Source organism: Rattus rattus, chromosome X (genome assembly GCF_011064425.1).
Source record: "Rattus rattus isolate New Zealand chromosome X, Rrattus_CSIRO_v1, whole genome shotgun sequence".
Classification (NCBI taxonomy): Eukaryota; Metazoa; Chordata; class Mammalia; order Rodentia; family Muridae; genus Rattus; species Rattus rattus.
The window spans coordinates 88,473,469-88,534,416 of NC_046172.1; the positions used below are offsets into that span (position 1 = coordinate 88,473,469).

Sequence of the window (60,948 nt, forward strand, 5' to 3'; positions counted from 1 at the left end):
GGTATCCTCCTCCACGCCCTGGCACTTCAAGTCTATTCAAGGCTAGTTACTTTCTCTCCCACTGAGGCCCAGCTAGTAGAACATATTCCACAGGCAACAGCTTTTGGGATAGCACCCCCTCCAGTTGTTTGGGACCCACATGAAGACCAAGCTGCACATCTGCTACATATGAACATATGCCCGTGTATGTTCTTTGGTAGTTTGAATAGCAATAGAAAATCGATGGACAATGCACTATTGTCTTGCATATTTTTATTGTTAGCAAGCTATGGAAGCGGCTATGAGAGAATGTTAGGAGGAGAGTAGAGTTTCATGGACAATAGTGCCCACAGTTCCAGGGCATCTCTATTGTAACCTTTCTGTTGTTTTCAATAAGATGGATATAGGCATATTGGCGTGAGGGGAAGCTGATTTGGAATTGTGTTTAACTTAGGTTTAGTTGGGTAATTTAGCCCCGTGTTCCTCAGTTCCTTCCATGTACAAACAAATAACTATAAGTTAGGAAGAATTACAGGGTAAAGCCATATAATTGAAACTAGGATCATCTAACTCCAGTGCTTTTGAGCCTAACTACTCTTCAATTGCCTTTCTTGGACTTAGTAAACGATTGCAAATTTTATGCCTCAGTTAAAATCATGGTGGTCTATCATCAGCCTTTTGCCAGCATTTGATAGTAGGTCTTACTTCCTTACCTGATTCCAAGACACCTTTTTAGTCTCAGTGAACACTACTGTCAATATGTACCATCAGGCCATCAAAAATGGAATCTTGGGCTGGGCATAGTGGTGCACGCCTTTAATCCCAGCACTCACGAGGCAGAAGTAGGCAGATGTTTGTGAGTTTGAGGCCAGCCTAGTTTTTACAGTAAGTTCCAGGACCTCCAGGGCCACATGGACAGATCCTGTCTCAAAAACACCCCTCCACATTATGGAAATTTGTCCATACATCATATCATCTATAACTTTTCCTAGTTCATCTACATAGACTTAATTTTTGGTGATGTGCCATTAAATATTTATATTTACCAAGGTAGTATAAAACTCAAAACACATTACCACAAAAAGGCATTAATGTCAAACTGGATTATGAACACTAAGAATATTTCTGATCTGTTGGTTGGAGCTGTAGCTCACTATTCTTTCTTATACATGAGACTCTGTATTACATCCCCAGGATAGCACATATGCATGTTCTTATGCAAGCACATATGCATGTACAGACACACAGTTATTTAGCATTAGCGTATGCACAAGAAAGCCTGAAATGCTCTGAAATCTTAAACATAAGAAACTTCACAGCAGTTTCTAATAGTGTCCATAAATCTGGCAATAATAAAAGATTCAAATATTAAAATAACAAAAATAAACCTATCATCATTAATGAACTATAAAGCTGAAAATTTTTCAAAAATCAATAACAAATGACTATGCCAAAGGAAATACTGAAGTACCTTTTAAGTTTTTTTGTTTGGTTGGTTGGTTTGGAGGTTTTTGGGGGGGAAGGGAAAGAAATATTACCAAAATGTCATAAGAAGAGAGAATCTAAGTGTTTTCAACCAAAATTTCCTGGTGAAAAAAATCATTATAGAGGTGTGAGAGGCAGTAAGGAAATATATTTTTCCACTTTGAATTATGACATTCTGTATGCCATTGTTAAATTCAAAGTGTATTACTTGTAATGATTTCTCGTTATAAATATATGTTAGCGTGGTTGCCTAGTTGTTTGTATTGCCCATATCATTTATTCATTCATTCATTGCCTTAACCAGCTGGCCATCCTAATCACTTACCCATTGTTTTGAAATACCCTTTTGCTTAAAGAAGCTCTTTTCAATTGTAAGTGTTAAACTCCTTAACCTGGGTCTCACCCTTAGTTGGTAAGCAGTAGGGGTTATATATTCCTGGAAAGAAGTTGTGCCTGCTAAAGTTTGTTTTTATTGCCAATGTGACACAAGAGGATCATCTGAGAAGAAGAAACTTCATTTGAGAAATTACTTTCAACAAACCAGCCTCTGGGCATGTGTGTAGGGAATTATCTTAGGGATGATTGATACGGAAGGGTCCAGCCCATTGTGAGTGGTGGTGTCATTCCTAAGCAAATAGACTTAGACTGTGTGAGAAAGCTAGGAAAGAACAAGAAGCAAGCCACACTTTTGTTCAGAATTTTCTATCATAACATCAGAAAAGCAGACTACAACAGGCTGACTGACTGATTAGAACCTCAGTCATCTGGAAAGGTTGGAATGCTGCAAGTCCCCAGCCAGATTTTCTTGGGCTATCTTTAGCCTCTTTAATAGCTATTTATTGCCCTCCTTTGTATATCTTTGTAGCATCGTTGTAATCATTAGGTAAATCCTTTGGAATGTACAAACAGACCCCTGGTTTTTTCACCAAGTGAAAGGCTAAGCCCACAAAAGGAGGCCTACAACTGAGATTTCCCTGCTTTTCTGGAACTTGTCTAAGTAACGTGCCCACCAAAATATTTGAAAGCTCTCTTGATTTACAGTTTTCTTTGTTCTGTTACTATAGGATTTCATGGAGCTATAGTCATGCTGGAACATGGTATCTTGGGGAAACCCAAATCTGTGTTTCTGGGCCATGGCCACTGATCTTTGGCTCTAGACTCAACTATTTCTTTTGTTCTTTTGAGTTTTGAGCAGGTCCTTTCATCAACAGTAACAGGCTTTTAAAATCAAAAAACTCACGTTACTTCTGTTCTGTGGCATCATGTGGTCACAAGAGCTGACTTCATGGAAAAGCCTCTCACATACTCAGGGGGATCTCATGGGAGCACCAGCTGCTCTGTACATTTCAAACTTCCAAAATAGTGGCAGCTTAAGAGGATCTATATTTGTATGATCACTGAGCAGCAAAAACAGGTGGCTAAGTTATTTGCTTACCCACATGGACTCTTTTATCCACCTCTTGCTTCCCAAATGAAGACAGATCTTTTCTATTTTCTAATGACAAACAGGATGTAGACTGGTAATAACAGTAAAAAGAATTACTGTAGTGATAAGGACAAATAGTGAAAAGAAGTAGCAGAAATCTCTCTCTCTCTCTCTCTCTCTCTCTCGCTCTCTCTCTCTCCCTCTCTCTTTCTCTCTCTGGCTCATTTCCTGAGCCCTGCTTTTTCAGTGTTTATATAGGACTGTGTTAGAAGCAATAGACCTTAGGGTCTTGGGGGTGGGGAAAGGAAGAGAGTCTTAGGGAATAAGAAAGAAAAAGGGAGTCATTGTCTATTTATCCCAAGTGCTGATCCTCCCTGATAATCTGAGAAGAAAGGGAATAGAAATTCTAGGAAGATAATATACTCTTAGTGTCTCCAGCAGAAACAGAAAGGATTAACAAGAGGGAGGTGGGGAGGGGCGACTGGGCCCCTGATGAAGTGCTGTTGGGTTAATTGAGACCCTAAGCTTACTGATAACACAGACTTCATTGAACAAAGAAAGCACTGGTGTGCATTAAAGGTACCATGTAGTCCCAGTCTTCTTTTCTACCTGAGTGTCGTTCGTCTCCCTGTTGCCTTGGAGGCAGACTAGACAGAGTGCACTAGACAGAAAAGGGTAATGCCTGCTCTGGCTCTGAAGTGGTTTTAATGAGCTGAAGGCGCAGGCTAGGATGAAGTCTGGGAGAGGGCTGCTGCATTTCAGAGTAGAAATGTATAATAAAAATAAAATAAAATAATGATAATGCTTACCTTACAGACAAAAGGGGGCATATCTGGGAAAGGGGTTGCATTCGGGTCTACTCATTGAAAGCAGGATGGCTTCCGGCCGAGGAAACGGGGAGAAATGCTCTGGCTCCCTGAAAATCGGGGTGAGAATAAAAACTATTTTGCCAAATTCTGGAATGGAAAAAGGTATGGGAAATGGATGCTGCTGGTCATGTGTGTGCAGTTCGTGTAGTGAGGTTCTGGCACCACTGCTAAGCCCGCTGTTCATTTTGATTCAGAAAATGGTGGGTACAAGGAGGATAGTTAGGGAAGTGAACTGAATCCTGCAGTGGGTGTCAGCTTCCTTTTGCAGAGGATGTGGGCATGTTGATCACAACAGGGAAAAAGGTAAGCATACTGAATCCTTGAACCCTGTAGGTGGATATAAGAATGGCTGATGCCTGATACTCCCTGGGAGGGGTAAGGAAGCTGATCGTTTCCTAGACTACATTCCCTACAATTTTGCCCCACCTCCTTGTTCCTCTTGGAACACACACACACACACACACACACACACACACACACACACACACACACAGTGACTTAGAGCAAAGGATTGTTTCTAGCTCCCCCACTGCCAAAGATGTATTAATAAAGGTCAGAGGTGAAAGAGCTCTGCTCCCCTCCCTATGGTTTATTAGGGACTTGAGTAATGGACGCTCGCAACCTGAATTTGTATTCGTCACCGTGGCAGGGGAGACCAACGTGAAAATCTTTCTCACTGTTCAATAGTCTAAAAAGAGTCTGTTACCACTATTCATGGTATGTTAGCTAAGTCTAAAAAAAGTGTCTTCACCTAACCCCAAAGTCTAGAGGGTAGGGAACTACGAAATACAGGAGAGGTAAAGTATAAAGTGAGAAAAATAACAAAATATCCATGTGAATTGAAAGGAAAATATTTTTCTAATGAATTAAAAAAACCTGAAGACAAAATCATGCTTCTACAAAATAAGTAAAAATATGCCCTTTATTCATGCATAACCCCTCCCTTTTCCTTTCTTTTTGCTCTCCTCTCTCATGCCATTCTGGGACTTGTCCCCATCTCCGGGTCTCTCTTTAAGATTATTGCAGCCTGCTGCATGCTGGAGGGGTTGGAATTTCTTCTGAAGTGAGGTTAGGTTTCTGGGCATGAGTGCCAGGTTTATAATAAGAAAGGGTAAATCCATCCCCTCAGCATTTAAAGGGAGCACTCTCGCAGGGAAGAGCTTTCCAGTCCTACAGTCCTCTGTGTGCTAGTTCTACCCTTTGGTGCTCCACCCTTCAGGAGGCATCAAGTTCTCCAAGGCTGATGGCAGGGCTGTTCCAAACAGATTTACTGAGAGGAGGCCAACTGTCTTCTCTGATGACCACAGCATGCTGTCTTTCTCCTCATTGCCCTTTCTGCTTTGGGAATTGTTTTATAGGGGAGGAGAAATGCTCCCAAAAGTCCCTCACTAAAAACAATGGTTGGAACTGTCTTCAGATCAAATTGGTGTCTCACTGAGTCTGACTAGACCACTTGGGGTTGCAGCAGAAGTAGTTAACCCTTCCTTCCTCGGAGTTCAGTAAAGTAGCCTCTAGAGTAACTGGCTAAAAATTAGCCAGCTGACAAGACCTCGCCCATCCCTCTCCTATCCATCTTGCTCTCAATCTCAGAAGAGCTTAGGATATGCCTGGCCCATTTCGATGACTCTCTCATGACTTATCTCTATGTCTGCCTGGTGAAGACCATCTTCTGTCTGAGTCATCACTGACTCACAAGTACAAGAGACCCCAGAAAAGTGAGCTTGCCTCTAAATTAGTAGGAAATGCTTGTTACCGCTTGTTCAAACAACACCAACCCTGTGCACTGTGTGTAGCACTTGACTTGTAAACCAAGGCAATCAGACAATAAATTGGTATTTGAAATACTTATTTCTAGTTCGCCATCACTTCCTTTCCCACACCAAGTACCCAATCACATGTCCAAGCACTGGTTTGCCTGGCCAAGTTCTTGATAGGAGACACTGAGATCTCAGGATCCTAGAAAGGGGAGAGGGGAAGCCATATATGAACTACAATCACCATGCTCATACAAGACAGTATATAGAGAGGAAGCCTCTATGGTGAGGTAGCATAAGACCAGATAGGACTTATGCTCCTAGCCTTGCTCAGCAAGAAGAGTCCTCTGTAACTACCCTTACATAGATTACTCATGAGGCTGTGAATCCCTAGGCTCTTACCAATACCGTGACTGAGCACAACTAGATTATTAGAACTAGGGCCTTTATTGCTCGATCAGTGGTTTCTTTCATATTTGCTTACATTTTCTTTAGTCTGTCCCCAATTCTCACTAATGCACTGTTGTTGGAAGCTCCTTCTGCCTAAATTCTTCCTTCTGCCTTTCCCAAGTGTGAGCTATGTAACAGTGCCTGAATGCTTTCCCCATCTTCTCCTGATCTCCCTTTCTTTATCCATGAAAAACCTCTCCACAACTTCTCTTTGGTGTCTGTAGAATTATATCTTGGCCTGTGTTTTTAGGAGGACCTGAAATGTAGAGGGTCAGGGTACTTTCACAGATAGTTTAATATTTTCCATTTTCGTGTAGCTGTGCAAGGTTTCAGGGGCAGGATAGTGTAGTGGTTAAAAGTATTCAAACTGCGAACTGGATTTAAGTATTAAATACTCTGCTGTTGGCCTCTGAGTTGCTGTTGTCTTTGGTGGTGATGACTGAACCCAGAGCCTCACCCAAGCTAAATTGTGTTCTACCACTGAACTATACCTCCAGCTGTTTGGCTGCATTTGAAGTGGTCATGATTACAACCCCTTAGGGTTGTTATAACATTTACATAGATCACTTAACGCCGACCTATAATGTGCCATGTACATCTTCTAGATAGATGATGAGGTCAGAGAGGAGAAAAGATCCCATTGAGCCTTAAAGCTTCTGATGCGTTTGGAGCTAGAGCTCGTTCTAAATCTATGGACTTTAAATATACATGCTTCAATATTTTTAAACTTAGAATTTAAATTAAGGTTCAGGAAAATATATGAAACAAATACGATGATTGTCATCTGCTATTTTTAACTCTCTGAATGAAATCTTAATGATAATGTTCTTTGTCTAAACATAATCCACCATATAATGTATTCTGGAATACAGAATGCCATGGAAGATCATATCTGGGCTTTCCTTCTCTTGTCATATCATACTAACCATTGGGTCACAACCCCTTTGGGTGACCAAATAAATGGCCATTTCACAGGGACCACCTAAGACCACCAGAAAACACAGATGTTTACATTATGATTCATAACAGTAGCACAATTACAGTTATAAAGTAGCAATGAAAATAATTTTATAGTTCTGGGTCACCACAACATGAGGATTGATTTAAAGGGCCACAGCATTAGGAAAGTTGAGAAGCACATAAAGGAAGGGAAGAAGTAAGTTAGGGAGAAAACACGTGCTTTAGTGCCCATCTATGGGTACCTGCATCATTTCATGTTCTATGTTGCTTTCCCCTTTAATTCTTGTAAAAAATTTCTATAAAGTGGTAATAATTGTGTTAAACAAAGAATGAATGGAACTCAGAGAACTGTCTACATAAAAGTCCTTAATCTAGTAAATTGTAGAGCTTGGATATTTTTTGCAGTTTTTTCATATTTCAAAAGCCCATACTTACCCCTCTACTTGGTCTTTTAAATATCACTTAAACATTAAATGGTGACTTTCCAGGACCAGAAGCCTAGTTGGCTTAAATTCACATGACAATATATCAAATCTGAAGTTTCCTCTCATGTATCAAGATGTAACAGTTATGAAATTAAATCCACATTTAAAACAGCAAGCCTTTGTGTGATCTAAAACCCACAAGGAGAATTTGAAGGGCCAAGAACAGAGCTACGAAGAGGGATGCTTTGATAAGTTTTTAATTTCCCTTCCTTGGGGCTATGTCGGATGTTGGGGATGACATCTGGGCCAAGTCCCCCATTGGGATATATTCCCAAACCATTCTGAAGAGGATTTCTCTTGGATAGGCCTTCAAGGCTGAAGAGTTGTGGTGCTTTCCCCTTAATCCCACAGGTTCGGGTAGACATCTTGAAACTGAAATTGAGAGGCATAGCACATTATGTGTTTGTAGCATGAGAAATCTTACTGGCTAAAGAATAGGACTGTGTGGGTGTGGGTGTGACTGTATTGTGACCTGCCTGCATCTCCAATTCATCAAGAAGAAAAAGATACATGGCTTTTCCTGTGTGCCAGGGATGGATCAGGGAGGAGAGCAAACTGCTTGGTACTGAAGACTTCCAGAAAAATGTTTGGGTGTGCTGTGAGTCTCACGAGAGAAACTGTTGGGAATGCATAGGTGACTGGGGAACAATAGGTTTCTCTGTTGGTATACTCAGTCCAGTATCCTGTAATGAGAGTCTGCCTTAAATAAAAGTAGAACCAATAACCGAGACAGTTTTGCTGTGTCTTAGGGTTTAACTGCTGTGAACAAACACCACGACCAAGGCAACTTTTATAAATGACAACATTTAATCGGTGCTGGCTTACAGGTTCAGAGGTTCAGTCCAGTATCATCAAGGCAGGAATATGGCAGCATCCAGGCAGGTACGGTGCAGGAGGAGCTTAGAGTTCTACATCTTCATCTGAAGGCTGCTAACAAAAAAAAAAAAAAAAATGACTTCCAGGCAGGTCTTAAAGCCCACACTCACAGTGACACACCTCCTCCAATAGGGTCGCACCTACTAATAGTGCCACTCCCTGGGCCGAGCATATACAAACCATCACACTATGCTACAAGGCAAGAAGTTAACAGTCCCTGTCCTGCTTGCGTTCTCTTCACTACAATGGTACACAGTCCTGAACTCAGTATCAGTCCGCTAGGGAAGGAGTATGGGCCAAGAGAATGGCGTCATCTAAAGTTGGTGCAAGCTAAACAGAGAATGTTTGATCCTAAATCAAGTTCAGCAGGCCCTTTATTATTCAACACTGTGTATTCTAATCACTTCAGGCTCAATTTGTAATTTAAAAATAAGCAATTGTATATAGCTCTTTGGAGGACAGAAAAGCCATGAGCCTGAGAAAAAACTTCAGTTTAAATGTATCATATTTGACAAGTTTGAAGCTGCACTTTCATGACATCTTCTCTGAAGTGTTTTTGTTTATATGGTGACTGCATTTGCTTGATACATTATCCATCACATGCCATGCTCCCGTGGATGAATAGATACTGTTAGCGATTTAACCATGAGTTTGCCGTTTCAATTTCTGCCTGCTTACTTTTGCTGGCTGTATGTTTTTCCATCTTACTTTTTCTTATGGTGCTAGGGACTGAACTCGGGGCCTTGTACATGCTAGGCAAGCATCCTTTCACTGAGCTACACTGCCATCCCCTTTCCATCGTGTTATTTTGAACTCTTCTGGGTACTTCTAATTATACCTTAAAATTAACAACCCTGAACTCCATGTCTAGTAAAATAATCCAGCCCAAGGTTTTCTTTTAATGAGAGTTTAATTCACATGGGTTATTGACTTATTATTGATCTATTTCCACCTTCAGGGTTCTTTGTGGTTTTTGTTTTTGTTTTGTTTTGCCATGTATTGTCTTTGCATCTTTCCATCCCTTCTCTTTCTTGCCTTTTGAACCAATGGACATTTCTTTGAAATTTTGAAACCTTTCTTTCTTTCTTTCTTTTTGTTTCTTGGTTTCTCAAGACGCGGCTTCTCTACGTTAGAATTGCACCACACCACATCTTATTTTGTTTTCAAAAGTAGGAACCTAACTTTATTCAAAGGAAGCAATAGTGTAGATTAGAAAAGGATACACTGTCAAAATTGACAGTAGGCCAAGTGGAGTAATGGCCCCAGGTTACAGCCAGGGGTTTCCTTTTATGAAGTCTAAAAAAAAATGTTTTGTTACTTTGGACATCTGTTTTTAATTTCCAATAATTATTTAAGAGTTTTCCATATTGTTTTTCTACCTATATTTTTAGCACATCCTAAAGTTAAATATTTCCCAACTCTATTCTTCCTTGTACAGATATTTACATTATATTTTGGCACATATATGTGATATATTAGTATATTGTTATATAATATGATATTAAATTGGATACTTCCATAAGAAGCTCAGTGAATTATACAATTTAAAAATATATCATTTGTTATAACGTAGGCCCTTTGCATGTATGTTCCAGTTGAGTAGTTTGGTCTTCTGTGGGACTCCTTACAGGAGCAGGGGCTGTCTCTGACTCATTTGCCTGCTATGGGACTGCTTTTCTCCTACTGAAGGAAGGCCTTGTCTAACCTTAATTTGATGGGACCTTTTCCTTCTATTGGGTGGCCTTGTCTGGCCTTAATAGAAGAGGAGGTGCCTAGTCTTACTGCAACTTGATATGCCATGACTGCTTGATGTCCCTTGGAGGTCTGCCCTTTTTTGATGAGAAACAGGGGGGAAAGGGATCTTGGGGAGAGGGCAATTGTACATGGGGAGGTGACTGGGAGGAGAGGAAAGGGGAAACTATTGTCAGAATATATTATATGAGGGAAAAGTAAAAAGCACACATCATTTAATTTTAAGAAATTCTAAACTAATTTTTACTTTAAAAAATTAATTTAAATGACAAAATAAAGATAAAGGGACTCTCCAATTTTTTGAGACAGAGTCTTTTTATGTAGGCCAGGCTTGAGCCTCCAGCTTCCTGAGTGCTGGCATTACATGTTTGCACCGTTATGCCTAAATTCCTTCAAGTCTTCACATTATCTTTATAGATCCTTGTGGTCTGGAGGCCCCAGAGTAAGGACAATATCTTGTGGGGATAGAACTCTCACAGGTTACCTTTTGGAAAGGGAGAAAAGAGAGAAGAATAGTCATTTCTAAACATTTATTCTGTGCTAAAAACTATGCCTTAGACAAAGTAAACTATTGCTTTGTTGTTGTTAGTTTGTTTTGTTTTGTTTTTGAGAGAGGGTTTCACTATGTAGTCATGACTGTCCTGGAACTCATTCTGTAGATCAAGCTGGCCTCAAACTCACAGAGATTCACCTGCCTCTGCCATCTGAGTGCTGGGATTAAAAGTATGTGCCACCACTGTCCCAGAGTAACTGTATTTAATAGCTACCTTTTCTGTTTTTTAAAATGTATTTTGAGGATCATCTGAATTATTTTACATTAATCTTTCCCAATCTACATACCTTCTCCTGAATGGAAGACAGGATTATTTGTGCTTCTGTTGATGTTAATGACCATAATAAGTAACAATAGCTTTTTTTTGTGGGGGGTATCATGTTAACTAAAAGCTGAATGTCATGGGAATAAAGGGATTCTTACAACTCTGATTCACTTTTAAAGCCATCTGGCTAGATAAAACTGTATTATCTATATAATTTCAATATAGTAAAACTTGCTAAATTGGGATTTTTTTAATGAACAGGATGGTTCAATTTAGGATCAAATAAAGTACGCTGGGTCTTTCCTGAAGTTTCACTAAAACTTAAATAAAGAAGACGCAAGGTATCCAAAGTAACAAGAAACTACCATGAATTAAACTACTTTGTCTGGCACTGAGATGTTGGCATCCATGCTGTTTTCCTTATAACTCCTCCCATTTCAGGATAAAAATTCATTGATGAAAACAAGCCCCATGTCTCTGGATGGGAATGGAGGCACTGAAACAGCAGGTGAAGAAGCCAGGGTTCATACGTCATTTCAGTAGCAGAGGCATGTGGACACAAGAAAAACTGGTATAGCCCAGGGAACTAAGGGCACCCACTCTTGACAAAGTGCCCCCTACTCAGAGAGTTGGGAGTAAGGAACAAAGATCTAAAGATATGCCATTTCAGAAAATGTGAAATTTATCACCAACTACCATAGGCAGTTAATCATAGCAGGAATTCATTATCCCAGGTTTCTGTGCCTGATAAGATCATAGGATGGTTTGTGTCACTAGGAGAAAAGGGAATCAACCAGTAACAATGAAATAGATTTCCCACCATTGCATAATTTATTTATTTATTTTTAAAGATTTTTTTTTGGAGACATGGTATCATTATACTGGGCTGGTGTGACATTTTCTATATAAGCCTAACTGGCCTTAAACTCACAGAGATCCTACTGCCTCTGCTGAGATTAAAGCCGATTTATTTTAGTTATGCATATTCATGCATGTCTGTATGTGGGTATGAACATATGAGTACAGGTATCTGTGGAGACTAGATAAGGGTGTCAGAGTCCCTGGAACTAGAGTCATGGGTGGGGTTGTAAGTCTTCAGGCATGGGTATGGGAACTGAACTCAGGCCTTTTGCAAAGGCAGATGAATTCATACTGCTGAGCTCTCTTCTCTGGTCCCTAAAAGCAATTTAAAAATGTAATATCCCTTACATGCTTAAGTGTGTGAGATTAAACCCCACTCCTGGTAAACCTCTCAACCAAAGTTTTAATAACAAATTATGTGCATCCTTTAGGAACTTTCATGAGTATCATTCATATAATGTTTTCTGCACTGGATTAGAGTCTTTCTTAAGAACTCATGTGTTTGGTCTGTTAGCATATACTTTTGGCAATTTTATTGGGTTCTTATATCTCTACTTCCAACCCTTCCAACCCTCATTCCACCTGAATCCCTTCCAACCCCCTAACATTAGGTAGGAGAGAAAGGTTAGAGGGAAAAGGTGGCATAGAACTCTTTAGACTACTTCCTGCTGATTAGGGATGTTTAGTTCCTTGGGGCAAGTCCCGTCTTTGTCTTTTTTTTTTTTTTTTTTTTTTTTTTTTTCCGAGCTGAGGACAAACCCAGGGTCTTGCGCTTTAGCTAGGCAAGCGCTCTACCACTGAGCTAAATCTCCAACTGCACCGCCCCCTCTTTGTTGTTAGGATATCACCAACTTCTTCCAGTCAAACTGCAACAGAAACTAGGAGCAGCACGGGAACAGCAGCCTTCACAGGCCCTCTCAAGCTCTTTTACTTATACCCTCCCCAGAGTCTCCAGAATTAAACTATCTGCAGCTGGCAAAAATCATGCCCCTGCTAGTGCAGGAGGCAAATCATAATCACCTGCTGTGAAGCAGCCTCTTATCCCATACCTGGGATTCAAACAAAAACCTATTCACATAAAATAACTGGAATTTAAAGAAACCAAAACTCTCACTAGTCTAACCCTAGATCCCATAGAGGATGTGAAGACAAAGGGTCTCTAAACCTGCCCATATAGTCACCCTTCAATCACCAATCCAGAATTTGAATATCTTAAGTCATCTGATCCAGAGAATTCACTGACCTAAATAAGGCACTTACTATGCCACAAAGACTATATACTCTATTAACAAACCATTCACATGTTCTATGCACCAGGGTTAAAGAGTGATAGTAATTAGGTAATCAATACAGTACATTGAATTATCAACAAAGCATGGACCCCATAGATGCATGCTTTGAATGCTTGGCCCACAGGAAGGGGCACTATTAGGAGGTATGGCCTTGTCGTAGTAGGTGTGGCCTTGTAGTAGATGTGGCCTTATTGGAGGATTATTACATATAATATATATTATAACTGCTCAATTTTTTTTTTTTTTTTTGGAGCTGGGGACCGAACCCAGGGCCTTGCGCTTGCTAGGCAAGCGCTCTACCACTGAGCTAAATCCCCAACAACTGCTCAATTTTTTAATGAACAAGGTGGTTCATTTTAGGGCCTAATAAAGTACCCTAGGTCTTTCTTGAATATTCTTTAGAACCTAAAAAAAGGAAACTAAGTATCCAAAATAACAAAATCAAAGAATCCAGTAACGAAGTATCCAATAGAACACAATACCAGCACTCAGGATGCAGAAGTAGGCAGATCTCTGGGATATCAAGGCTGTCCTAGTTAGGATTACTACTGTGGTGAAGCACATGGCCAAAAGCAAGTAGGAGAGGAAAGGGTTTATTTGGCTTATACTTCCACATTGTAGTCTGTCTTTTAAAGGGCAGGAGCCTGGAGGCATGGGCTGATGCAGAGGCCATGGAGGGTGCTGCTTGCTGGCTTGCTCCTCCTTGCTTGTTCAGCCTGATTTTTTATCTTTAATTTTTAAATTATTCTTCTCTCATATACTACATTCCAACTACAGCCCCCCGCCCCCAGTTCTCCTTCTCCACCTTTCCTCCCTCCATACATCCACTCTGTTTCCATTTCTCTTCAGAAAAGAACAGGCCTCCCATGGATATCAAACAGGTCAGCCTGCTTTCTTACAGAACTCAGGACCACCAGCCCAGTGGTGGCTCAACCCACAATGGGCCCTCCCCCATGAATCACTAATTAAGAAAACGTGCTATAGGCTTGCCTACAGCCCAATCTTATGGAAGCATTTTCTCAATGGAGAGTCCTACCTCTCAAATGACTCTAGCCTATGCCTAGTTAATATAAATCCAGCCAGCACAAAGGCCATCCGAGTCTGCATAATAAGTTTCAGGTCAGCCAGGGCAACATAGAGATGCTGTCTCAAAACTTGTGTCTAGAATAAAAAAGAAAAGCTACTTTTAAAAAATCCAGCCTCTGTTTAGCTTTACTTTCCTAGTTCACTGTTACTTGGAGAAAAATCATAAAGGATATCAACTATTTTATGGATATGTAACTGTGCTACAGATATAGAACAGGTTATTTATGTCTCACAATTTCCTCAATGTCGTTTCCTCATGGAAATAATGTAAATATTTATATATTTAAATCTACCCATTTTGATGAGCACTTGGTCAATAATTTAATATACAGAAAGGGCATATCTGAGTTAAGGGTATGAAAACCTCTAGTTTAGGGCAGCATGCTTTGGTCTCACCAATGAAATGTCAACCATTAATCCATTTAGAATGTATTTTGTAGTAAAATGTAATGCTATATTGACTATATTACTCTTTCATTTACCCAAATGTTCCAACTTATGAAATACTTATGAAATACATATTCAGACATTTATATTCTATTCCTCTCTTTTGGTGGCTAGAATATATGCTACAGTTAATGTGGCAACTTATGCTGAATTTTGCTCAGCAGCAACTCATTTTTTTAAGGAAGTTTCTTTTATGTGTATTCTGCTTGCATGTATGGCTTCCAGAACCGAAGTTAGGGATGGTTGTGAGCCACTGTGAGTGCCAGAAATCAAACCCAGCTCCCCTGGGAGAGCAACAGGTGATCTCAACTGCTGAGCTGGCTCTCTAGGCCCCTTGTTACCTTTTTTTCTTTTTCTAGAATTTTCCGTTTGACATTTTATTCCCATCCACTCATTTTAAAGCAATGAGAAAAGACCATGAATTTGACAGCAAGCAAGGAGTACCTGGGAGGGTTTGAAGGGAGAAAAGGGGGAATTTTTAAATTATAGGCTCTAAAAGAAACAACCTTTTAAATAAATAAATTTAATTTTACTTAATAAATCTTTTAAATAGAGAAAAGCAACCCCCACCAAAAAACAGAGTCCTTTTCCTATTAATCTGGGAAAAAACACTTAAACTAGATGTAGATTCTGATCTCACCTTTATAAACATATGTATTCGTAATTCTATGGGTATACGGTAAAAGAGTAGCTATGGTTATTTCAGATATGTTAGACATCCTTGTGTTATACCTCACCTCCTTCACCCAGTTCTCCTTGCTCTGTAAACCCCAGGCTTCCCAATAGAGACTACATGTAAGGTCTTACTTCTCTGGCCTTTAGTTTGGCAAGAGGGAGGACACTACATACTGTTACATACAGTTCTGATACAGAACTGAAACACTGAGGTTAGCAGTTTCTTTTTATCTTGTCATCTCTTTTCAGGGTTCATGTATGCATCACACCTGTTGTCAGATGGCCCTTCTCAACTCAGGTGTACACCATTCCAAAGTAACCTTTGCCTAGGGATCCTAAATCCCATGGAACGGACTGAACTATAAGCCACTTCTTGTAGAATTGAGGAAATGTGTTTCTGTTTACCCGTCTATAGCACTTTGTTCTACCTGTACAAACTGAATAGAGCCTCTCTGCAAAGAACTTGGGAAAAGGCTACAAGGACTCTCATTTCCTATTTGTCCTTCATAACATATTCCTAATTTCAACAATTTGCTAAAGGTAAAGTAGTTGGGGGTGGGCATGACTAGGAATTCCATGGTAAGATTTAGAGAAATCCACGTTATTTATGATAGAAACACACAGGGTGTGCTTCGCATGTTTCCTCTGCTAAGGATTAAAGCTTTGGGACTAGTACTGGACATAGTTCACAAAATAGTAATAAGGGGCAATTATGACTATGCGTACTTATCCTGAACATCAGGAACAAACCAGGCTGTTTCGAGTGTCACTAGTAATCTGCTCAGAAGCCACACAGAACAGAAATGACACTGCTACAGCAAAATTTTAAAAAGCCTTTTACTTTTTAACTATGTGTATGTGTGGTGGCATATACATGTCCACAGAATTACCTGAGATGGCCAGACGACACCAGATCCCCTAGCTGGAGTTGGGTGCTTGTGAGCTACTGGGAAACAAACTTGGGTTCTCTGAAAAAGAAGAACAGGCTGAGCCATCTCTCCAGGCCAAGAAAGGAATTTCCCCTTGAGAGCCAGTTTTCTTCTGTGCCACCCAAATATCTTATGACCTTGTATTTCCCAGTCTCAGGAACATAAAAAGAACACCACAGTTCTTTTTTCTTTGCTTTGAAATTTAGAAACAAGATTTATATAAGATCTGAAATACAATTCCTAAAATATCAACTTTTCAGAAAACTGTGGCTACACAATAATGCATTGCCTCTATCATGTTAGAACGTGCATTAGACTCAAATACAAAAACCAGGAAACAAATCACCATCCTTCAACAATTTGAGCAAAGATAGAATGAATGCCTAAGGAACAACAAAGATGGACTTGCAGAGGATGGGCTGTTTACAGACGTCAAGCACCATAAAAAAAAAAAAGAAGCACAAATGCGTGGGTTTCCAGGTATATACAGTAAGTCGAACCTTTGGCACTAGGAACCAGGGCATCTCATCACGTAGCATTAACACATATTAGAAAACTGTGTAGTGTCAAAGGGATAGAACCACCAGCATTCAAGCAATGTTGTCAACTAGGCAATAAAATGGTCTACTGAATTTCTTCTTTGTCTAATTACTGCATACACTGGTAGCAACTTTGAAATGAGGAAAGGAGCTGGGCACTCCTTTTATTTTCTGTCTACAACAGAACAGGAAACAAACTGAAACATAAGCCCTGTTTTACATCGACAGTTTTAAAGAACATCAATTATACAATGAGAGGGACTAAACAGAAGTGTTTACAGATACCAGACAATAGTGAGCGGTCAGTAGACCTTCACAGGGCTTTGCGATGATAGTCAGCAGAAGCCACTTTGTAATCACTGGCAGTAAACAGAGAGGCAGAATTCTTTGCCAGATACTTAAGGAAATCATGCAGATAGCCCAGCAACAGTGCCAGGCTTTTCTCATCAAGGGGCGTATAGGCCAACATTGCCCCAATTCTCACAAATAATCTCAGCAGGTGTGGCGCCCCATAGATCTGCGACATTGGCGCATCAGGGTGAGCCAGCAGAATCTCAGCATACTGAGGCCTCTCAAACTTGTACAGCAGCTGAGTGCCCAGCATCACATTGAAATACTCTTTTATCCCTCCCACAACCTCATTAACGGCATACTCCTTATTATCAACATTTCCCTGTGACTTCTTGCAATTGGCATACTCCTCAAGAATGGCATCTACATTCTTCTTAGCAGGGAGCTGGAACAGCTGCTTCTGCCTAGTAACCAAGTCCCAATCTTCCACCAGCCATGGTTTTAATTCTTCAGGGATCTTCACCTTCACCTCCATCCTACTCTTGAATGCTTCCTCGCTCTCCACAGTGGGGTCAGCCCGTGCCCTTTTCTTCCGAGGAGGCTGGGGGACTTCACTGGTACTGCCACCGTCTCCGTTGCCAGGAGTCTTCTGCTTGTTCTTCCTTGTCTTCCGCACAGAACCAGAAGGGGGGTTCTCAGCAGAGCGACCTCCCCATCTTCCTGGGAGGGCTGGATCAAGATTCTTCGGCTGCGAACCAGCTGACTTCTTTCCTGAGGCAGCTCCTCTCATCTTACTTCTCTGCATATTGCTGCGAGTGGGTTTCTTGAAGTTGTCTTCTTCAGCAGATTGTTGTCCACGAGTTTGAGAAGCCTGCTTTCTGGAACTCATTCAACCCTGTTTTTATTCCAACCACTGTAATACATAAAGTATTGTATTTGGTTGTTTACTATGGTGATTTTATGACCCATCAGACCACAACATATGCTAAAGTCTGTTGGAATATAGATTTCAGGTCCTATATCAGAGGACCATTTATAAATGCTTTTCTGTTTTCTATCTCAAAATTCTATCCTAATGCCCACAACTCTTGTCTCACCTAATCATTCAATAAACACGCCCACAAATATATCTCTTGATGCTATTTAAAAGATAGGGATTTAATTTTAGAGAAATTTTAGAGATAGAAGGAAGCAGAGTTGAAATGCAAGACTTTGGAACAAGAATAAGAATTTGAAAGGAATAAGGAAGTTGGAGGTGAATTAACAGAAAAGGTTTGTGTATACAGGTCTAGGTAGGCCTTGAGTAGTTCAATGGCACAGAATTCACACAGAGAAATGCAATGATCAAAGGTTAGAGTCAAAATGGGCTCTGCACGACTAAGCCTGGGTAGTTTTAGTAAAGCACAGATTTTTTTTTTTAAGGATTCGTCTGACACTGTCAGAGAACAAGATTAGTCCACTGATAGTTACATGCATAAAAGATCTCTTTTAGTAACTTTAGAAGAGATGAGAAACTGAGAAAGGAGTTAGTGACAACTTTCAGGCTTTAAGGATGGATGACCATCACCATCAAATGAGATGGTATTTATATAAACTGCTTAGAGGAGAAAGGTGATTAGTTTTGGACTTTTTATTATCTTCAGTGTGCACTCAAAGAGAATGTTCAAACTCAGAGTAAAAAATGGATTTCTTATCGTGTAAGCTTTAGCACACTATGACAGTGAACCTCTTCACTGAAGAAAAAACAGGCAGAATTTCAGACATAGAATTCCAGAAAATGTAAAGAACAAAAAAGTATTCGAGGAGTTAGCAAGAGACCACAGATTAAATAGTGAGCCCTCCATCGGAGAGTAAGAAGAAATGTGACTTTGGAAGATAAAGAGGTTGAGTTTCAAGAGAAACAATATTCAGTTGAAAATGAATTAAAAAACAAGCCTCCTGCTTCGATGGCTGACTCATTCGACAACCCCTTGACTTACACAATGTTCCTTCTCTCCCTTCCAAGGATTCCTAGTAATCTCCCAGATGGAATCTTACAGATCTCCTAGGATGGTCTGGAAAGATGAAGTGGGAATACAACCTAGAAAGGAAAGTAGGTATCTGCAATGAAGATGAACTTTTACAAAATCATGTAAGAAAAAATTACAAATGTGCCTTAGATATAGGAAGGAAAATAGTGTGTGATCTGCAAAATGGAACTGAAGACCCCCACATGACCATTTCTACATGTGAATGAGGGTGGTTCACTAAAGTAGCACGAGCAATGAGGAACTGCAGACATTTACAGCTTCAGCAGGGAAAGGGTGATACAAATTACACATGCACACTACAGAATACCCAAGTGACTTAAGCAGAGGCCTATCTACATACTGAAACTGAAAACTGTTTAATGTCCTTAGGTAAATGGGTTAGTAGCACAGCTCTTATTAACAGTGTGATTCCATTTGTCTTAAATGAGTGTGCAAATGTGTAAAACATGAGTCTATTACATATTAAGTACCCCCCTCCCCGAGTAAGGATGGCATTCCAACTTTAATTTGCAAGGCCCACCTCAAAAGCAAAATCCATGTGTGAATGGGGGAGTGGGTTTCTGTATGGGAGGACCATAGCCCATTTTTCTTAAGAGATCAGCACCTACTAAAATAAGCAGCTTATTTTTTGGAGGCTGCTGAGGTCTGGGGATGTAAGCCAGTAGTAGAGCATTTGCCTTGGTCATCAGTACTTCCTTACCAAGGGACTTATTAGCACATAGTGTGGTCCTAAAATTTTGAATCCACTTTGTGGGTCCTTCCTTCCAACCCCCCACTACTAAACATTGTTCAGTTCAGTTAGCATACCTACTCTACTCCAGACTTCCTCTCCCTCACTTAAATACAATAAAAGTCCTACCACAGGGCTTGTGTTATAACCTTGGATCTTCTGCAGAAGCACAGAGACTAGTAGAAAATTTTTCTAATCAATCTCTAAAGTTAGCTCAAGAATAATCTAGAAAAGTATCATTTTTAGGTTTGTGAGGTAAGTATGTATTATTAAATCTTAGCTCTCACTTAAAAAAAAATCATTGAAAGAAAACTATGTTCCCATGTTAAGGTTATAAAATACACCTTTTAGGCCATGACATTTGTTTCACTCCTGGCTGATTTATTTAGCGGAGCAAGGTATAAACATATTTAAGGCTTTTACCCTGGTGCTAAATTGCTTACCCTTCAAAAACTCTAACTTAAAATGAGCAATCACACCACAGCACACCCTCTGGTGAGCATCGGCAAGCTAACCTTCATTCTTTTCTGCTCTACCGCTGAGTTACATTGCCAACCTTCAATAGCTTTAAAAGACACTTATTGTTGTCCAATTTGCACCTGTGTTAACAGAAACCTACCCCCCATTTGTATATGCCTTTGTCCTTTTGAGTTGGCTCTTGGTAAATTTATCATTTTCTAGGATCTCTTCAAATTATTTTTGACCAATGCTTTCCCTTGGAGGGCTCTTTAGTGTCTGATGTTAAAGGTTTTTAATGCTCCCAGCTCCACTGTTGTAGACAGTGTTCCAAATGTCATTATTACAAAAAGAATCAATACTAGACACCAACGCATAACTATATTAAGAGCACTAGGTAAGTTATCTCTGAAGGATATATTCCAAGAGGAATTAAAGGTAGTTGCCTACATAGAAGCTTTGGTGATGTAGCCCAATTTACCTTAGAACTGTTTTAATATGTATTCCTAGCCAAAACCACGTTAAGTTCATTCTTCCATCTTCAACCCCACAAAAAATAGGCAAGCATTCTACTAATTCAACTATACCTCAATCTTCAAATACCCCTTTCCCCACAAAAAAAAAAAAAAAAAAAAAAACCCAACTCACTTGCTAATCTAACTTGTAGTGGGGCATCTTTATTTGAATATGTATGATTTCAAACCACTTTTTATACAATCACTGGTTAGATCTTTTGTTCTTCCATGGGTATTTTTATTTCCTTTTTTCTATTAGGGTGCTTCCTGTTTCACACTGATCCATAACAAACACCATGGTTTTTTTTCTGTTGTTTTAAGACTTGAAGTGTGTGCTCTTAGTGTCTTATGGACTGGGTACACTTAAACACTTCAGTGTTACAAAGCTGGCAGGCTTCTTTGTAACCCTTGGCTTCGTTTTACTCAGGAAAAACAACGCTAAACAAATGCTATAGAAATGAATTCCTATACTATCTTTTAGTATGGTTTTAGTTTCCCCCAAATTTATAGCAATCTTTTATCAATGTTCAATACTAACGAGTTTATCCTTTTCTCAATGAGAAATGCTATTTTATAAATATATATGCCTTAGAAATTTATGTTCTTTTTAAATTGCTCTCTTTCTGAGCCCAGTTTGGCCTGGAATTGACTTTAACCCTCCTGCTTTTCTACCACTGGAATTATAGGCATGAGCCACCACACCCATTTCTGGGCCCTTCTGATGATTCTGGTTGTTCTTGCAACAATATCATAATGGTTCCATTATATGATCTAAAGATATTAATGTTGCTCTAGAAAACTTGTCAATGCATATAAAAGGTGGGCAACATAGCATTATTTTAGTGGGAAAATACTGATTTGATGAAATATGATATACTCATAATATGGATTATCTTAGCTAAAGGAATGTCACTGTGAAAGAAATATCACAAAAATTAGAGATCTATGAAGACATTCAAAGACCATTTGTTAAATAAACATAGCTAGTTGTATATTGACACCATAGTTTATACAAAGAAAATCATTAAACATAAAAATCTGTACACATTTTAGGCAAGGTTTTAATAGGTCATCTAGAAGAGAAAATGATGAAAACTGTCGACCGACTGCAGAGAGAACAAGGGGAAAAGAGAAAAAACAAACTTGAGCCACACATCTGATTCATGACTTTGTGATGTGGTCATTCGTGGATTTTACATACTTTCATTTTTTACTTCAGTACCACAGTACACTGTGTGCTTTACAGGCATACTACTCAAAGGTAGTACTCCAAGGCAAGGACCTTCTCCTTTTTGAGGCTTTCCCATTTCAGATCTCTCTGGCCCTTGCTTTGCCAGTTCTATGGATCTACTATGCCTCTCTATCAGGAAACTGCCTTCTGCTCAAACACTGCCTTCCAAAGGAGAGAAATTAAGGCCATTATAGAATTCCTTTTAAAATGTAGCTGTGAAGAGACTGAGACACACCCCTTCCTTTCATAGCTTCAGGAATCCAGACTCCAAATGTACATTTGTGAGTATGTGGCATAAACACGTGTATTTAATGATTCTAACAATTTGTTGGTGTAAACCTTTTAGTTAAAGGTGATGGGGGCCACATTAATTACATCATGTTTTCATCTCTTAAGTCTCTGGCTAAAATCAAGTATATATCAACTTTCTCATTTGGATAATGGAACATTCCCCAAGTCTAAAAATACTCAATTTTTTTTTTTTGAAAAAAGGATTTCATGTCCCAGGCTATATTCAAGCTTCCTATATAACTGAGGAAGACCTCGAGTTTCTGAATCCTCTGCCTTTATTCCCTAAATCCATAGATGTAGCCATGTGCCACCATGCCTGCTTTGGGCAGTGCTGGGATCAAACCTGGACCTTCATGTCCGCTAGGGAAGCACTGTACCAACTGAGACCCATTCTCAACTCAACATACTGTTTTCACTCTGAACAAAAGAGGAAAATTACGTAAAAAATGCTTAGCATGCTGGATATGGTAGCTAAAATTATAGTTCTTGGAAATTCCCTTGGAAGTGAATATCCTTAAATCTTTTTTAGGTTGACTGGAAAAGCCAGAAGTCTTAATTTCAGAATTCAGTTCTAGTAGTTAATGGCTGCTTCTGGAAAAATGAAAGAAACCAACAATATTAATTAAAAAAATAATTCCAAGAAAATTATATTCATTACTTTACAAAAATGTGCTTATATACATACATAAAATGTTTCATGAGTATTAAAGCCAAATTAAGTATTACTATAGAAAATACTTAAATACTTTTATGAGGACATTTTGGAACAAAGGAAGTTTTTTTTGCTCAGGATTACACAGAAAGTGGCAGAGCCAGTAATCAAATCCATCAAGTCCATATTTGCTCTCAAGAAAAATAATGTAATATTTGAATCTGTGAAGCCTTCACATAGCACTAATTTTTAATGAAAAGACTAGGATTACACATGTCTATATTGTTTATTCTTCCCCTTTCAGAATATAGCATACTTTCTCAGATGGCAGCTTATTAATCTTCAAAATATTCCTACACATCTAAGAATGTTATGTGATGCAGCTGGTTTGTGAAACGAGGCCAGAAGGAAGGCACTTACCCTGTATTCTGCAACCAGGAATGGTTCTGCAACCAGGGTCAGATCTCCTGATCCTTACTGTATAGCAAACTTAGCTTTTCTGATGATGACCTAAAAGGTCAAACAAAGAGATGGAAAAGGACAAAAAAAATATGAGATGGTGACTTTCTTTTCCATCAGTAAATACAATTTTATCTCACACAAAGAGCATCAAAGCTGATAATGTACAAATTTTATTTTCTTGTGGTTTTATTTTCAAATAAATGTACTTTATTGCATGTTTATCAATTTTAGAAAAAAATAACTAATTTCTATTAAGAATAATGTGAAATAAAAAAATTGTAAAAGAAGAGCAGTACAAGCGGATGCGAATCCATCATCCAGCTCCAACAATTACCAACTGAAGGCCATCTTGTTTCATCTGTAACCCCACCCACTGCTCCCCCCCACACGTTTTTTTAAGCTATCGAAAAAAATGACTTCAGAATTCAGAAAAATTTCAAATATATACCATGGGAAAAAGACAAATACAAGAAACCCCATCTGCCCACCCCTCAGTTTAAACGATTATTAATCTAGGGTCCCAATTATACCCCTCCCATCTCTCTCTCTACCGCTGAAATTATTCTGAAGCAAATCCTAGTCATCCACGTATTTTGAAGCCATTTTGATATTATTTAATCCCTAAGCATTTATATTTATTTCCACAAAATAGAGCAATCTAAAAACACAACCACATCGTCACCATAAGCTTCTAAAAAATAATCTGACACTGATTTCATTGAAGAATATTAATCTGCATTTAAAAATTCCCGATGCGTCTTAAAAGAAAATTTTACAATTGGTTTTGCTCGAATTAGGATTCAAACAAGGCCTACTCCCTCACATGTGCTTCATTAAGTAGCTCATTTTCGTTCGCGTCCCCCTACCTCCTTTCTCTTTTTGACTTAATGTGGCAAAATTCCGACCCCCAGCCATTCTGAGGTAATTCTGGGCTATCAAATTATTTTATTGGTAAGGCTTAATAAATGCCTATCGTCATAATTTCTTCGAAGAAAGAGGATGATGTACAGAAAAAGATAATGATATCAAGCAAATTTGCGTCATTTAAAATTTTTCTTCCTCAGAAATATCTATCTTTAGTAACAATTGTTCCTGTCTTTCGGAGACAGGCTTCACGTCGAATGCCTTACACGCACTATTTTACTAGGCACATCTGAATCCGCGACCGAGATAGCTACTATTATCACCATTTTACAAACATGGAAACCGAGACACAGAAAGGAGCCTTGCCCAAGTTGGGCGTTGGCGAGCAGGAATACGCATCCAGTTTCGCTCGAATGTGAAGGCACTAGTTAATCCTATCTACAAGTCAAGAAGGAAAGAGGAAATCATCGACCCTTCCTCCCCACCCCCACCCCGAAACCTGAAACGAGAATCCAGTTCTTTCCAGCAGCCGACGTGTGACCACCGCTGCTCCTCCAACCGCCATAGTAAAGCCAGGTTTCTCTGGCAACTGATATCCATAGGCAGACACGTCACCCTGGAGGCGGGCTTAGCCCTTCAGCCAATCCTAGCCATCTTGTCTAAGTTTTAGAATGTTCCATACCCAAATGATTGGACCACCGCCCTCACGTCAGCAGTGACACTCCGCCGCAGTAAAGGCGGGTGCTGGCAACCTGCTTCTTCTGGTTTGGGCCCAAATCAAACCAATGAGCGTCCTTCTTCAGTGCGGGCTCCGACCAATGACGGTCGCCCTTTTTAGGGTCTTAGCCCGCCCTCAAGTGCGCTACAGCCGTTGGGTCGAAGTCTATAGGGGCGGCGATGATGTTCGTGGCCCGTTTTCCGACACGGGTTCCCCCTGGCCGTGGGTTTTTTTTGCCCCCACCTTCTTTCCCTCGCGCTCTCCTTCTCTCCTGCAGGGAGGCATTATGGGTTTGTGGGTCTGTTCCCCCTCCCCCGCCCCCGCACCACAGGGAAAGGAAGTGCCGACGTGGCCTGCGGAAATAGGATAGGCGGAAATGAGCTAAGGTTCCCGCGAGTGGAAGAGCGAGGTCAAGCCCAGCGCCACGCCCCGAAGCCTGTTGCCAACCCTCAGAACAGAAAAAAAAAAAAAAAAACCCAGCAAACCAAAAGGAAAAAATGAAGGTTTTTGGGGTGTAGCGTGTGAGGGTGGTGGGTGCCATCAGGCGGATGCCCAGATGCCTTGAGAACTGGGTTATGCGCGCGGGCACGCTCGCGTGGCTGTGGAGTGTGGGTGTGGGCGAACAGCCGCCCTCGTGGCGCCGGGGATGATGGGTGTGCGCAGGCGTGCAAGCTCTCGCGGTGGCGGGAGGGGCCCTGAGAGTGTGTGTAGGTGAGGTCCCTCATTTTGGTGCATTTCTGCCTTTTAATGTTTGCAAACTGCATTAATAAATAAGAACCCAAAAATACTAGTACAGAAGTAGGCCTTTTGTTGAAAAAGCCTGCTGATTAATTTATTCCCCACTTTTTATCTTTCTTGCTCTTTCTTTCTTTCTTTCTTTCTTTCTTTCTTTCTCTCTTTTTTTGTTGTTTTTATTTATGAGGCCTGTTCTAGCTACGTAGGCTTGGCAGGCCTGGAACACAAGAGACCCACCTGTCTCTTCACGGCCTCCCGATGCGCTGGCATCAAGCATCAGCCACCCCACCCAGTCTGGTTGTTTGAACCCCTAAAGTGCTTATTATTCCACAATTAGTCACCAAAATAAACTTCTTCCACGGTGACATTCAAAATTATATTAGTAACGTAAAAGGAGCGTTTCTTTAAGTTTCAAAGTGTACACCCCGCCCTCTCTGTCTGCAAGGCCTCACCTTTGCCCCTCACCAAGATTACTGAGAACCTCCCTTTTGCCCCTCACCAAGTTTATTGCTAAATTGGTAGAAATAATTCTAACGAAAACAAAGACAATTAAATTCCCCAGTGATACAGACTACGCCAATTTCCCGTGGATGCTAAGCCTCACCTACCTTTTGTCCTAATCTCCAAGCGTAGCGATCCAATATACATTCGGTCAGTTTTCCAGAAAGTTCACTGGATGAGCATTATACCTCTTGAATCTGCCACTAGATGTCACCAAATCCCAGCAAAGGATTTACTGCTGGGTTCCCAGGGATTGTGAGATTTAATTTTTTGCTCCACCCACTTCTTACAGGATCCGTAATCTCTGGATGACTCATATATATATATCTTAAATTCTTAAGAATAAAATCAAGTTCTGTGAAGTAATAATACTAGGCAAGGAATTACATATCTGAATATTTTGGTTAATTTCCTTAAAGAGAAAAAGTCATCTGTTCTTGCATTTCTTTCTCCCTTGCCTTTTGATTTTACCCAGGATTGATACATGGGCCTAAATTCTGATGCTAAAACCCTTTGTGAGCTGTATGAGCATTTGAGCAGAAGGAGGCCCTAGATTAAAGGCCGCTTAGATTATATATTGAGACCCTGTCTCTACATAAATAAATCCATGAAAGAATATTCTTTTTGCTTTTTTGCCCGTTTTTCAGTACTTAACAATTCCTCTAGTCAGTCTGTAAAGGTAACTCGGAGGTAAAGTTAGACCTCAGCATTGCGGATTATCTTCCTCTTCAAACTTATCAGGTATGGGTGTTTACACCCCAATTTTATGTGATGGTTCTGTGCCCTCCTAAGCAAGTAGGTAGATGCTTAGTATACCAAAAATTCTATTTTATCATGGCGAGAGTCATCACACAACACTCTTGGTTCTTAACTACAGTTTTCCCGAGGGAGCTCACGTTTGTGACGACCTTACCTGAAGATCAGGCCTAGTCTCCGATGCAGGAGCCCGAGGAGACTCTCTGGCTGCAGGGCAGCTCAAGGTGTGTCTCCAGGTGTGCAGCGAAAGACCGATGCGCTCGATCTTCCTGCTTATATACTCGCTGTCCAGCGGGCGTCATGGGATTCTTGTCCAGTGTCTGGTTATCTTAGTGACTGATGTCATTGGGGGCTGGTTATCAGGTACAGCCTTGAGTGTCCTGGACCTCCTCCTGACTAAGCTGTTTTTGTAAGACAAAGGGCATTTCTTTTTACTATTCTCATTACATTCCGAAAAACTCGGTTGTGTTTTTAGAGTCAGATAGGAAATAGTAAAACATTTCACTTAGGTTTCAGAGCGCAGTAGCCCTGAGGTGTGTGTGTGTGTGTGTGTGTGTGTGTGTGTGTTTTTAAATTTATGTACCTGTGTGGCCTGTGCATTTTGGGGCTAAAGTTCACCTTTCTTTACGTCTTTTCCTCTATTGCTGTTCGCCTTATTTTTTTACAGAAGGGTCTGAGTGAACTCGGAGTTGCTCTATGTGCTATTCTGGCTTGTCACTGAACTCCCAGGATCTGCCTGTCTCTACCAACAGCCCCCCTTAAAACACTGGGGTTATAGATCAGTGCCCTGTGTTCAGCTTTTACATACATGCTGGGGAACTGAACTTAGGCCCTCCTGTTTGAGCAGCAGACATTTACCCCTCCCCAGACATCTCCCCAGTCAGACCATCGATTTTTTTTAATATTTTCTATATTTCAGATGTTGTATTAAATTCCTTCCCATAGGTATTTTTTTCTTAACAGAATTGTACTACATTATAATCAGCCAAAAATAGGTTTCGGGCACTAATTACATGTATTTATCCACCCGAGGGTGAAGGTTTTTTAAAAGATTTTAATTTTACTGTTTTTAATTAGGTATTTCTACACGTGTGTATGTGTTCAGAAGTCAGAGGCACTGGATCCTCCGGAGCTGGGATTACTGGCTGTTCTGAGACACCTGACATGGATGCTGGGAACCTAACTCGGGTCTTCTGGTAGAGCAGCAAGTGGTCTTACTGGCTGAGCCACGTCTTCAGCTGCAAAGGGGAAAGGTTTTTTAGAGCGGTTCTCCAAAAATCAGAAGCATCAGTAAAACTCGGTAAGTTATCAGAATATTAGATTCATAGGCCCTGCTTTATGTCTCACAAATCAAAGATTTTCTGGATGGAGCTTGGCCATCCACTACAAATTGTTCTAGTAAATCCAATGCACTCTAAAATTGGAGAACCACTGCTTTGGAGGGCTACAATTCAACACTCGTTTTTGGACACCACTAGAGGGTGCCATAGAACGTGTAGCAAAATGTTTTGCGATATACCCTGCATAGTATCAGTCTTGTTTTGCTGATTAAGAAATTGCACATTAAGTGTCACCATTAGTATTCCTCTTTCAGAGTCTGAAACTATACGTTATATATTGTTTCCCACTTTGACTACTATTGACTGAACCATTAAAAACACCATTAGGAAAGCAAATCAAGTATGGAAAAATAGCTTGATGCTTTTCATATGTTGTCTCCTCTCCATTCTGTAATAGGGCATCACACAAAAGCTCAGGAGTAGTCTCTTTATTTCTTATCTCTCAGTGTCTTTCTATTCTGTAGTTACCATTTTTTTGGTGCATGTCCTTATGTTTATGTGCCAATGTTAACACAGTTTTATCATTTAGGAGTTACTCTATTGCTTTATACCTCTAGTCCCACTAATAAACTTATAACTTGGTGACTGCATCATTTTATAGTGGTGACAGTGAGTTCTTACCAGAATAACTTACCAGTTATTTTCATTCATATGTAATTTACAAGTAATAAATGAATACTTTTACTGAATTACTAGATCATTCATGGCATTTGGGATTCTAGTATTGAGCTTTCAATTTCTCTGGTTTACATCCTATTTAAGTGATTTTTCTTATTTTTTTTTATTTGTGAGATAATTGTTGAGTGCTTTTTTTGAGTCCAAGAGGAAATGTAAGGAAAAAGTTTCTCTGTTCTATTTGAAGCCAGTTTTAATCTGACACAGACATGTACTCTTCAGGTCCTCTCTAAGCCATTCCAGTGGGATTTTGGCTCATTGAGCACTATTGAAGTATAATTCAAAAGAATTCAACCTTGAGTGAGGCTGACCAATTACTATGACACACCACATTGTGGTGCCGTGTAGAGGCTCAACTATGTGCTTGAAAACAAGAAGCCACCCTGTATAATACAGTATCTAGGTGGCTATTTAAGTTAAAATTCATTAGGATAAAAAAAAATCGGTGCAGTTGGTTGTTTTGCCTATATAATGTTACTAGCTGTTGTCTAAATTTAGATATAGATCATTTTCACCATCACAGAATGCTCTGCTGGGCCACTCTGATTTAGATGAGAGAAGGTATGTAAAGGGCCTAGCATAGTGCATATCTCTTGACAGATGCTCCTAAAAGGTGTTTTTGTTTTTTTGTTTTTTTTTTTTTTTTTTGTCTCTGCTCTTCTCAAGATCAGAGCTGGGGTGCTTCATTTTATTGCTAGGTTCAGGAGACAGAGGCAGGTTACCTGAGGTACTTTAAGAAGGGTATGTCTGGCACTGGAATCTACATTCTGACCGCTGGTGCTGCAATGTTCTAATAGATTTATCCTTGTGCTTTACTGAGTAGGATTGTAAGAACAAGAACGTGAACAATGGGAATTAGTGTTAGAGTCAGAGTGGTAAGGAAAAATGGCCTAGAAACAATGTTTCCTGTTTTCAAGGTAGCACAAGACTCAGCCTTTTCCATCTCTTATCTTAGCAAATCCTTGCAGAAGCCCAGAGAAGTTAAACAGTCACCTAAAGTTGCTCAAGCAATGGATTGCAGAGCCAGGACAGACTTGTTCCTGACTTTGAAGGCCGGGCTTTTTCCTGTTATGCTGTGTTGCCCCATCAATGCGAATATCCCCCTGTAACCTTAACTTATTAGTGGGATAAAGCCTCAAGTAGATTCCTGATTTACAGTCGGTTCTCAGAAAATAAGAAGTATTCTTTAGAATTTACAGCTGCACTGTTGTCTTTACATGATTTCAACTGGAAAAGAAAGATAGCTTAATTTAGTTTGGTTCTAAGGCCTAAGGCCAGACGGAAACTATTTACGGTCTCAGCCTTCACAGAAAATTCAGTGGCTCCATGAGCCCTGTATTAATTTGCAAGGCCACCATTAGCTCATCCAATGCCTTTGTGGTAATCAGAGTCATAGGTCACCTAAGGGCAGACAAATTGCAGAGATGTGTGCACTCCAGTGGAACAGTGAGGAAAATTCCCCTTTCTTACCCCTGCTGATAACCTCACCAAGGCAGTTAGTTGAAAAAGACATTTTGGTCAGGAATTTTGCTCTTAGTTGAGTACTACTGTGCAGCATATAAGTTGCCTGTTGGTATACATGATCCTTATTTGTATTACCTTGGGAATAATAAAACTCATGGGTACTAAACAAAAGTGCTTTTTCCTAAGCTTTTTTTGTTATCCTATCACATGTGTATGCGTGTATAATTTTATTTATTTTACTTGTATAGGTGCTTCATCTACATGTACATACGTCTATGTATCTTGTATGCGTCTGCAAGAGGCCAGAGGAGGACATCAGATTCCCTGAGACTGGTAATGTAGACAGATGTTAGTCAATATATAGGTGTTCCAGTCTCAGATCAGAAGCACACTTTCAAAATATCAAGTAGAAGCTGGACAGACGGCTCAGCATTAAGAAAGCTTGTTGCTCTTGCAGAAGACTAGGGTTCAGTTCCTAGCCCCTTTATGGTGGCTCATAAGCATCTGTAACTCCAGTTCTAGGGGACTTGACACCTTTTTGTGAACCCCTGTGGGCACCAGTCACACATGTGATGTACATACATATATGTAGGCAAAACACTCATGCACATATAAATACATAAGTCTTAAAAAAAGTTTTTTTTTTAAAAAATTGTTTCTGATTATCTTATCTAATTTCTTAAAATGATTATTTAACGTACAAGTTAAAAACTAATCCTAATATTTCAAGGCTAAACACAATGGCATTTCTATAATAAGGATATCTTTCTTTTGTTTATTCATACTGCCTCAGTCTATGGGAATTTCATAAAGCCAGTCCTACAAATTTCTCTGGATTTGTATAGCTTGTTAGCCTATGGCAGAAAAGGTTTGTCCTTTTAGTGGTATCTCTTTTCTCTTCTGTAATTAAGCTACCACCTCATGGCTTCATTTGACGTCAAAAAACTTATTTCAAATGACCAAGCTGAGAATTGAACCTTGTCAGCGATGACCTTAGATGACCTTCAGATTCCAGACTTGCACATGATCCCTTGTTTTTCTCCCTCTGAGTTAATAGTTTAGCTTGAATCGTGCCAAAATTCTCGTTTTGTCAGCAACACACTTTACTTAGAGGGATCATGTAAAGCCACCCACGGTATACATTAACTCAGGAAGATAAAGACGATTTTCGCCAGTCATTGTTGATGCCTATGGTTCAAACTTTGCCTCAGGTAGTTGTATTGAATCATGTTTTCCCCAGCTAAGTCTCTTATGTTTGTAGTTTACACCTATAGTGTTCGGTTTCCTAGAAGTGATAAAGTTATAGCTTTTGAAACTATAATAGCTGCCATGTTTAAAAGGACAAGCCAATAGTACTTGAAAGTACATTTCTAAGTTGTTTAATGGTAGATATAGGGTGGCTTGTACTATTTCCTTACTTTAGTTCTGAATATTCCCTTGATAAAATTATTCCTTAAAGAAGAAGAAATGATCAGTTATGGTTTAGACTATAAACATGGATTTAGAAGAGTATTTATTAACCAAGACATTGAGTGAAATGTATATTCTTTAGTAGGGATGGACCATGTCAGATTTAGGGAGTGAGTCAAATTGAAAAAAAGAAACAAAACTCTTTTTACTGGAGATTGATAAGGTCCCCTCAAAGGATAGTCTCTTCTCCACCAGGCACCATGGGGAGCCTTGCTGTAATGAGCTACTGTAAGCAGTATCTCCCAATTATCAGGAATTTAGGAGCAGAGAGATGTTGAAAAGCACAGAAAGAAACCAGCGAATTGGCTAAATTACTAGCCAGAGGCAGAAGAAACACAGGCAAATGGAAGCTAGGGGCAAGGAGCTAAGAATGTACTGGAGCTTTTTAGCTTCCAGAAGGCAAAGCTCGTGTGGAAACAGGTCAGAGTGTGGAATGTGTGACAGAGGGTGTCGTTACCTATTTGTAGATTTTTTTCCTATCTTGTTTACAGTTTTTAAGAGTAGGACAACCATCAGAAAGCAAAGGCTGTGTGTGAGCATATGTGTGTGAAAGTGCGAGCCTTTAAAGACAAAGTATCTTTCCACTCGACTTGGAAAGGTAGATTCTACAAACCACACACGGAAACAGTGGTTTTGATCTACTTGCAGCAGTGTGCTACCATATGGTGAATAAGTGTTTAAGGGTGTTTGTATACTACAGCCAGAGAGCAGATAGGACTTAGGGTATGGGGACTTAGGAGGACATGTTCCTTCCAGACCATGAGGTTGAGATAAGATGGTTAGTAATTAAGGACAGAGAAGAGAGTAAGAACAGCTCCTAAAAGGTACAAAGCTGAGATCCACTCAGCTGCTTCCAGCCTAGAGTTTCGGCTGGGACATTAGGGAGATCCAGGAGGTACAGCCAGCTTTCAATAGAGCTGGTCTGTGAAACTTGGCTGAGAGGACAGAGGAAAATTGATGTTTGCTCCAGAGTGGGGCTGTCAGCTGTGCTTACCAACTCATCAGGCTCCCAGCTGTAAACAAAAGTCCTGGCCCTTCATGGCACTGCAGAGCAGTCCAGGCTGGTGTAAGTCTCTGAGGACAGCTAGACCATTTTCTCATCCTGGCTGACAACCAGGAGACAGAAGAAACAATAGAAGGTAGAGTGGGGGAAGGGGCAGAATTGCAAGGGGGTGAGGAGCAAAGACTATTGGGAAGGAGTTGTCTATTTCAGATCTTAGGTCTTTGGATGAAATTAGTAGAATTCTTTTGGGGAAAGCAGACCCCTTTACTTGTGTACATGTGCCATGTCATAGTGAATTATGAAGGAGGTTTCAGAGACTCCCGTGTATCATCCACCCTTTCATTTACAAACATACATGCGTATCACCATTCTATATATCCTGGGTGATGCTAAAATGATAGAAGATAGTTCACATATTCGAAGGTTTGTAAGGAATTTAGGGGTATGTGTGAAGTTGAGTCTTAACAATACCAAATAGAATTTTTGTTTGTTTGTTTTTGAGACAGGGTCTCATGTAGCCTAGGCTAGCTTTGAACTTGTTATGTAGCCAAGGATGGCCTCGAATTCTTTACCCTCCTGCATCCACCTCCACAGTGCTAGGATTACAGGCATGCACCACTCTGCTCAACAAATAGACCTTCTAAAATACTAAGTGACAAATTTGGAATAGAAGATTGAAGCAACTTTTCTGGCTATGATCCTAGAAGGTGAGATTTGAGAGAACTATAAGTTAGACATGATTTGGCTATGAAGAAAAAGCATCTGGAATTGCGGACAGAACAGAATTATTAGTAAAACTGAGACCTCCTTTGGCCGAATCAGTAAGTTAGTGTGCCACATTTCTCACCCTCTTAAACTCCTCATGGTGGCTACTCCAGTATTCAAGTCTCCCTTTAAGTATCACTCCCTCCCAGTGGATCCTACCTTATCTCCAGGACCAAGTCAAGTATCTTGCTTTATGTTCCTATAGCACCCACTACTTTTGCCCTTTCAGGATGCCACCATTTTTACTTGATGAACTAAGCTTTTTTCCAGTACATTTGTTCTCTACATTATACGCCAGGAAGGGTTGTTTGATTGTATCTTCTCCTGCTTCTCCTCTTCCTCTTCCTCTTCTTCCTACTCTTTCTCCTCCTCCCCTCCTCTTCTTTCTCCTTTTTTGAAAAACTCGTATATATGTTCCCTCCCTTTTAAAACTGCTCTACTCCTGCTTGGCTCTGGAGGTAGAGGTGGGTGGATCTCTGAGAATTTGAAGCCAGCCTGGTCTACAGAGTGAGTTCCAGGGTAGCCAGGGCTGTTTAGGTAAAGCATGACAACAACCAAACAAAACCTGTCTTACTCCTAACATCTTCATTTCTTTGGATATTTTTCTTTTTGTTCCTTTCTCTTTTTTTCAGTTCATAAGTCTCTGTACTCATGAAAGACTTGTAGGATGTCCGCTTTTCCTAACTTCCACCACAGATATATTGTCTATAATACCTGAAACATTTTCTCTATTTTTCTACTTTTCTCTCTCGTGCCACACTATAGGAGCTCTGAGGGGAGGAGGTTTTTCTCTTCACAATGGAGTCTATGTATTTTGTATAGTACTTAGCATGTGATGGCAAGTACTTCATGAACATTTGTGAATTAATTCAGAGGCGATGACATAATATTGGGAGGTGAAAGCTAGTCTAAAGGTTGATTGTATTCCTATGCATGAAGAGAAATCTTTGAAATTTTTCAACTGCAAAAGGAGAAAAATATTTTAAAATTGCTATTTTATTTTGATACTAGAAATTCTTACATGTTAGGCAAGCACTAGGCTACATTTCTAGCTCCTGAAGGACCACTGACCTCTGCAAAGAATAACATGAATGCAAACCTTAGGGTACATACTCCAGACACTTCCTCCCATTGTCTTGTGGTTTCATGTTCTCTACCTCAGTTATTCCCATGACCCCTCGCCTGCACAAAGTAAGAAGATTTATCTCTTGGTCCTCCTAAGAAGAGAGATTTGCAGTATTACCAGATGCTCATGTTGCTATAGCTCCACTTGCTCAGTCAGCTGCGATTTCTTTTGCCTTCCTTCATTTTCCCAAGCATTTTCCGATAGCTGCAGATGAAGACCTTCTGTCTGTCCAAATAATGCTCCTAAATGCATGAATACCTCTCACAGGTCACTCAGTGGTAGCTGGAAATTACTGGTGAAGGGTTTAGTGAGGGAGATTTTATAATACTAGAACCTGCAAAGAAATTCAGTCTCATAAGTAGACCTTCTGTGTAACGGGGACTCGGAGAATTAATACTTACGCCAGTGTACAACACACTTTCCCCCTTCTTGTAGATACAAAATGGCATGGTACAGCATGTCTAGAAGGGCATTCAGGCAGTAGCTGTTCCTTGTCCTTCTGAAAATCATCTTACTAGGCAAATGGTCCAACAAATTTTATCTTTTAATCAAACACAGTAGGGGAACTTACAGGAAAATGGCTTGGGTTTAACAATAGATTATAGGGCCTCCCTTGTACTATGAGTAAGTCTAAAGCAAGAGTATAGTTTTAAAATAGCTCCCGAAGACAATTAGACATCCTTACACTGGGGTAGGAATTAATGCTAGGCTACGGAATTGGACTGTTTTTAAACCATGTGTCCCAGGTGGCTAAGACACTAGCAAATGAGGATGTCAAAGGGGTTATGCTTACCTATGATCTTTCACAACATGCCCGTCACCCCGAAGATGAATAGAGAGCATGTAGTAGTGTAGCTAAACTCCTTATTGGTTATCACTTCGTTGAAGAGTAGCATCAGACATGGTATCAGTGACATTTTGAAGACATTCATTCGTTTTTTACCTGTTTTTCTTAATTGACTCCTATTCTCTGAGCATGACTCCACCCCCAGAATATATCTAAGAAAGCTTTATGTATATAACAGAAGCAAAAGAACTTAAGTCTGTGATTAATTGCTCTTCTCTATTAGGTCGCTTTTGGGTGAAGAAAGTTCATAAACTTGAAATTTGAAATCCTAGTGAGATAAGACAGGTAGTCAACAGTGTATATTTCATAAGAGGATAATGATATTGAGAAACTACATTGTCTCCTCCCTTAAAGGAGCATCCTGAATCTCAGGCCTATCAACTGGTGGTTCCTACTAGAAGAAAGCTAGAAGAAGTATAAATATCATGGATCCCTAAATTCATGAGGAAGCTTTGGTGAAGAAAACTTTGAATTTCTATAAGTAGAGCTCAGTATGACCTTTTTACATCCCTAATATTGTCCTAGATCATACCAAAATTGTGTTCTCTTTTTCTTTATATTGTATCAGGCAAAAGATGGGAAAGGCAGAGGTTGGGGGACTAAATGGTCATAACTCACCCCTACAAATTACCATTATCCAGGGCAGATCCAAAATGAATTCGCGTAGGTAATAAGTGACACTTTGTTGGAGAACAAAGGGAAGTTAAAAGGAGGGCCTGAGCTTTTAGTCAAGCCCTCAACAACCTTATGTTTCATAAAGAGACAAGATTAAATGATTACGGAAGATCCTTGTGTTGTGTCAGGTGCTAGAACTAAAAGGCATTGTGATGTGTTGATTGGGGATGTCTTACAGGAAAGACTGTAAAATACTAGTTTTCTAAAAGAGTCAGATATTTGTTACTCTGTGAAAATGAGATAAATGCCAAATGCATTGAAGATAACAGATGTATTACACTGACCAAAGTCACAAGCCTTCTTGCTCTTAATTGTCTGAGCTGTATCTGGCAGTGAGTCTCTTACCTGAAGTGGCTCGAGAATAGTAAGAAACTGAGGACTGATATGACAGAGATTAGCCAGTGGATGATGTTAATACATGTAAAGGAAGGTACGTTAACATAGACTTTGGAATTCTATACATTGGTCACTTGGAAAGGACATTACAGTAAGAAAGATACTGAATTATTGGGCTTCTTTGGCACAGCTGTTTTTCACTTTAGCCCATTTCTTCCCATGGTGAGGGCACATCTGGATGTGCTTCTGTGAAGGCAGTGCCAGGGAGGACAGTCTACTCTTAATGTGGGTGGCACCATGTCATGGGTGAGGGTCTCAGACTGAATCCAGTGGGAAAGAAGAGAAAGCCAGCAGAGCATCAGCAGTCCCCTCTCTCTGCCTTCTGTAGACTCTCCAGTGAACACTTCCCATGTTTGTTAGTCATGATGTGAAGTGCTCTCACGGTTATCCTCAAGATACTTTTCTTAAGCACACATGGGACAGTGAGACTGTGGACTGAACCCACTGAAATTATGAGCCCAAATAAATCTTTTCTCTCTTAAGTTGACTGTGGCAGAGATTTTCATTATGGTATTAAAAAGGCCAAATAATATATCCTCAAAAATATACTTGGAGTACCCCTTGACATTCAATGGCTTATCCCTGAACATCATAGACAATACAGTTTTGATTTTCCTAAATTTAAAGCAACAGTAGAAACAGTATCTCCTTACCTCCACCAAGCAAAGTGCTGTATAAAGCAATTTGTATAAGCAAACAGTAGAGTCTCTCTGCTTGGATGTGTATCAGCATGTGTATGAGATATGTGAGAGTGCCTGTGTTTTCTTTCCATAAGACCTCGGGACCTATAGATGATTTGGAAATCTCTTCTTGCACAGTTGGTAAAAACTTAAAGTTTTTGAACCTCTCATCCTTTCCAGGCATTTCCACCCACTATGAGGTAGTTATTCTCATTTTCAGTTAACAGTTGTGACAACTGAAGTATAGAATAGTTCAATAATTTGGTCAAGGTCATGTAGTTACTGTGTTCTGGATTTCTCCATGCCTTCGAATGAGCTTTTAGAGGAAGAAACTGAGGGCCAGGGAATTGTCATTTAAACCTAGACCCTGTCCAGAACTAAAGCACCACACTGACTTAAAACCAAACTGTCATGAATGGAAGCTAGTAAAAGAAGGAGCTTATATATTTTCTAGATCTATTCTGTAAGAGAAAATGGTTCCTAGGTTTAGGTAATAGCAAGATTTTCCCCTTATTCTAGGAAATTAATAGTGAGGTCTGTTTTTAAATAACACACCACAGAGTATAACACAGTAGGGCATTTTAATAAAACTTTTCAAGTGAAAGCAGAGGGTGCAAAACAGACCTACTCATGTGACTTCTTTGAGTGGCTTCATGTTAGTAGACTTTGTCTTTCCATGTGGAGAATTCCTTGTTTTGGTGAATTGGCTGAGAGGCCATTCTTCCCCTTGACTTAAGACCTGCTAACAAGCTGTTCTGACTAATAAACCTTCAGCCCATATTTGTAGCCTATAAACATTAGTCTAGCTGGAGACTGATAGAGCAGAATGTGAGGCTGGAAAGAACATACTAATTACTTTCCCTTCAGAGATGACTGTCTCCTCAGCAGAACCAACATGTAGAACAGTGAGGAAGCAGATGACCGTGCTGCTCAAATTCCTACTACTAAACTCACTTGTCACTGACAGTGTTTATCTAGTGCTTGGGATCAATTATAACATGATCCCAGTCTTAATAAATGGTATGTTATTACTTTTTAATAAGAACATTATAATTTTTTCAGTGACGTATGTAGCTTACAGGGTTGTTTTAATTATGTTTCTGTTGTACCTGAAGTCTACATTGTGTATACATACCTGTAAGGACTGTGATTTTTTTAAGATTTCTTCTGGATTTCTCTTTTTGTGTGTGTGTGTGTTTAATTAACAGAAGGGAAAAAACAAAACATGTGACACAGGAAGTGGGAAGATAGGCTTTTATTCTAATTACACATATTGTGTTTTATTAGGTACCAGGAGCTGTGCAGGCTAATGAATTGTATAAAATGCATCTCTTGCCTTCAAAAATGTATTCTACATTTCTTCCATTGAAGCAGTGAGTAGAACCTTCTGGCTGATCCCAGGGTGATTCCTGATCTACATCGTTAGTGTTCCTTAACAGATTAATCCCAGCATAGTCAAGTACAGTGTTTTGAGACTTTAGTAGACAGAGATAATGAGATAAGACTAATAATGCCAATAGTGATACAGACACTAAAGAACTGTAGGAGAAGACATTAAAAAAATCCAAAAGAAGTAATATATTCTGGATACAATTGAAGCATTTACATTGCTCAACAAAAAGAGAACTTTCAATCAGCCTAACAATTTAAACAGAAGAGTGCCTGTTCTTTATGATAGGTGAAAAAATGCTTTTGGAAATGTTGAAGGAATAAATTTTTCAGTACTTTTCTTCCACTTAGAGAGCTGCTTTTACTTGGCCTGTGAATTTGGAGAGAGCAAAAGGACCTATTGTAGATTAAAGAGAAAAAGTAGGCAAAACTCCTGGTATTCCAAAAGGGAAACACCAGTAGCCTTAACAACTGAGTAAATAAAGCCTTTCCTCTTAAAAAACACACCTATAAAATATTTATCTAATATTAAATATTAACAAAGAATTAATGAAAATACCTGAAATACTTTATCTTTATAGGACCCCACCCCCATGCCTTAAAACACCGTTTAAATCTTAGAATCGTAACAGATTGATTCAGGTAGAAATAGTATGGGTTTCCAGAGGGGTAAGTACTCCAAATGAGACTCTTATATTACCATTTCTCAATCCACTGGTAAGGATCCAAGTTTAACAATTTTGTGATTGAACAGATTGCTAAATGTCAAACCCCTTCAGTGAGACCTAGCACTTCCCTAGTCTCTGTACATATGTGAGAAGAATGAAGAAAATGAAAGCCATTTGCTCTGGATCTGAGGTTGGCATTATACAAATACTTCTCTGCTTAGGGGCTCCAGTGAGAATAGTACCTTCCACCTGGCATTTTGCTCTGAGTGGCTTTGTGAATTCCTTTGCTCTATTATGTTGGTTGGTACTTTGGCTTCTTTGGCACCCAGCACCAGCTGATGCCCTGATCTGAGGCCCAGTTGGACAGCCTTTATTGCTCAGTACTGTAGCTGTCTCCAGGGCATTGTTCTTGAGACTTCCAACAGGGCAGATTTGTGCAGTTGGCCCATCTGGACAAGATCTGTAACAAGTAGAGCTCTGTGCAGTAAGCTCATCTCCATAGTCCACCCCCACCATCCCCGCCTCCGAGCTGCAGCAGCCTGACACCCCAGCCCCATCAGGGACAGTATCAAAGAGATACTCTCTGCTGCTTTCAAAGGGGTATTGCTTGTGGCTTCTCATTGATTGGCACTACCTGGGCAGAAATAGGAACATAGGAGCTCTCTTCCCTTTCCAATGTAATCTCCTGTAAACCAGTTTTTAATGTTTGATTCTTGGTATGAGAGTGCTCAGATGGCCAAGTAATTTCTAGATCTGAATATGGTAGTACACACTGTTAATCCTAATCCTGGGTAGGGTAAGACAGGAGGATTTTGAGTCCAAGGTTAGCCTGGGCTGCAAGTAAGTTACAGGCTAGGTTTGGATATACAGCAAGACCTTCTCTCAAAAACAAAACAAAACAAAACAAAAAAACTAGGCCAGCTACCTTGATCATTCCAAAGTTCTTTCTTCAAAATCAAGGGAGACAAAAGGATATCCCAATGAATAAGAAAGGTCAGACACTTCAATATGTAAACAGAGAAAGAATGCAGGTTTTATCCTTGCACTGCAGCATTTACATTGACCATTGGACTTATTGACTTTGAATTAGAATTCTATGCGAAATGATGAAGTTGGGAGAAAGAAATGACATAGAGATAGAGATGGGAAAACAGAAGGAGGATAGTTAGAATGGGTAAGTGAGAGCTCCGATTACATACTTAATTATTTTTCTGGGTCCAGAGAAAAGGACACAATGTTTTCAGATTCTAATTGTTTGTGTATTCCAACTTCAGTTCTCCCACTTTAATCTTTCTTATTTTTGTGCTCTTCATAGTCAGATCACTTCATAGAACTCAATGTACCAGGTCCATGCATCCCCACGACTTACAGTGACACAGCAGCCCTCCATCTGACCTTTTCTGTAGCTTTCCTGACTAATCCTATGGAAGAAAAAAGGGAGCACAGAAGGGTAAAGAAATAACTCAAATTATGGCTCTCTGCCTTCTACAACTACTACCCCAGATAGGTTAAGCCAATGTTTGTTTCCCTAGAATCCTAGATGGGGACCCTGTCCATGCCTAGTTCCTCCTTAGGAACTTCGAATCCTACTCTGTTCAGAACAAGGTTGCCTGGCACCATTATTTGCTTGCCAAGAAGAGGTGAAGGAGAAAGTTAGAAGGTCCTGCAAAGTAAAGAGATTGGAGAGAAACAAGAGTAGCAGTCTGTCTAAAGAGTGTTTCTGTACTCTACTTCTTAGATTTTAGTACCTTTCTTTTTTTTAGTACCTTTTATATCACCTTTCCTAGATAAATTTTTTAAAATAAAATTCTTAAGAAAAGAATAAGTCCCTCCCCATTCTCCAACCCAGCAGCATAGCAAAATATGTAGCTATGCTATTTGATTAGGGACTGTAACACATACGTCTGAGACCAGGAAGCTTACATAGAACTGGAAAGGTACACTTTCTGAGAGTCCTGGGTTCTTGCCCCAGTTCTGAAAATATTTCTTTTTCTAGGAGAAGTGAACCTATCTATGTTGGGCCATATAAAATTGTCTGAGCCCAGTGCAGCCTATGACTACCACATCATTGTTAAGAGGTTCAAACCTGTGCCTTTGTCTTCCTAGCAGTAAGGATATGTGGACAGGATAAGCAGGGCAGGATTTGTGGACTGACAGTGGGATGGAGAGAAATGTCAAGTAAAAGCCAGGCTCTGAAGACAAGTAGAAAAATGCAGATGACAAAGCCAAGAATCCCACAGTCTAGCTATTCTTCACAGAGGAGTTGTAGCAATGACAGAAAGTCATTTTGGCATTAGACACATGGACAAACAAAGAGAAAAGGCTGAGTAAGCCACCAATCTGAATGAGGGTATATAAGCCATGTTTGTAAATACAGCTACCATTGGCACTAGGCAGTCACCACATAGCTTGGGAACTGGTAATTGAAGTTATGAGTGGGAGGTCAAGAAGGAACTGTTGAAGCTCCTGATACAGTCTGATGGAAGGGAAAAGCCCACCTGGATGAAAGCAGGAAGCCAGCAGCTGTAAACTATAGCCTCCACCCTGTTCACAGTGCCTGGTGGATATCTTCTGACCTTAGCACTTTATACACAACCCAATAGAAGATATTGAAGACAAGAAAAGTAAAAGGGAAGACAGCTCTAGAGATGGTGTCAATTCTCTTGGCTCGGTCCACATAGACTTTCCTCATGGTTTCTCCCTCCTTTAGAAGAGGGGTTGGAGGTTGGGGACTGTAAATGCTGGAGCCTTCCATTGGACCTCCATCCCTTGCTTGTAGGCAGTGTCCTAGGCCATAGCCACGAAAATAGAAGCGGCCCTCTCTTATGATGTCTTCTTCCTATAATTGCAAGAGATAAAAGGTGGTGTTTATATATATAACATATATATTAAGAAGCTATATGCTATGGTTTCATTTATAGCCATTCACTGAGTTGCCTTTTGAAAATGTGTAACATCATTTGGAGTCATCTAAAACCTACTAAAGTACCAACATCTCAACGTCAAATTCTGTAACAGGTAAACAGAACAACAAAACCACCAGACAGTGAAGCTGTGATATTTTGACTTGGTAAATTCATCTAAATGAATTTAAAAAAGCTAGCTGATTTTGGCTTAAAGCTAAGAATTCCAAAAGTTTTAAATGACCAAGTGAGCTAGGCAAAGTAGGTTAAAGTTGACCACTCTTCTGAAGATCTGTTTATTTCTTTGCAAATTAGCTGAGTGGATATGGGAGTCTGCAGTAACAGTCATTACCCAATGCACATTATATTCCTATACAATTGGCATGTCTTTTGATAGCCTCAATAGCATGGAGGGGGTACATTTTAAATAGGCAGTAGATTGCAGAAAGGCCATTACTACAATAGTTGACACATTGAGTAACTATGACACAGCTGGGAAGCAGGAAGTAAGGATAGAAAGATAGAAATAAAAGAAATTGAAGGGCGTAGGAGGAGGAAGAGGGAAGAAACATCCACAAGAGCTTTATTTATATGAGAATCCCTCAGCCCCTCTATCCCTGAACTTATTTACTCTATTTTCTCATTTTAGAGCAGATTGGAGAAATATGTCCTTCAAATGGAAGATGATTATTTATATTAAAAGCATTGAATGCTCTGCAGTAAAAGCTTCAGCTAAGAGATTGCCTGAAATGAAATGTCCTTTTGTCTGATTTCACCTACCAACTCAAGTGTGCCCAGAACTAGGAGGATCCAGAGACTACAGTCTCTTATCCCCAACACTGGAGAAGTCCAAAGTAAAACAGAAAGAGTAAGCCACCCTGGCTACCTGATGTAGTTCTTTAAGTTATAGGAACAAGAAATATGTGTGGGTATGTCATGCATATGTATATGCAAAATGAGCACAGAGGTGTTAAACATTTTGTACAATTGAAGGGACACTGTAGGATGTTTATAACAAGGCCTCTGCTGCTACAGAAATCAGTTGAAAAGTAGTTTTGTAGATGAGATACTGGCATGGTTGGTAATAGAAACTCCTTAATTATTTCATCACCCAAAACTGGTACCTGTTATGAGGGCAAGCCTGGGCATCAGTGGCAGACAAACTCAGGCCAGAAATTCACAAACCCTTTCTCTGCTCTCTGTTAGTTCATATATAGACAGGTTCACCCCTGCATTCCCAGTGACAGGAACCATGCTTGGAAGTTAATAGATACTCAGTAGATGTCTGTTGAATGGACAACTGGGCTGATGAACTGCATGCTTCAGGATATGAGGAGTGGAGTGGCTTTTTGTTCTTGGATGCCAATATCTTGTCAGGGCCCCAAACTAAAGAGTCTACTCAGAAAAGAATCTTGCTCAGATATGAAATACTTGGCAGGAGAAACGATTATTATTTGCCCCACTATACAGTGGTTCAATAGCCTATTGCTTCTACGAAGGGAGAAACACTTTTTTAAAATATTATTTTTATTTGAGGCGTATGGGCATTTGGCCTGCGTGCATGTCTATGCATCATATGTGTGTGCTGGTAGGGGCCAGAAGAAGGCATCATGTCCCCTGGAACTGAAGTTACAGACTGTTAGCGGCCATGTGCATGCTGGGGAGTGAACCCAGGTCCTCCAGAAGAACAGCCAGCCAGTGCTCCTATCCACTAAGCCATCGCTGCAGCTGTGAGGAACACTTTGAACACAGAAAAGAATTAACATCTGTCCACCAGACAGCTTTGCTGTCCTGTTCTTGATATCGGGGTCTTCATAGAGAACTATATGTCAGAGGTGGTTCCCTCTCCTGGCTTGTCAATCTGGAATGGTTTCAGTTGGGCAGCCTGAAGGCTCTGCTCATTTTGGCCTTTTTGTAGTCAGAGGTCTTTATTAATCTCACATGCATTCTATAGTTAATTTTCACACTCTTCCTACAGGGGAGGTTTGCTGGGCCCATTTTACAGATAAAGAACCAGAGGTAAGCAAAACATCTCACAAGGAATTAAAAAAGTGATAGGGGTAAGTAAAATTAAAAAAAAATCTTCCTAGCATATCAGTATAGGATCCTGTACCCCGCTATTCATCTATCCTCCCAACTAGAAGATACAACTACAGAATATAGGCATTGAGAAAAAGTTCTGAGGGAGAAACTTAAATCCAACTGTAATTTCTGTTTTTATAAATCCTATTATTTCTCCTTTTATCCAGTAAATCTAAGGAAATTATGTGGAAATATTTCCCAGGCTAGAAAAAAAAGTAATTTTATACAAAAGAGAGCATGTATTTAATAAAGTAAGCTGCTCTTGGCTCTTTTTAATATCTATCTTTTTAGCTTGCCCAGCAAAGATTAGTGCCCTAAAATACAAGGATCAAAGAGGCCTGGGTTTGGATATTAGATAAGTCCTGAATGGTGACTGTCTACGTGTTGGGGAGGGACAACACGCCATTAAATATCACTTGCTATTTCCATGGTTATTGAACTACAGTTGAATTTTTTTCTACTCATCTAGGAGCCAAGTGCTGAAAGGCTAGAGAAGGAAGCTGGGAGATAATGCTCAGTGTAGAAGACAGGATAGAGTAATATAAATATGGAAGTGAGGCAGTCAGGGAGAAAAGAAATTGGAGATGGGGCAGAGCATTCAGTGGAAGCTGGAGAGGTGAGCAAGGTTCTGAAAGTAAGCCCCTGAGAGGATTTGTTGGTATTTTGTCAATTTTCTAGTTCTCAAGTTACTGTATTAATAATACCAAGGATTCTTGTCTATCCAGTTCGACAACCTTTGCCTTGGGCTGGTATGTTTAGAGCCAGGAGCTAACCCTGCAGGGATGATGAGAATAAGTGTTTTATCCTTTCCTCTAAATCACTTAGACCATCTGGGAAGGTAAAGTACATGCACAAAACATCATTTCCTGCCACAGGAACCATGCAGGGGAGACAAATGGTATAGGAGGTATTACTAGGATCAAGATGAGAAACATTGTAGTAACTAGTAATCTTTTTTACTGGGACATCAACACAAGCATTTTAGGTAGGAAAGGGACTGCAGTATTTGACAATCTGTTCTTCCCTAGGATTGCAATATTAAAAACAAGCAAACTATGAATTGAAGATTTTGGTTCCTGGAGACAAATTTCATACAACTAAAGACGAGGTTGAGATGGTTATTTTGTGAAAAGGGGCACCTTGATTTTTTTTTTTTTTTTGGCTCCCTCCTACCCCTATTATGAGGCAGGAAAATCTTATAAGCAGGTCTCTGAAGAATGAGTCTTATTCAAAGACATGTAATTGTAGATCAATCCACTAGAGGGCTCACCCCTTGGGAACCATGAAAGAACTAAAGAGAGGAAAAACTAGGAATTCAGAAAAATCTGGGAGACCTGTATTCCCCAGAAAGGAACCATACCAAGAAATGTGAAGTCATATAGATAGTTTGTGTGATCATTGGAAGTTATAATAGTGGAGTGCCAGGAGCAACTGAGGTAGGAGTTGAGTTAGGAAGAACAAAGAGTCCTTGTATTAGTATGTCTCAGATAGGCTAGAGTCAGTGTGTGTGTGTGTGTGTGTGTGTGTGTGTGTGTGTGTGTGTGTGTGTGTGTGTGTGTGTGTGTGTGTGGTGTGTTACTGTGGATCAAACCTAAGATTTATAAATATATGCTTGCTTGGCAAGCACTCTGCCGCTGAGCTATAACTGCTGCCCCCTAGAGTCAAGATTTTAACAGTGGGTTCAGGTAACTTGTTTTCTGTCCTCCAAAAGTAATTATGTGCTTTGCCTTTTGATTTTGAAGCCTCTGGATTAGACAGAAAACATGGAGTGAAAGCTCGAGACATTGTGTCTCTAAAGATTAAGCAACCAGTACCAAGGCTTTCTGCCTTGCTCATAATTGGAGCTTGCTTTTCTCAGGGTAGCCTAGGCACTTCTGTTGTCATGACAACTTACCTAGTGTCTATTGTCTGGGCAATTGAGGGAAAACTGCTTCTGTTGTCATGACAACAACTTCCTCTTCTATCTCCCCTTGGTGATCACTCTGTTCTAGAAGAAATGGGGCTAACAAACAAGAGTGAGGAAGAATACCACCTCAAGCCTACCAACTCTGAAGTGCCTGATGTTCAAGACCAATTCTACCAATCAGAAGAGGCAAGTGGTGATCTTTCAATTCCAGTTCAAATAGGAGGACCATCTTACAGTGCTTCACTTGAAAGGCACTGGTGTCTAACACTTAGTTCTTAATAGAGGATGACTTAAAGTACCTTCCTTCTGGATGTGAGGAAAACCAAAAACAACTATTATTAATTCTCAAAGCAATAACATCAGTGCTAAGCCCATAAGGTTGCAATACTGGCAAATATGGTTTTGTTTGCTTATTTTGAGACAAGGTCTCTATGTAGTCTATCCTGGAACTTGCTATGTAGTCCAGGCTGGCCTTGAACTCACAAAGCCTCCTGTCTCTGCTCCCAAGTTCTGGGATCAGGAGCATGTGCCACTATGCCTCTCTTGGGCTAATATATCTTAAGTGTTTACTGTATGGCATTCTCTTAATTTCTCTACTGCCTTATAATGGTTAATGTCCCATTGGATAGAAAAAGGAAACAGTACCAGAAAAACTAAGTATTTAACTGTCACCAGCCTAGGACTAGAATGTAGGATTCCCGATTGCCCAGTCCTAGAGTCCTGGGTTAGATTTGTGGGAGCAGTAATAGGAAGGAAGGAAGAACTCCAAAGAAGAAGGAAAGTGGGCCCCACCCCTTTGGTACTCACCATGTGTCGACGTCTCTGCTTTCTACGAAGTCTCATAAATTCCTTATGCTGACGAGAGACAAAATTGACTGCAGCATACTCAAGCAAGGCAGCAAATACAAACAGCAGGCATACAGCCATCCATATGTCAATTGCCTTCACGTAGGACACCTGCAACATCCATGAACAGAGAAGTTATCCTTTCTGAGTCCTTGCATGGACTCTCCAGGGGATTTCTAATCCATATTAATTGCCCTGTTATTGCTCAGTTTTATCCTGAAACTTCTGTGGTTTTAAAAAAAATCTGTCATATGTATCTTTATCTGAAGGCCTGTGTCAAAGAGATCAGGCTACCAATCATCCTTCATCTTTCTGCAGTCGTCACCGTCCACTGTTAGGAGCCTTTCCCATTACTCTTCACTTTTCTTCTATGTTATTCTTTCATGTCTATTTTGCTTTCTGTCTCTTCCTCATTTATTTCTTCTGATTCTTCTCTTTCAGTAAATAAAAATGATCAAAATCACTTTTGCTTGCCCTCTGGTATGCCCTGGGTTTTTATAGCCATGTGAGTTGTGTGGAGACATTTACTACTCAGAGAGAAAGGGTTTCAGCAGAGGTCACTTCGTTAAAAGGTGATATTAGGACTGGAAAATTCTGAGCTTCTAAATCTGTGGCCTTGACATTTACTTTGGTTACAGCCTGACTGGCAGACTAGAAGCTTCTCCATTCCTGTTCGGTTGTTGACCCTGTGGAGTTTTCTGCTGCCTTTGCAAGAGTCACTGCTGAGGAATGGAGTACAGTGGTAAGCTAAAGCTTCATCGCTCACCTTGGAGAGAACAGGGCAGAATCCTAAGGGAGTGCTACTTAGCCCTTGTCAGGACACTTCAGTAATTGCAAGGCACTCTTGGCACCCACCCATCTGTTTCCTACTGTGTTCCTCTTACTACCTGCCTTTGGTAGCTTTGAAGAGCTTTTCTCCCACTTCCCTGGTAAAGGCTGAGCACAAACCTCCTCAGGAACAGGGCACAGCTGGAAGGGGCTAAGAGAACGGATGGAACTTCAGTTTGTCGAGAGCCTCTGTGTAGTTTTGCGCTCACTCCATATAGCTTCATATCAAGAGTAGGATTCGGGAAAAGTGATTCCTTTTATCAACTTGTGTATTATAAAGCACCTAGAGTGCTGCAGACCCCAGGTATAGAAAAGGTTTCATTGGATAGATTCTTTGTTACTGCCTTTCTCTGTGATAGTAGAGGTTGATAGTGGAGATAGAATGCATGGCTTTGTGTTGCAGGCATAATGCTTTACCAGGAAGCTATATCCCCAACCTCCCGTCTTAGTGCTCCTTTACTGAAAAGAAACTGTTCCACCCAAAAGAGCATTTATCAGTGTTCACAGGAAATTTTGGCAGCACGATTTTAAAGTGGTCATAGCTCCTGGCATCTTATGGGTAGACGACAAGGGTGCTATAAAATATTATAAAGCACATACCATTCCTCCCTCCAAACACACACACCAGAATTATCTGCTTTAACTGACGTGTGAAAATTGGCAAACTCTGTCTTACTTCTGGGCAATTCCACTGAAAGTGTAGTAATGGGTTACTCACATTCAAAATTCCTAGGTGCTATCTCCAAGTCTTCACAAAAGTCTTCCCTTTTGTGAAAAAGGTATCCCATTTATGTCCATCACCCAGACCCACTGGGCTCTCAAAGATTTCAAATACCTGCTATGAAGATCAGTAATGAGGCAATAATACGGATTAGTCATGAAGGGCTTTAGACTATTAATGAAAAGAACACTCACCTTAAGTATTTGTGGCTTGTCAGTGATAAATGAGTCACTAATAAGTTTTAAAAAGATCACTGTGCTCATATCACAACCCGTCCCCATACAGCTCTGTAGAGGCTCCCTGTTAACTTTGTGGTCTCGATGTGCTACACTCACCGTGATAGTTGATCTCTGACTGCCCCTTCAGGCTCAGTGTGCCTCTTGTCATCTAAGATTGTGCGAGTGAAGTGTTTCAGTGTTTTAAAGAAGCCCTCCCTTCCTCTTCTCTCTTTGACTTGCCTAACTTGCTTCTTAGCTTCCATATTACATAGCATATTTTTGAGAGGCCTTTCCTGATTATTCTAGTGTGTATTTTATTTCTTATGAACCTGGCTTACCCATATCTCTTTAGCATTCATCACATACCTGGCCAGTTCTTCCACTAGACTGAGCTTTTCCATGCCAAGAACTATTTTTATGTTCTTCAGTGTTCTGTCCGAAATACCTGAGTAGTTGGCACACGGTAGGTGTTCTGTTTTGTTTTTCGAATGAACAGATAAAAGGTTTAGCAGTGTATTTGTCTCTGCTGCTTCCTACTTGCTGTCTCTGCCCTTCGTTCCTTTCTTTGCCTCATGAGCTAAAGGTATAGAGAATTGGAGCCTTCCTCCCTGGTGCAGCTTTATATCTTGTCATCCATTTGGCTTTTCCTGTCTGCTGAGCCTCTTGCAGCTATGGAGATCAAGAGCTTGGCAAAGAGATGGAAATCGGTGCCTTTAAGGGGGTGCCACACAAGGTAATGAAGACCAAGGGAAAGGCTACCCCAACTGAGTTCCCTTACAAAGAAATCTCTTATACTCTCTTCCTAGACAATAGAGTTGTGTTTTGGGTGGGAGTAGTGTTGCTATCAGATGCCTCTGGCCTGGCCTCATCTCTTTCCTTAAATCCTCAAGCAAACATAACGTTGCCCAAACTGAAGGATGAGCAAGAGCTCCTTGGCTTGCTGGTCCCTTTGCCCCATGGCTCTCCTTAGGGAGACTATTCATTTCAGGGTAAATGCTTGGCTATGTGGCTTACTGGCCAATGAAGCTATTAAAAAGTCATGAAAATATGACAAGAAGGCCTAATGTTTCAAACAGCCTCTTAACACAGTCTGTTTTTCTAAGTGAGGAAACGGTGATAATTAGGAATAAATGGATTGGGCTCACTCACAGGAGGGACCAGAAAGGAAATTCTCTCATAAGAGTCATAAGTGGCATCATCTTCTTGGGTTATGAAGACTCTTTTTTGCTTGCCAGAGACGAAAACTTGGGGCACAGCTGTTAATGCCATGATTACCATAAAAAGCCATTATAGTAATACAAGTATCATAATCTAGGCTGGTCCTATGGCTCACCTCTAAGGACAGTCTTAAGAGCCTCATTTATACCCCAGTGCATTTAGAAAACACATACAGGAAGGGATCCCTGACTACTACTTCTCGGGTGCTTGAGGCTGATCTGGACTTGACCACTGTTTATCTCTATAGAGGGATTTAGGGTAACGTATAGATTTCTTAGCAATTGAAAGCTTAGTAGGGGAAATACCATCTGCTGTACTCCTAGATCCAATACTTATTCTTTTTTTTTTTAACTCTGACGCCTGATAATTATGAAAATAATTAACTTTTATTAATAATTATTATGTGCCAAACGCTGTCCTTGAATTTCAATACATTAATTTATTTTTCACTGTAACTGCACGGGGCGGGGGGTAGCATTCTTAGTCTCATATTACAGGCAAAGCACTAAGAGACAATTTACCCAAGGTCATACTGTAGTAAATAATGAGGCTGGGATTTAAACCTAAGTCTGCCTGACCTATTCTCCTATTAGCAGTTTCATAAACTTCCCCTTTAGCAATTTCATAAACCATTAGTATCCACATTATACACTGTTTAAGTCTCCAATAAAAGAAGTCTTACATGGAACAAGCAATGAGAGATAGCATATCTCAGGGCCAGGTTCCCAACAAATCAGAATAAGAGGGAATATAAGAGGCAAGATTCATTATTCTTTCATGACCAAACACAGTACATAGTATGTGCTCAGTAAATATTTGTTGAATGAAAAAGAATGGCCTCACTCCCTGATTTGCTCAGAGCCTTGCTGACCATAAGGACTTTGAGGTGACCTTTAAATTCCCTACATGAATACACAATGCGGGGAGAACTGTTCTTAGTCCCATCAGCACAAATTTTTCTGCATAGTCAAAACATAAACAGGCCCCAGATGATCAGAGTCTACTGTCTTTAATTGCTAGTATATTTGCAACCTCAAAATATTGTCCTTCCCCCCCAAATAAACACTATATTTAGAGCACTTTGTAATAGTACCTTATTGGTTATAGAAAGAGTGCAGAATTGAGTTCAAAACTATTTCTTTGGTTGCTTCTGGTATCATTCACCTTTAGAAGGTCAGTTAACCTGTGATGTATCTGCATTCTCCCCTGTACTGTGAAAGAATAGGACTTTCTGTGTGATAATAGTCTTTTGCATGCTTGTGTTCCCCAAAGAAAATTAAGGAAGGCAGGATCTCCAGTCATTCCCTAGCTAGGAGCATTCACACTATTATGCTGTTATGGCAAAGAGGAAATATTGAATGGCGGCTACTGCTTATTGCAGTTAAAACCCAAATGCAAGGTGAGAGAGAGGAGCATAGCAGGGAGCATGCAATGAGTGGGAATAGGGGGCTTGATGTCAGCCAGGTTCTGTTTGCATAGCTCTTCACCTTAGGCAAAGAGGCCCTGGATCCAGAGCTCTGAGTTGTCATGGTGAGGACAGTGGTGATACCAAGGCCTACACGAGCAGGGCGGCATCCATGTTGATCCAGAAGGAGACCCAGGACAGGATGACAATGAGTAGACTGGGGATGTACATTTGAATCAGATAGTAGCCCATCTGCCGCTCCAGGTGAAACTTTACCTCAATGCAAGTGAATTTTCCTGTAAGAAAGAAATGAAGTATTTGGCTCTGAGTCCCCATACTACAGCTTAGCCTATATAGGTCAGGAACAGGGCAATCTTGCTGAACCAACCTCTGAGATGCTCAGCTGGCCCCAGATAGGGCCAGATACATGGACCATGAAAGCTCGCTCTCAGCTCAGCCCTAAAGTTTAATTACCTTCTTCCTTCTAGAATTTTTACTTCCGGAATAAGATTTTTCACATAACAATTAAAAAAAAAAAGAGGACAAAGAATAAGAAGGCTCTCTGAGGTTGAATCTCAAGTTTTCACTTAGTAGCTATATGATCTTGACTAAGTCACCAAAGCTTTTGTTTGTCATGCCTTTTGTTTTTGAGACAAGGTCATTTTATGTGGTCCAGGGTAACATCAAATTTGGAATTCTCTTCTGAACCACCATGCCAAATTCCACTAGTTTGAACTAGTTTTCTAGCTTAGAAACGGAGTAATTAGCAATATCAGCTCCATTGTTGGACTGTTAGAAAAGTTAAATGAAATGCTGTAGTTGAGGTGCTGTTTGCAGTCACTATTTCACTTGTTAAAGTGTATTAAGAATAAATTAGTTTGGACTTCATTAATATCATACCACCCTTCCTTGCACTTGCTCATATCCCAGAATCCCAGCTGGAATAAACTCTGTGTGAGTCTTAAGAGAGAACACCATCTAGTATACAACTGGAAAGGATTCACAACCAAGATCAGCTCTGAATCCTGGAAAGCAGGCTCCCATAGACCAGTGGTTCTCAACTTGAGGGCCGAGACCACTTTAGAGGTCTAATGATCATTTTGCAAGAACCACCTGAGACCACCAGAAAACACAAATATTTAGATTACAATTCATAGAAGCAGCAAAATTACAGATATGAAGTAGCAATGAAAGTTATGTTTTGATTAGGGAGTCACCACAGCATGAGGAACTGTATTTTTAGGGTCACAGCAGTAGGAAGTTGAGAACCACTGTCACAGAATATTAGGTATCACTCTTCTATTCCGCCATAAAACAATGCATCAGTTCTAGGTACACATCTCAGTGCTCTTCTTTTTCCCATACCAGCACCCTTTACTTTATCCTGATTCCCATGGCTCGGAAGCTAAGAAAACAGTAGTTACAGCTTCTTTTAAAACCAGAAGCTTTTGATAACACAGGAGGAAAATGAGATAATTTGTATAGCGATCTCTAAGTATCCACTGGGAGATGGCTTTCAAGACTCCCCTCATAATACCAAAGTCTGTGGATGCTCAAATTTCTTATATAAAGTGGCATCATATTTGTATTTAAACCATGCATACCTTCCATATACTTTAAATTAGGTCTATATCATTCATTTAAACTGTTTGTTTATTTAATGTGTGTGTGAGTATGTGTGTTTGCGTGTGCATGCATGTGTGTGTGTATGTGTGTGTGTGCACGTGCGCGTGTGTGTGTGTGCACGCGCGCGTGTAAGTTAGAAGACAACTTTCAGTTGTCAGTTCTTCCCTTCTACCATGTGGGTCTCAGGAACTGAACTCAATTCATTTATCCACTAAGCCATCTTGTCAGCTCTATGATATAACATAATAATGATATGGAAAGTCTGTACATATTCAGCACAGATCAAATTTACAATTAATGCTTTTGTTCTGAGGTTGGATGGACCTTTGTATGTGGAACATGTTAACATGGAGAGCCAACTCTGTGTCTTGATGTTATTCTGAACAAGGCCTCTTAACTCAGGACTACTGATTTGAACTTACTGCTTGGGCTTTGGCATGCAGCATGACTCTGACCTCCTACTTGTCCTGGAGTCTACTCCTACTCAGAACCACAGGCTTCTTCCTGTGACATACCTCTTACTGTGTCCCCCTATTTCCTTTCCATGATTTCCTTCATTTTTACTATAATAATAGTTTGGGTTTTAGTTATTAGGTTAACAGTAGTTTAATATAGACAAATAAGAGAGAAGGAATAACATGCTTAAGCTCATATTTATCAAATCACTACTAAGTGCCTGGACTTTTTATATTTTAACTAAGTCCTATAGCACTTTTTTAAGTGAGTTAAATGATTATCTCTCATATTATGGATAAGGCTACTGGAGCATAAATTAAACTGTATTTCTCCAGGGTAACCAACCAGTATATAAATAAGCTAGAATCTAAATTCAGCCTTATCTTATTGCAGAGTTCGTACTTTAATCCACTGTATCACACTACTTGAGAAATATTTAGTAATACTATTTCCTTTCAGGGATTTTTAAATACATATCTTTGCTTTGTTCTTATCACAATATAGTCATACTCTGTACATAACACTGAATCTTATCCTTTTTTTTTCTATTTGTACTTTTTCCATAAAGCTATAAGAACTGTGAAAGTGTCATGTTCATGACTATATATTATTTTACCAAGTAGATACACTAATTTACTTATACCGTATGGGTGGATATTTAGAACAATTTCAAGTTTTGCTAGCATTAATAGGAAAAATGTGACTAAAGTCAATGAGATATTTTGTAATATTTTCTTAAAATATATTCTAAGGAGGGGAAGTCCTATATAAATAAGCAGGAAAAAATTAGCTTCTAAACTAGTGTCAGTGTTTCCTGAACTACCTACTCACACCATAAGCCTCATGATACTTGTTAACCATGCAAATTTCTGGGCATTTCCTCTAGTATATGTAATCAGAATCTCAAAGAGTTACAGCCTAGGAATCAATATTTTTAAAAGACTCCCTGGGGGAATGAATATATTGAGTACAAAAAGCTTGGAACCAATTCCTCTACATTCAAATTGTTATCCCCATTCCCAAGTCTCTACCAATTTCTACTCCCAGCTGTAGTTTTTAAATTCAAGGAAGTATTCCTCCCCCATTCCCACACAGCTAAGTTGCTAAAGGAAATGAGAACCTAGCAACTCTGAGGAAAGCGGAAGGATTGAGCTGTCCAGTTTGGGCAAACAGTTCCTCTCCACTTCCATGTTCCACATGCAGAAAAAGAATGTCTCCTGACGTTCAGAGAGTTAAACAGTGGAGGTGACTATGGGAAGTGTGCATGCTCAGTGGCTGCTCCCTCAGGCCTGTTTCTTCTATTCCAGCACAACTATTGACAACTCCTAAATATAGATTTCCTAGCTTTCACACAAAACTGATCCTAGGAAAAAGAGGACATTTTTGCTGTTCCTTGTCACAGGTCCCTTTAATGTGCAAGTATATGAGGGATATACAAACAAGCGCTTTGGCGTTACATCTGGATTTTAGTTCTGATTCTGACAGCTATTAGCTGTGTAACACCTAAATCAAACTCTCACTTCCCCCTGTTAACTTTCTTTTAAAGGTGTATTTTACAGTTCTGTGGGGGTTTTTCTGTGTTTGTGTGAGTATGAGCATGTCACATTGCATGTGTGGAGGTCAGGGGACAGCTTGTAGGAGTCAGTTATCTTCTTTGAGTATGTGTGTCCTGGAAATTAAACTCAGGCTGTCAGTTTCACCTACTGCGCCACCCTATAGGCTCTCTGTGCTCTCTTTTTGAAGGTGGTGTTGATAGCATCTTCTGCGATGAAATATGGTGTAGGAAACCTGTAGCATCATGTGTCTAAGCTGTTGAGACTCTAGTAGAACCTGGTTGCTTTGTCCCCTTGTCCTTCATCTTGACACCCTCTAGTACCTCACAGCCAATAAAGACTTGCCTGATTCTTACCTGTGTTGTAATGCTTGGTACAGTAACCTAGATCCTTCTCATCCCGCAAGATAAATTGGGGTAGAGTCAACCCCTCAGCCACTTGGACAGCAGGAGCATCTTCTAGCCACTCAAACATGAGGTCATTCATGGTGTAGCCAACTGCAAGTGACAAAGACATCAAAGAGTTTCAGAGTATTTGTTTGGGGTGAGGAGACAGGTGGAGTTAAGATTGGCAAGGGTATATACTTGAGGGACAATGTTTGGGTTTTAGAAATGACATGCTCAGCTTGGAAAAGGGAATGATAACTGAAGAGGGAATTTCCTGTACTAATTGAGCAAGTGAGAAAGATCCCAGACTCCTCTATTCTATGGGTCTCAAGCTTGGGAAATGCTTAGAGAGAAACTGCTCTGGCAGACTTGGGATGTAGGACAAGAAGGTTGGAAAGATGTCAAGGACCCCAGCTGGGAACCTCCTGCCATATCTTAAGCCCAGAGGAGTAAGCATGTGTACCAACCACATGTCCTGAGATAAGCCTCAGAGCCAGGGCTTCTGCCACTTTTCCTCAGGGAAGAGAGAATTATTTCTGTCCTTCCAGCCATGCATGCGAGAATGTGCATACCACAGACTCCTAGCCAGGGACTTGAATTGGAAAAAATTGAGAGTTAATAGCTGAACATGCCAAGTTGCTTACAGATTGCTTGAAGTTTATGAAGGCTCGTGTCACAGACATGGCCATATTCTCATGTGTAAGACTGGAGTTTACAGAATGTAATGTAAGTCCTACTGTAGCTGTATGACTTCAGGTGAGTAATCTACTCTTCTGTAAAATGAGGGAGTAGAGGCTTCCCCAGCTAGGTTCGTAAAAGTTGTTGTGAGGGATAATGGGAACATGTCTGTGCATATGGTATATGAATTCTAGAGGGTAGACCAAAGGGCACTTTCTTTGCACCTCCGTTCCCATATGGTAGAAATAATGCTACAAGTTTTCTTCTCTGAGGAATGTCTCTTGATCTCACAGATTTACCTCATGAGCCAGGTGATAGGTGAAGAGTAAATGCTAGCCCATCCTTGCCATCCTTTATTGTCTCTGCACATTTGGCAACCCAAATAGTGTGACACCTTTGCCATAAAGGAGACTGGCTGAGTTTACCTCTCTAGGTATTGACCTACACCTGAAGCTGTCCTCTTATTCTCTGCAATCATCATCTGTATTCATAAAGAATCAGTTCTAGAAGTACTTCCGTCTTGCCCAAAGATGTCATATATATGGGCATCTTCAATGTCTTAATTCTGGGAAAGTAATGGTGAAGCTACTATAGGGACTGCAGGAAGAAATTTGGGCGCAGGAGGCACCCTTCAGATAGTTTCCTGTAGCCAGAAGCACATTTCTGTACATGGCTGGGAGTTATTTTGTTCCCCAGCCCTATGGAACAATCATCCCAGCAAGTAATGTGGGAACACAAAAACCACACTGGGTTGGGTGTCAAGGAGCCTTGGCTATTAGTCTCACCCACAACAAGAATTGATTGTGTGTGCTTGGGAAAAATGCCTCTCCTGTCTAAAATGCCATTAACTAGCTGTTACTCCAGGCCTAGCCTTGTGATTCACTAGAAATACTTACAACTTTCCAGCTGCATCGTGCAGGTCTGGATGTCCATTGGGAAGTTCTTGAGGTCCATTGGGCAGGACAAAATGAGGGTCAATCTGGTGGGAGCAGTGAAAAAGTAATGACATCAGTTTGCTGGGTTCCAGCACTGTACAGCACGGACCATCTTCCCACCCTTCTACCTCTGTCTGGCTTCTTCCTCTTGATACAGAATCTCCTTGCTATATACTAGGTGCACCTGATGCTGTAGAGAACATTCCCATTCTTGAAGATGCGCAGTAACTTGTTGTCTGTGGTCACCTCATGGAAGTTGGCCCCTTTCTCATTGGCAAAGAAGAGGTCTGGCTTCCAAATAGAATCGAGCATGGATGGGTCTAGATCCAGAGAGTCATCTGGATATTCTCGGTAGGCCAGACGTGGGTCATTCCACTGCTGCCGCAAGAAGACATTTACCCGGTAGTCCTGGAAGGGTGGAAAAGGGGGCTATCAGATAAAGTGCTTTTCCCAGGAATCCAATAAAGCCAACATGAGCAGAAGGGCCATGAGCAGGAAATGCTGCAGATGTATCTTGAAGACCAGTAGAGAAAGCCCACTTTGTGTAAATATGGCAAAGATGAGAAGGGATAAGACATTTATTTAAGTACCTACTATGTGGCAAACTCACTGCCAAGTGCTCATATTTTTTGGTAGGACTGGAGGTTGAACCCAGGTTCGTGAGCACGCTAGGCAAATACTTTATCACTGAGACACATCCTCAGCTCTGAGTGCTTTCCTCATACACATTGTTTTATTTAAGCCTCGCATCTGTCTTGTGTGGAGAATGGTTTCATGTTCTTCCCTTTACATATGAATAACAAAGACCTGGGGAGATTAAAATAGATACTAGGTGGAAGAGTTTTAATTTGAACTTAGGTATTTTTCTAATTCAAAAGCCTGTGCTCTACATCAGGTTTCTTCACTTATTTGATGAATTGCTCTTAGGCTAGTTTGCATTTAGCTAGGAAAACCCTGGACTAGGAATAACCTCTCAGTCATCAATTCAGAGGTCTCATGGCTAAAGCTGTGATAACAAAGCAAGAAGAGGGCAGCAGAAAGGAAATGCATGAGATGTGATGAGCTTCTCCCATTCACACTGGAATGGAAGTGGGGAATAGGAAGACCCCTTACCATGGTGGTCTCAGTGACGGAGCCAAAACTGTTGATGAAGATGTTGCAGGTCACATTCACAGGTGGACCTAAGGGTAGCAAAGCATTAGCCCATTGACAGGGCATTCCAGAAAGCTGAGTGCAGGTTCTTCAAGTCCCTCTCTGAGCTTCAGATCAGGCCACTGCTGGGAAAAGACTGATAGCTACACAGACTCATAGGCAGTGTGGTGGAAGAGGCTCTTTTGGAACTGAAAGATCTAGCTTCAGACTTCAAGCCTCTTTCCTTAAGGGCAGTGAACAAGTACCGGCTAAGGAATGTGCCACCCAAAATAGTAAGCGTGGAGGGGACTCAGTATATGGACCTCTCTTACCTTTGAAATTGGGCCTAATCCTAGCATCATATCCAGATGTTCGTCCCATAAGCTTGTCCAAGAAATCAGAGGGGGACATGGGCTGGGATCCTTTGGGCCCAGATTTGACATCCTCTTTTGCCAAAGCCACACTGGATGGGAGAAGAAAGAAGTTTGAGGATAATTGCAGTTTGTGCTTTTCCGCCCCATCCCCCCTTTAATGGATTTGCTCAGCAGACAGGAAGATACGAGAGAATGCTGCTCTGGTGTACTAAATGAGAAGGACAAAACAGTTAGGAGCCAACATGGCTGCCCAACAGTAGTTCTGGGAACCATGGCTTTCACATAGGTTAACTCTTTTTGCTTGTAATTCTCAGTATATGATGTTAAGGCTGTTGTCTCCATTTTTCAGGCAAAAAAACAGTCCTAAGAGGTACAGAAACAGAGGAGGAGTGGATAGAGAGGAGAAGTAGGGAGGAAGGCCAGGGAGGAATGGATGGAGGGGAAACTGCAGTCAGGAAGTAAAGTAAGAAGCGAAGTTAGTTTACTAATTAATTTTTTAAAAGATAGTTACTTGCCCAAAGTCTCAGAACTTCTGAGTGACACTGGACTAAGGACCTACTTAATGTTCTATTCCTGAAGGCACTTTGAAAGCATTCAAAGAAGAATGACATCTCACCCAGTGTGTTCTTAATGTGGCCTAGCCAAGGATGGGAGGAGCTTTAGGACAGGCAGCTAGGGGATAGGAGAGACCTGCTATCAGTTACTTGGGCTTCCTGTGAGATTTCTAGGTCTTAGGACCCAGCTTCTTTGGGAGTCGATTTGCTTTGTGCCCGCCCTTCCTTCCTTCCTTCCTTCCTCCCTTCCTTCCTTCCTTCCTTCCTTCCTTCCTTCCTTCCTTCTTTTCTTTCTTTCATTTTTTTTGGGGGTGGCAGGAAACTATGTTTAATTTTAGTGTCATAGCCATTACAGGCAGGCAAATTCAACTATGGTAATTCAGCAGGGATCTATAATCATGGGAGAGTTTCCCAATAGAGTGATCATACTGAAGTAAACTCTCATCTTTCTCTACCCTAAGACCTTGATTTGGGGGAAAGACACGAGTATGTTTTGGCCTGGCATAGAATCTAGACTCTTTGTCAGTCTTCCTCCTAAGAGAACTGAGGAGAGATGCATCAGTGGATAAAATGCTTGCTTCACAAGCATGAGGAACAGTGTTCAGGTCCTCAGCACCCAGGTAAAACTCTGATAGACATGGCAACAACACACATGTAATCCTACCACTGGAAAGCCTAGCTTTTTTGTGGCAAGCTGGACTGTTAGATTCAATGAAACTGGCTAGATACAGGTTCATCAAATGACCTTACCTCAGTATATAAGACAAAGAATGATCAAAGAAGACACGAGATCAACCCCAGGCCTTTACACATGTATGCACACATGCATGTCACTTTACACCCACATGCATTTGTGCCTATACATATACAAACATGTATGCATACATACACATAAATTGCCCCAATAAATCTGTGTTCTAGTCAGTGACTGGTATAATCATTAAAGGAGCTAAGGTACCACATTAAATGTTTCACAAGATTTATCTAGGTTAGTTCTCATGTCAGTCCTCCCTGAGTATCTCTATTAAAATTGGTTCTTTGTATTTATGGGACACTGATTCAGATTTTGAGATGCTCAAATCTTTCATATATATAAAGTAGTATAGTCTTTGCATATAACTTGTGCACATCTTCCTGTATACTAGTAAAACATCTCTGGGTTCTAATTCCTAATTCACTTTAAATGTTATACAAGTAGTTGATTAGGGAATAGAGACAAGAAAAATCCAAATATGGTCAATACCAGTGCTAATAAGTATTTTGAGTCTGTGATGTTTGAATTTGAAGAGCTAACTGTATATAGATTATGAGCCTAGGGATCAGTAAGGTGATGGTAAAATGACTTCGCCAAGGGCCTATAGCTAGTGGTAAACCCAAAATTCAGAGCCAAAGCCAGTAACTTCAAGACTCAATGTATCTATCCCAATACTATCAGAAAACAAGCAATTCAGGATGATCTATTGAAGAACCAGAGTGAGGAAAGGCTAAGACCTGTCACACTATGACTTCTTAGAGTTAGATCTTGGATTCTGAAAACAGGAGGAATCCCTTGCCCTGGGGACAGAGGCTACCCCCCTGCCCACTGGCAGGAGTAGCCAGAGCAGGTGGCCTAAGTATGCTGTGGAAATCCAAGGAGCTTGGTGGTGATGCTGGGGCAGGCAGAAGTCTGGCTTCACCACAGGATGTCCACACCAGCCAGGTGCTTCTGCTGCTGC

At 40.3% G+C, this 60,948-nt stretch overlaps 2 protein-coding genes and 1 long non-coding RNA gene across 6 annotated transcripts; 1 reads left to right on the plus strand and 2 right to left on the minus strand.

Moving 5' to 3' along the window:
• Positions 1-16,326: 16,326 nt before the first annotated feature.
• Positions 16,327-26,360, minus strand: Morf4l2 (mortality factor 4 like 2). 4 transcript variants are annotated; one of them, XM_032889683.1, is made up of 4 exons: positions 26,267-26,360; positions 23,300-23,389; positions 18,954-19,054; positions 16,327-17,887 (listed from the first exon to the last, which is right to left on the minus strand). In XM_032889683.1, exon 4 carries the CDS (start codon positions 17,861-17,863, stop codon positions 16,997-16,999), a length of 867 nt encoding a protein of 288 aa, XP_032745574.1. In that variant the 5' UTR covers positions 17,864-17,887; positions 18,954-19,054; positions 23,300-23,389; positions 26,267-26,360; the 3' UTR covers positions 16,327-16,996. The 4 variants fall into 4 exon arrangements, with proteins under 4 accessions (XP_032745574.1, XP_032745572.1, XP_032745575.1 ...); XM_032889681.1 differs by lacking the exon at positions 26,267-26,360 and adding an exon at positions 24,705-24,831; XM_032889684.1 differs by lacking the exon at positions 18,954-19,054.
• Positions 25,410-30,750, plus strand: LOC116888410. Its single transcript, XR_004386309.1, has 3 exons — positions 25,410-25,453; positions 27,993-28,215; positions 30,643-30,750. It is a non-coding gene; the product is annotated as an uncharacterized LOC116888410 (long non-coding RNA).
• An 11,211-nt stretch (positions 30,751-41,961) lies between these two features.
• LOC116889149 (glycine receptor subunit alpha-4-like) lies at positions 41,962-58,746 on the minus strand. Its single transcript, XM_032890317.1, is given in 9 exon segments — positions 41,962-42,252; positions 47,112-47,261; positions 51,623-51,705; positions 51,708-51,836; positions 55,532-55,672; positions 57,136-57,218; positions 57,359-57,582; positions 58,288-58,355; positions 58,638-58,746. Coding segments are annotated over 9 exon segments (1,248 nt in total). The 5' UTR covers positions 58,717-58,746.
• Between the last annotated feature and the right edge of the window lie 2,202 nt (positions 58,747-60,948).

Coding starts and splice junctions, on each gene's coding strand:
- Morf4l2 (XM_032889684.1), bottom strand. CDS start 17,863: ATGAGTTCCAGAAAGCAGGCTTCTCAAACTCGTGGACAACAATCTGCT.